This window comes from Delphinapterus leucas, chromosome X, assembly GCF_059928025.1.
Source record: "Delphinapterus leucas isolate spDelLeu-1000000601 "Yukka" chromosome X, BTC_Dleu_Yukka2, whole genome shotgun sequence".
Lineage (NCBI taxonomy): Eukaryota > Metazoa > Chordata > Mammalia > Artiodactyla > Monodontidae > Delphinapterus > Delphinapterus leucas.
In genome coordinates this window covers 69376900-69448988 of record NC_143150.1, presented here as the reverse complement: position 1 = coordinate 69448988, position 72089 = coordinate 69376900, and the positions used below count along the sequence as shown (strand labels likewise).

Sequence of the window (72089 nt, the reverse complement as noted above, 5' to 3'; positions counted from 1 at the left end):
GAAAAAAGCAATGATGAACAAAATAATAAATGAAATTAAAAATAATCTAGAAGGGATCAATAGCAGAATAACTGAGGCAGAAGAACGAATAAGCGACCTGGAAAATAAAATACTGGAAATAATTACTGCAGAGTAGAATGAAGAAAAAAATGAAAAGAACTGAGGACAGTCCCAGAGACATCTGGGACAATGTTAAATGCACCAACATTCGAATTATAGGGGTCCCAGAAGAAGAGATTATAGTAGAAAACTTCCCTAATGTGGGGAAGGAAATAGTTAATCAAGTCCAGGAAGTAAAAAGAGTCCCATACAGGATAAATCCAAGGAGAAACATGCAAAGACACATATTAATCAAACTACCAAAAATTAAATACAAAGAAAGCATATTAAAAGCAGCAAGGGAAAAACAACAAATAACACACAAGGGAATCCCTATAAGGTTAACAGCTTATCTTTCAGCAGGAACTCTGCAAGCCAGAAGGGACTGGCAGGACGTATTTAAAGTCATGAAGGAGAAAATTATACAACCAACATTACTCTACTGAGCAAGGATCTCATTCAGATTTGATGGAGAAATTAAAATCTTTACAGACAAGCAAAAGCTGAGAGAGTTCAGCACAACCAAACCAGCTTTACAACAAATGCTAAAGGAACTTCTCTAGGCAAGAAACACAAGAGAAGGAAAAGACCTACAATAACAAACCCGAAACAATTAAGAAAATGGGAATAGGAACATACATATTGATAATTACCTTAAATGTAAATGGATGAAATGCTCCCACCAAAAGACACAGACTGGCTGAATGGATACAAAAACAAGACCCATATATATGTTGTATATAAGAGACCCACTTAAGACCTAGGGACACATACAGACTCAAACTGAGGGGATGGAAAAAGATATTCCATGCAAATGGACATCAAATGAAATCTGGAGTAGCAATTCTCATATCAGACAAAATAGACTTTAAAATAAAGACTATTACAAGAGACAAAGAAGGACACTACACAATGATCAAGGGATCAATCCCTGAAGAAGATATAAGAATTGTAAATATATATGCACCCAACATAGGAGCACCCCGATACATAAGGTAAATACTAACAGCCATAAAAGGGGAAATCGAGGGCTTCCCTGGTGGCTCAGTGGTTGAGAGTCCACCTACCAAAGCACGGGACACAGGCTCATACACCAATCCGGGAAGAACCCACATGCCACGGAGCAGCTGTGCCCATGAGCCATGGCCACTCAGCCTGCGCATCCGGAGCCTGTGCACCACTAGGGGAGAGGCCGCAACAGTGAGACGGCCATGTACCACAGAAAAGAAAAAAAAATGGGGGAAATCGACAGTAACACATCCACAGCAGGGGACTTTAACACCCCACTTTCAACAATGGACAGATCATCCAAGATGAAAATAAATAAGGAAACACAAGCTTTAAATAATATATTAAACAAGATGGACTTAATTGATATCTGTAGGACATTCCATCCAAAAACAACAGAATACACATTTTTCTCAAGTGCTTATGGAAAATTCTCCAGGATAGCTCATATCTTGGGTCACAAATCAAGCCTTGGTAAATTTAAGAAAATTGAAATTGTATCAAGTATCTTTTCCGACCACAGTGCTATGAGACTAGATATCAATTACAGGAAAAGGTCTGCTAAAAAATAAAAACATATGGAGGCTAAGCAATACACTAATTAATAACGAAGCGATCACTGAAGAAATCAAAGAGGAAATAAAAAAATACCTAGAAACAAATGACAATGGAGACACGACAACCCAAAACCTATGGGATGCAGCAAAAGCAGTTCTAAGAGGGAAGGTTATAGCAATACAATCCTACCTTAAGAAACAGGAAACATCTCAAGTAAATTACCTGACCTTGCACCTAAGGCAATTAGAGAAAGAAGAACAAAAACACCCCAACGTTAGCTGAAGGAAAGAAATTATAAGAATCAGATCAGAAATAAATGAAAAAGAAATGAAGGAAACGATAGCAAAGATCAATAAAACTAAAAGTTGGTTCTTTGAGAAGGTAAAAAAAAAAAAAAAGATAAACCATTAGCCAGACTCATCAAGAAAAAAAGGCAGAAGACTCAAATCATTAGAATTAGAAATGAAAAAGGAGAAGTAACAACTGACACTGCAGAAATACAAAAGATCATGAGAGATTACTACAAGCAACTCTATGCCAATAAAATGGACAAACTGGAAGAAAGGGACAAATACTTAGAATGCACAACCTGCCAAGACTGAACTAGGAAGAAATAGAAAATATGAACAGACCAATCACAAGCACTGAAATTGGAACTGTGATTAAAAATCTTCCAACAAACAATAGCCCAGGACCACATGGCTTCAAAGGCGAATTCTATCCAACATTTAGAGAAGAGCTAACACCTATCCTTCTCAAACTCTTCCAAAATATAGCAGAGGGTGGGACACTCCCCAACTCATTCTACGAGGCCTCCATCACCCTGATACGAAAACCAGACAAAGATGCCACAAAGAAAGAAAAGTACAGGCCAATATCACTGATGAAAATAGATGCAAATATCCTCAACAAAATACTAGCAAACAGAATCCAACAGCACATTAAAAGGATCATACACCATGATCAAGTGGGGTTTATTCCAGGAATGCAAGGATTCTTCAATATATGCAAATCAAACAACGTCATACACCATATTAACAAATTGAAGGAGAAAAACCATATGATCATCTCAATGGATGCAGAGAAAACTTTTGACAAAATACAACAGCAATTTATGATAAAAACCCTGAATAAAGTAGACATAGAGGGAACTTTCCTCAACATAATAAACGTCATATATGACAAACCCACAGCCAACATCATCCTCAATGGTGAAAAACTGAAACCATTTCTACTAAGATCAGGAACAACACAAGGTTGCCCACTCTCACCACTATTACTCAACATATTTTTCGAACTTTTCACCACAGCAATCAGAGAAGAAAAGGAAATAGACGGAATCCAAATTTGAAAAGAAGAGGTAAAGCTGTCACTCTTTGCAGATGACATGATACTGTACACAGAGAATCCCAAAGATGTTACCAAAAAACTATTAGAGCTAATCAATGAATTTGGTAATGTAGCAGGATACAAAATTAATTCACAGAAATCTCTGCCATTCCTATACACTAATGATTAAAAATCTGAAAGTGAAATTAAGAAAATACTCCCATTTACCATGACAACAAAAATAAAAAATCTAGGAAGAAACCTACCTAAGTAGACAAATGACCTGTATGTAGAAAATTATAAGACACTGATGAAAGAAATTAAAGATGATACAAATAGATGGAGAGATATACCATGTTGTTGGATTGGAAGAATCAACACTGTGAAAATGACTACAACCCAAAGCAATCTACAGATTCAATGCAATCCCTATCAAACTACCATTGGCATTTTTCTCAGAATTGGAACAAAATATTTCACAATTTGTACTGAAACACAAAAGAACCCGAATAGCCAAAGCAATCTTGAGAATGAAAAATGGAGCTGGAGGAATCAGGCTTCCTGACTTCAGACTATACTACAAAGCTACAGTCATCAAAACAGTATGGTACTGGCACAAAAACAGAAATATAAATCAATGGAACAGGATAGAAAACCTAAAGATAAACCCACACACACTTGGTCACCATATCTTTGATAAAGGAGGCAAGAATATACAGTGGAGAAAAGACAACCTCTTCAATAATTGGTGCTGGGAAAACTGGACAGGTAAATGTAATAGTATGAGATTAGAACACTCCCTAACACCATACACAAAAATAAGATCAAAACAGATTAAAGACCTAATGTAAGGCCAGAAACTGTCAAACTCTTAGAGGAAAACATAGGCATATCACTCTATGATATAAATCACGGCAAGACCCTTTTTGACCTACTCCTAGGGAAATGCAAATAAAAACAAAAATAAACAAATGTGACCTAATGAAATTTCAAAGCTTTTGCACAGCAAAGGAAACCATAAACAGGACCAAAAGACAGCCCTCAGAATGGGAGAAAATATTTGCAAATGAAGCAACTGACAAAGGATTAATCTCCAAAATTTACAAGCAGCTCATGCTGCTCGATAACAAAATAACAAACAACCCAATCCAAAAAGGGGCAGAAGATCTAAATAGACATTTCTGCAAAGAAGACATACAGATTGCCAACAAACACATGAAAGAATGCTCAACATCATTAATCATTAGAGAAATGCAAATCAAATCTACAATGAGATATCATCTCACACCAGTCAGAATGGCCATCATCAAAAAATCTAGAAACAATAAATGCTGGAGAGGGTGTTGAGAAAAGGGAACACTCTTGCACTGCTGATGGGAATGTAAAGTGATACAGCCACTATTAAGACCAGTATGGAGTTTCCTTAAAAACTACAAATTGAACTACCATACGACCCAGCAATCCCACTACTGGGCATATACCCTGAGAAAACCATAATTCAAAAAGAGTCATGTACCAAAATATTCATTGCAGCTCCATTTACAATAGCCAGGAGATGGAAGCAACTTAAGTGTCCATCATCGGATGAATGGATAAAGAAGTTGTGGCACATATATACCATGGAATATTACTCAGCACAAAAAAACCGAAATTGAGTTATTTGTAGTGAGGTGGATGGACCTAGAGTCTGTCATGCAGACTGAAGTAAGTCAGAAAGAGAAAAACAAATACCATATGCTAACACATATATGTGGAATCAAAAAAAAATGGTCTTGAAGAACCTAGGGATAAGACAGGAATAAAGAAACAGACCTACTAGAGAATGGACTTGAGGATATGGGGAGGGGAAGGGTAAGCTGTGACTAAGTGAGAGAGTTGCATGGACATATATACACTACCAAACATAAAATAGGTATCTCGTGGGAAGCAGCCACATAGCACAAGGAGATCATCTCACTGCTTTGTGACTACCTAGAGGGGTGGTATAGGGTGTGTGGCAGGGAGGGAGACACAAGAGGGAAGAGATTTGGGAACATATTTATATGTATAACTGATTCACTTTTTTATAAACAAGAAACTAACACACCATTGTAAAGCAGTTATACTTCAATAAAGATATTAAAAATAAATAAATAAAACAAAAAGAAAAAAAGGAAGAATGTATATTTTTCGTCACAATGGTATTAAACTATTAATAAATAACAGGAAGGAAAATGGGTAAAACACAAACATATGTAGACTAAACAACATGCTAAAAAAAAAAGCAATGTAGAGTCATTTTCACAATGTTGATTCTTCCAATCCAAGAACATGGTATATCTCTCCATCTATTTGTATCATCTTTAATTTCTTTCATCAGTGTCTTATAATTTTCTGATTACAGGTCTTTTGTCTCCTTAGGTAGGTTTATTCCTAGATATTTTATTCATTTTGTTGCAGTGGTAAATGGGAGTGTTTTCTTAATTTCACTTTCAGGTTTTTCATCATTAGTGTATACGAATGCCAGAGATTTCTGTGCATTAATTTTGTATCCTGCTACTTTACCAAATTCATTGATTAGCTCTAGTAGTTTTCTGCTAGCATCTTTAGGATTCTCTATGTATAGTATCATGTCATCTGCAAACAATGACATTTTTACTTCTTCTTTTCCGATTTGGATTCTTTTTCTTTCCTTTTCTTCTCTGATTGCTGTGGCTAAAACTTCCAAAACTATGTTGAATAAGAGTGTTGAGAGTGGGCAACCTTGTCTTATTCCTGATTTTAGTGGAATTGCTTTCAGTTTTACACCATTGAGAATGACGTTGGCTGTGGGTTTGTCATATATGGCCTTTATTATGTTGAGGAATGTTCCCTCTATGCCTACTTTCTGCAGGGTTTTTATCATAAATTGGTGTTGAATTTTGTCAAAAGCTTTCACTGCATCTATTGAGATGATCACACGGTTTTTCTCCTTCAGTTTGTTAATGTGGTGTATCACATTGTTTGATTTGCATATATTGAAGAATCCTTGCATTCCTGTGATAAACCCCAGTTCATCGTGGTGTATAATCCATTTAATGTGCTGTTGCATTCTGTTTTCTAGTATTTTGTTGAGGATTTTTGCATCTACGTTCATTAGCGATATTGGCCTGTAGTTTTCTTTCATTGTGACATCCTTGTCTGGTTTTGGTATCAGGGTGATGGTGGCCTCGTAGAATGAGTTGGGGAGTGTTCCACCCTCTGCTATATTTTGGAAGTGTTTGAGAAAGATAGGTGTTAGCTCTTCTCTAAATGTTTGATAGAATTCGCCTGTGAAGCCATCTGATCCTGGGCTTTTGTTTGTTGGAAGATTTGTAATCATAGTTTCAATTTCTGTGCTTGTGATTGGTCTGTTCATATTTTCTATTTCTTCCTGTTTCAGTCATGGCAGGTTGTGCATTCCTAAGAATTTGTCCCTTTCTTGCAGGTTGTCCATTATATTAGCATAGAGTTGCTTGTAGTAATCTCTCATGATCTTTTGTATTTCTGCAGTGTCAGTTGTTACTTCTTTTTCATTTTTAATTCTATTGATTTGAGTCTTCTCCCTTTTTTTCTTGATGAGTCTGGCTAATGGTTTATCAATTTTGTTTATCTTCTCAATGAACCAACTTTTAGTGTTATCGATCTTTGCTATCGTTTCCTTCATTTCTTTTTCTTTTATTTCTGATCTGATTTTTATGATTTCTTTCCTTCTGCTAACTTTGGGTTTTTTTTGTTTTTCTTTCTCTAATTGTTTTATGTGCAAGGTTAGGTTGTTTATTCGAGATGTTTCCTGTTTTTTAAGGTAGGATTGTATTGCTATAAACTTCCCTCTTACAACTGCTTGTGCTGCATCCCATAGATTTTGGGTCATTGTGTCTCCATTGTCATTTGTTTCTAGGTGTTTTTTTAATTTCTCTTTGATTTCTTCAGTGACCACTTCGTTATTAAGTAGTGTATTGCTTAGCCTCCATGTGATTGTATTTTTTACAGGTCTTTTCCTGTAATTGATATCTAGTCTCATAGCGTTGTGGTCGGAAAAGATACTTGATACAATTTCAATTTTCTTAAATTTACCAAAACTTGATTTGTGACCCAAGATATGATCTATCCTGGAGAATGTTCCATGAGCACTTGAGAAAAATGTGTATTCTGTTGTTTTTGGATGGAATGTCCTAGAAATATCAATTAAGTCCATCTTGTTTAATGTATCATTTAAAGCTTGTGTTTCCTTACTTATTTTCATTTTGGACGATCTGCCCATTGGTGAAAGTGGGGTGTTAAAGTCCCCTACTATGAATGTGTTACTGTCAATTTCCCCTTTTATGGCTGTTAGTATTTGCCTTATGTATTGAGGTGCTCCTATGGTGGGTGCATAAATATTTACAATTTTTATATCTTCTTTGATGGATCCCTTGTTCATTATGTAGTGTTCTTCTCTGTCTCTTCTAATAGTCTTTATTTTAAAGTCTATTTTGTCTGATATGAGAATTGCTACTCCAGCTTTCTTTTGGTTTCCATTTGCATGAAATATCTTTTTCCATCCCCTTACTTTCAGTCTGTATGTTTCTCTAGGTTTGAAGTGGGTCTCTTGTAGACAGCAAATATATGCATCTTGTTTTTGTATCCATTCAGCCAATCTGTGTCTTTTGGTGGGAGCATTTAGTCCATTTACATTTAAGGTAATTATCGATATGTATGTTCCTATTCCCATTTTCTTAATTGTTTTGGGTTTGTTATCGTAGGTCTTTTCATTCTCTTGTGTTTCTTTCCTAGAGAAGTTCCTTTACCAGTTGTTGTAGAGCTGGTTTGGTGGTGCTGAACTCTCTCAGCTTTTGCTTGTCTGTAAAGGTTTTAATTTCTCCATCAAATCTGAATGAGATCCTTGCTGGGTAGAGTAATCTTGTTTGCAGGTTTTTCTCCATCACTCAAAATATGTCCTGCCAGTCCCTTGTGGCTTGCAGAGTTTCTGCTGAAAGATCAGCTGTTAACCTTATGGGGATTCCCTTGTGTGTTATTTGTTGTTTTTCCCTTGCTGCTTTTAATATGTTTCCTTTGTATTTAATTTTTGACAGTTTCATTAATATGTGTCTTGTCATGTTTCTCCTTGGATTTATCCTGTATGGGACTCTTTCTGCTTCCTGGACTTGATTAACTATTTCCTTGCCCATATTAGGGAAGTTTTCAACTATAATCTCTTCAAATATTTTATCAGTCCCTCTCCTTTTCTCTTCTTCTTCTGGAACCCCTATAATTCGAATGTTGGTGCGTTTAATGTTGTCCCAGAGGTCTCTGAGACTGTCCTCAGTTCTTTTCATTCTTTTTTCTTTATTCTTCTCTGCAGTAGTTATTTCCACTATTTTATCTTCCAGGTCACTTATCCGTTCTTCTGCCTCAGTTACTTTGCTATTGATCTCATCTAGAGTATTTTCCATTTCATTTATTGTGTTGTTCATCATTATTTGTTTCATCTTTAGTTCTTCTAGGTCCTTGTTAAATGTTTCTTGCATTTTGTTTATTCTATCTCCAAGATTTTGGATCATTTTTACTATCATTATTCTGAATTCTTTTTCAGGTAGACTGCCTATTTCCTTTCATTTGTTAGGTCTGGTGTGTTTTTATCTTGCTCCTTCATCTGTTGTGTGTTTTTGTGTCTTCTCATTTTGCTTATCTTACTGTGTTTGTGGTCTCCTTTTTGCAGGCTGTGGGTTCGTAGTTCCCGTTGTTTTTGGTATCTGTCTCCAGTGGCTAAAGTTGTTTCAGTGGGTTGTGTAAGCTTCCTGGTGGAGGGGACTAGTGCCTGTGTTCTGGTGGATGATGCTGCATCTTGTCTTTCTGGTTGCCAGGTCCACGTCTGGAGGTGTGTTTTGGGGTGTCTGTGGACTTATTATGATTTTAGGCAGCCTCTATGCTATTGAATGGGGTTGTGTTCCTGTCCTGGTAGTTGTTGTTTATAGGATGTCCAGCACTGTAGCTTGCTGGTCGTTGAGTGTAGCTGGGTGCTGGTGTTGAGATGGAGATCTCTGGGAGATTTTTGCCATTTGATATTATGTGGAGCTGAGAGGTCTCTTGTGGACCAGTGTCCTGAAGTTGTCTCTCCCACCTCAGAGGCACAGCACTGACTACTGGCTGCAGAACCAAGAGCCTTTCTTCCACACAGCAGCGTTTTAAGAACTTCAGCTTCAACTATGTTGAAGGGGAAGACAGTGAAGTCACTTCATTCTTCTGACTTAGATTCTCGAAGGGTTCTCCAGCCACTCTCTCTGAGCTTCTATTTCAACAGCAACAATGGGACTCTGGACAGTGTGGGCCACATTTTTTGCCAACTGGCTGAGGAGAAGTGTGAGGGTGCCCAGCGTCTCTTGATAATGCAAAAGTAGTGCTGTGGCCACGCCCTCTTCCAGGATGTGCGGAAGCCATCTCAAGCTGAGTGTGGTAAAACCCAGGATGCTGTGGAAGCCGCCATTCTTAGGGAGAAGAACTTAAACCACGCAATATTGGATCTGCGTGTCCTGGGTTCCACCCATGCAGCGCAAGAGCAATCTTGAGAAAGGAAAACAGAGCTGGAAGAATCAGGCTCCCTGACTTCGGACTATACTACTAAGCTACAATAATCAAGTCAGTATGGTACTCGAAGAAAAATAGAATCATAAACCAGGGGAACAGGTTAGAAAACCCCGAGATAAACCCACGCCCATATGGTGACCTGATCTTTGACAAAGGAGGCAAGAACTTACAATGGAGAAAAGACAGCCTCTTAAATAATTTGTGCTGGGAAAACTGGACAGCTACATGTAAAAGAATGAAATTAGAACACTTCCTAACACCATACACAAAAATAAACTCAAAATGGATTAAAGACCTAAATGTAAGACCAGACACTATAAAACTCTTAGAGGAAAACATAGGCAGAACACTTTATGACATAAATCACAGCAAGATCCTTTTTGACCAGCTCCTAGAGTAATGCAAATAAAAAGAAAAAAAAAACAAATGGGGCCTAGGGAAACGTAAAAGCTTTTGCACAGCAAAGGAAACCATAAACAAGATGAGGAGACCATGTTTGGATTAGGAGTAAATATTTGCAAATGAAGCAACTGACAAAGGATTAATCTCCTAAATATACAAGCAGCTCATGCAGCTCAATATGAAAGAAACAAACAACCCAATCCAAAAATGGACAGAAGACCTAAATAGACATTTCTCCAAAGAATATATACAGATTGCCAACAAACACATGAAAGAATGCTCAATATCACTAATCATTAGAGAAATGTAAATCAAAAGCACAGTGAGGTATCACCTAACAGCATTCAGAATGGCCATCATCAAAAAATCTACTAACGATAAATGCTGGAGAGGGTGTGGAGAAAATGGAACCCTCTTTTCCTTTTGGTGGGAATGTAAACAGATACAGCCACTATGGAGAAGAGTATGGAGGCTCCTTAAAAACTAAAAATAGAACTGCCATATGACCCAGCAATCCCACTACCCGGCATATACCCTGAGAAAACCATAATTCAAAAAGAGACATGTACCACAATGTTCATTGCAGCACTATTTACAATAGTCAGGACATGGGAACAACCTAAGTGTTCATCGAAAGATGAATGCATAAAGAAGCTGTAGCACATATACACAATAGAATACTACTCAGCCATATAAAGAAACGAAATTGAGTTATTTGTAGTGAGGTGGATGGACCTAGAGTCTGTCATACAGAGTGAAGTAAGTCAGAAAGAGAAAAACAAATACTGTATGGTAACACATATATTTGGGTGTACTAGTGGCAAGACAGGAATAATGACGCAGAGGTGGAGAATTTACTTCAGGTCATGGGTGGTGCTGAAGGGGAAGATGGGTCGAAGTGAGAGAGTAACATTGACATATATACACTACCAAATGTAAAATAGATAGCTAGTGGGAAGCAGCTGCATAGCACAGGGTGATCAGCTCGGTGCTTTGTGACCACCTAGAGGGGTGGAATAGGGAGGGTGCGAGGGAGCCTCAAGAAAGAGGGTATATGGGGATATATGTATACATATATATGATTCACTTTGTTATACAGCAGAAACTAACATAACATTATAAAACAATTATACTCCAATAAATATGTAAAAAAATTAGAAGTAGAAAAAGCATATGAAGCAGCAATTTCACTCCTAGGTATATATTTAAAAAACATCACTAATTAGAAAATTTATATGCACCCCTATGTTCATAGCAGCATTATTCACAATAGCTAAGTTATGGAAGCAAGCTAAGGGTCTATCAACAAATGAATGGGTAGAGAGAGTGTGGATAAAACTGAACCCTCATAAACTGTTGGTGGGAATGTAAATTGGTACAGGCAATATGGAGAACAATGTGGAGGTTCCTTAAAAATCTAAAAACAGAGTTGCCATAGATCCAGCAAACCCACTCCTGGGCATATATATGGGAAAGATGAAAACTCTAATTCAAAAAGATAATGCACCCTAATGTTCATAGCAGCACTATTTACAATAACCAAGGCATGGAAGCACCTAAATGTCCTTTGACAGATGAATGGATAAAGAAGATGTGGTATTTATGTGTGTGAATATATATATGTACACATACATTTATATAATAGAATATTACTCAACCATAAAAAAGAATGAAATACTGCCATTTGCAGTGACATGAATGGACGTAGAGATTCACACCAAGTGAAGTAAGTCAGACAGGGAAAGACAAATGTATGGTATAACTTATATGTGGAATCTAAAAAATGATACAAATGAACTTATTTACCAAACAAATAGACTCACAGACATAGAAAACAAACTTATGGTTTTCAAAGGGGAAAGAGGGGGACGGATAAATTGGGAAGTTGGGATTAACAGATACATACTATTATATATAAAATATATAAACAACAAGTACCTACTGTATATCACAGGGAGCTACATTCACTATCTTGTAAAAACTTATAATGGAAAATAATCTGAAAAAGAAAATATATGTGTATACATATGTGTGTATATATATATATATATATATATATATATATATATATATATATAACTGAATCACTTTGCTGTACACCCGGGACATTGTAAATTGACTATACTTCAATTTAAAAACAACAGGTGAATGGATAAAAAAGATGCAGTATATATATATATCTGTGTGTGTGTATGTGTATATATATATATATATATATATATATACACATACACACACAATGGAATATTACTCAGCCTTAAAAAAGAATGAAATTTTGCCATTTGCAACAACATGGATGGACTTGGAGGGTATTATGCTTAGTGAAGTAAGTCAGACAAAGAAAAACAAATACTGTCTATTTTCATTTATATGTGGGATTTTAAAAATAAAACGAATGATTATAGCAAAAGAAAGACAGACTCATAGGTATAGAGAACAAACATGTGGCTACCAGTTGGAAGAAGGAGAAGGGGCAAGATAAGGGGAGGGGCTTAAGAGGTATAAACTACTAGGTGTAAGATAAATAAGATACAAGAATGTAATGTATAGCAGAGAGAATATAGCCAATATTTTATAATAAATTTGAATGGACTATAATCCATATAATTATCTAATCCCTATGTTGTACATCTGAAGCTAATATTACATTGTAAATCACAAGAAAAGATGCACAACATCACTAATCTTTGAGGGCATTAAAATAAAAAATGCAATGAGCTATCACCTCACGCCCACTTGGATGGCTACTATCAAAAAACTACAAATGTTGACATGGATGTGGAGAAATTTGAAACCTTATGCACTGTTGATGTGAATGTAAATGGTACAGTCATTGTGGAAAACAGTATGGCAGTTCCTCAAAAATTAAAAATCAAATTACCATATGATCAAGGAATTCCACTTCTGGGTATATACCCAAAGGAATTAAAAGCAAGGTCTTGAAGAGATATTTTATACCTATAGCAGCATTATCCAAAATAGGTGAAATATGAAAGAAATCCAAGTTCCCTGCAGAATGTATGGATAAGCAAAATGTGATTGTACATACAATGGAGTATTATTCAACCTTAAAATGAGGGCAATTCTGCAATATCCTACGATATGGATGAACATTGAGGGCATTACTTAAGTGAAATAAACCAGTCACAAAAAGACAAATACTGTATGATTCTACTTATATGAGGTAATTATAGTAGTCAAATTCATAAAGACAGAATGTGTAATGGTGGTTACCATGGGATGGGGGAATGGCAAATGGGAAGTTATTGTTTAATGGGTATAGAGTTTCAGTTTTACAAGATAACAAGGGTTATGAGGATGGATGGTGGTGACGGATGATCAACAATGTGAATGATGTATTTAATACCACTGAATTGTGCACTTAAAAATGTTTAAGATGGTAACTTTTATGTTAAGTTTATTTTATCAAAATTAAAAAAATTAAATCCGTTGCATGTCTATACAATAACAACCAACTGTCTGAAAAGGAAATTCGGAAAACAATCCTATTTACAATAGCATGAGGATAAATAGAATACTTAGGAATAAACTTAAAGAGGAAAAAACTTGTATGCATAAAACTACCAAAAAAATGAGAATTTTGAAGACATGAGTAAATGGAATTACATCCCATGTTCCCGGATTGGAAGAATTAATATTGTTTAAACTTACACACTACCCAAAGTGATGTACAGGTTCAATCTTATCCCCAAAAAAATCTCAATGGCATTTTTTACAGAAATAGAAAAAAGAATGCTAAAATGCATGTGAATCTACAAAAGACCCTGAATAGCTAAAGCAATTTTGAGAAAAAAGAACAAAGCCAGAAGCATCAATCAAGACATCTTGAGTTAAACTTTATTACAAAACTATAGTAATCATGATACTGACATTAAGAAAGACATATAGACTAATGAAACAAAATAGAGAGCTCAGAAGTAAATTTACACATATATATGGTCAAAATTTTTTTAAAGAATGGTGAGACAGATTTTGTTAAAGAGGGGCTACTAAAAAGGGGTCTTTGTAGTAGGGGTGATAAATTGAGCTCAACTCTGGACCAAAAAAAGGAAAAGTGGAAATTTCTTTGGAGAGTATTTCTTCTTTATTTAATTTTTAAATTGTGGGGAAAAAACATAAAATTTACCTTCTTAACCATTTTTAAGTGCATAGTTCAGTAGTATTAAATATATTCACATTATTGTTCAACAGATCAGAACATTTTCATCTTGCAAAACTGAATCTCAACATCCATTGAACAAAAACTCCCCATTCCTTCCTCCTCCAAACCCTTGGTAAGTACTATCGTTCTTTCTATTTTCATGAATTTGCCTACTTTAGACACTTTAAGTAGAATCATATAGTATTTGCTTTTTCTGACTGGCTTATCTCACTTAGCATAATGTCCTCAATTTCATTCATGTTAAAGCATATGACAGGATTTTCTTCTTTTTAACGGTGGAATAATGTTGCATTGCATGTATATACCACATTTTCTTTATCCATTATCCATTGATGAACATTTGGATTGCTTCCACATTTTGGCTATTGTGAATAATGCTGCAATAAACATGGGTGTGTAAATATTTCTTTGAGATTTTGCTTTCAGTTCTTCTGAGTCTATACCCAGCAGTGTGATTGCTGAATAATATGTTAATTCCATTTTTTGAGGAACTGCCATACTGTTTTCCACAGTGGCTGTACCATTTCACACAACAACAGTGCACAAGGGTTCCAATTTCTCCACATCCTCGTCAACATTTATTTTCCTTTAATTAAAAAAAAATAATAATAGTCGGGGCTTCCCTGGTGGCGCAGTGGTTGAGAGTCCGCCTGCCGATGCAGGGGACACGGGTTCGTGCCCCGGTCCGGGAAGATCCCACATGCCGCGGAGCGGCTAGGCCTGTGAGCCATGGCCGCTGAGCCTGCGTGTCCAGAGCCTGTGCTCCACAACGGGAGAGGCCACAACAGTGAGAGGCCCGCGTACCGCAATATAATAATAATAATAGTCAACCTAATGAGTTTGAGGTGATATCTCATTTTGCTTTTGAGTTTCATTTCTCTAATTTTCAGTGATGTTGAGCATCTTTTCATAGGCTTCTTGGCTATTTGTACCTCTTCTCTGGAGAAATGTCAATTCAAGTCCTGTGACCGTTTTTGATTCGGTTTGTTTGGGTTTTGTTTGTTGAGTTTTAGGAATTCTCTATATATTCCAGATACTAATCCTTTATTGTATATATGATTTGCAAATATTTCTCCCATTCTTTTTATTCTGTTGATAGTGTCTTTTGATACACAACTTTTTAAAAAGTTCATGACATCCTATTTGTCTATTTTTCTTTTGTTACTTCTGCCATTGGTGTCATATCCAAGAAATAATTGCCATATCCAATGTCATGACACTTTTGTCTTACTTTTTTTCTAAAATTTTAATGTTTTAGGGACCTTGAAGATGGCGGAAGAGTAAGACGCGGAGATCGCCTTCCTCCCCACGGATACACCAGAAATACATCTACACGTGGATACAACTCCTACAGAACACCTACTGAAGGCTGGCAGAAAACCGCAGACCTCCCAAAAGGCAAGAAACTCCCCACATACCTGGGTAGGGCAAAAGAAAAAACAGAGACAAAAGAATAAGGACGGCACCTGCACCAGTGGGAGGGAGCTGTGAAGGAGGAAAAGTTTCCACACACTAGGAAGCCCCTTCGCGGGCGGAGACTGCGGGAGGGGGAGGGGGGAGCTACGGGACTGCGGAGGAGTGCACAGCGACAGGTGCGGAGGGCAAAGCGGGGAGATTCCCGCACAGAGGATCAGTGCCGACCAGCACTCACCAGCCCGAGAGGCTTGTTGGCTCACCCGCCGGGGCGGGCGGGGCTGCGAGCTGAGGCTCGGGTTTCGGTTTCGGATGGAGCGCAGGGAGAGGACTGGGGTTGGCGGCTTGAACAGAGCCTGAAGGGGTTAGTGCACCACGGCTAGCCGGGAGGGAGTCCGGGAAAAGTCTGCACCTGCCAAAGAGGCAAGAGACTTTTTCTTCCCTCTTTGTTTCTTGGTGCACAAGGAGAGGGGTTTAAGAGCGCTGCTTAAAAGAACTCCAGAGACGGGTGCGAGCCACGGCTAAAAGCGCGAACCCCAGAGACGGGCGCGAGCCGCAGCTAAAAGCGCGGACCACAGAGACGGGCGGGAGATGCTAAGGCTACTGCTGCTGCCACCAAGGGGCCTGTGTGCGAGCACAGGTCACTCTCCACACCCCTCTTCTGTGGAGCCTGTGCAGCCCGCCACTGCCAGGTTCCCGGGATCCAGGGACAACTTCCCCGGCAGAACGCAGGGCGGGCCTCAGGCTGCAGCAACGTCACGCCGGCCTCTGCCGCCGCAGGCCCGCCCCGCACGCAGTGCCCCTCCCTCCCCCCCTCCACCCCCGGCCTGAGTGAGCTGGAGCCCCCGAATCAGCGGCTCCTTTAACCCCGTCCTGTCTGAGCAAAAAACAGACGCCCTCCAGCGACATACACGCAGAGGCAGGGCCAAATCCAAAGCTGAGCCCCTGGGAGCTGTGAGAACAAAGAAGAGAAAGGGAAATCTCTCCCAGCAGCCTCAGAAGCAGCGGATTAAAGCTCCACAATCAACTTGATATACCCTGCATCTGTGGAATACCTGAATAGACAAGGAATGATCCCAAATTGAAGAGGTGGACTTTAGGAGCGAGATCTATGATTTTTTTCCCTTTTCCTCTTTTTGTGAATGTGTACGTGTATGCTTCTGTGTGAGATCTTTTCTGTATAGTCTTGCTTCCACCATTTGTCCTAGGGCTCTACCCATCCATGGTTTTTTTTTAAAAAATTTTTTTTCTTAATAATTAATTTTAATTGTAATAACTTTATTATACTTTACCTTCGTTCTTTCTTTCTTTCTTTCCTTCCTTCCTTCCCTCCTTTAGACAACGAATCACCCCAAATTGAGGAGGTGGTCTCTGAGAGCAAGATTTATGATTTTTCCCCCTTTACCTCTTTTTGTGAGGGTGTATGTGTATGCTTCTGTGTAAGATTTTCTCTGTATAGCTTTGCTTCCAACATTTGTCCTAAGGTTCTATCCGTCACTTTTTTTTTCTAAATATTTTTTAATTCAATAACTATATTATACTTAATTTATTTTTACTATACCTTCTTTCTGTCTTTTTTTCTTCTTTCACTCCCTCCTTCTTTCCTCCCTCCCTCCTTTCTTTCCTTCTTTGCTTCCTTCTTCCTTCCTTCCTTTCCTCCTTTCCTTCTTTCTTTCCTCACACTTCTACTAATTCTCTCTATATTTTCTCCCTTTTATTCTGAGCCATGTGGATGAAAGGCTCTTGGTGCTCCAGCCAAGAGTCAGGGCTCTGCCTCTGAGGTAGGAGAGCCAACTTCAGGACACTGGTCCGCAAGAGACCTCCCAGCTCCACATAATATTAAACGGCGGAAATCTCCCAGAGACCTCCATCTTAACACCAGCACCCAGCTTCACTCAGCGACCAGCAAGCCACAGTGCTGGACAACCTATGCCAAACAACTAGCAAAACACGAACACAACCCCACCCATTAGCAGAGAGGCTGCCTAAAATCATAATAAGGCCACAGACACCCCAAAACACACCACCAGACGTGAACCTGCCCACTAGAGAGACAAGATCCAGCCTCATCCACCACAACACAGGCACTAGTCCCCTCCACCAGGAAGCCTACACAACCCACTGAAACAACCTTAGCAACTGGAGACAGACATCAAAAACAATGGGAACTACGAACCTGCAGTCGGCAAAAAGGAAACCCCAAACACAGTAAGATAAGCAAAATGAGAAGACAGAAAAATACACAGCAGATGAAGGAGCAAGATAAAAATGCACCAGACCTAACAAATGAAGAGGAAATAGGCAGTCTACCTTAAAAAGAATTCAGAATAATGATAGTAAGGATGATCCGAAATCTTGGAAATAGAATGGACAAAATGCAAGAATCAGTTAACAAGGACCTAGAAGAAATAAAGATGAAACAAGCAACAATGAACAATGCAATAAATGAAATTAAAAGTACTCTAGATGGGATTAATAGCAGAATAACTGAGGCAGAAGAACGGATAAGTGACGGGGAAGATAAAATAGTGGAAATAACTACTGCAGAGCAGAAAAAAGAAAAAAGAATGAAAAGAACTGAGGACAGTCTCAGAGACTTCTGGGACAACATTAAACGCACCAACATTCGAATTATAGGGGTTCCAGAAGAAGAAGAGAAAAAGAAAGGGACTGAGAAAATATTTGAAGAGATTATAGTTGAAAACTTCCCTAATATGGGAAAGGAAATAGTTAATCAAGTCCAGGAAGCACAGAGAGTCCCATACAGGATAAATACAAGGAGAAATATGCCAAGACACATATTAATCAAACTGTCAAAAATTAAATACAAAGAAAGCATATTAAAAGCAGCAAGGGAAAAACAACAAATAACACACAAGGGAATCCCCATAAGGTTAACAGCTGATCTCTCAGCAGAAACCCTACAAGCCAGAAGGGAGTGGCAGGACATACTGAAAGTGATGAAGGAGAAAAACATGCAACCAAGACTACTCTACCCAGCAAGGATCTCATTCAGATTTGATGGAGAAATTAAAACCTTTACAGACAAGCAAAAGCTGAGAGAGTTCAGCACCAACAAACCAGCTTTACAACAAATGCTAAAGGAACTTCTCTAGACAAGAAACACAAGAGAAGGAAAAGACCTATAATAACGAACCCAAAACAATTTAGAAAATGGGAATAGGAACATACATATCGATAATTACCTTAAATGTAAATGGACTAAATGCTCCCACCAAAAGACACAGATTGGCTGAATGGATACAAAAACAAGACCCTTATATATGCTGTCTACAAGAGACACACTTCAGACCTAGAGACAAATACAGACTGAAAGTAAGGGGATGGAAAAAGATATTCCAGGCAAATGGAAACCAAAAGAAAGCTGGAGTAGCAATTCCCATATCAGACAAAATAGACTTTAAAATAAGGACTATTAAAAGAGACAAAGAAGGACACTACATAATGATCAAGGGATCGATCCAAGAAGAAGATATAACAATTGTAAATATTTATGCACCCAACATAGGAGCACCTCAATACATAAAGCAAATACTAACAACCATAAAAGGGGAGATCGACAGTAACACATTCATAGTAGGGGACTTTCACACCCCACTTTCACTCATGGACAGATCATCCAAAATGAAAATAAATAAGGAAACACAAGCTTAAATGATACATTAAACAAGATGGACTTAATTGATATTTATAGGACACTCCATCCAAAAACAACAGAATACACATTTTTCTCAATGGCTCATGGAACATTCTCCAGGATAGATCATATCTTGGGTCACAAATCAAGCCTTGGTAAATTTAAGAAAATTGAAATTGCATCAAGTATCTTTTCTGACCACAACGCCATGAGACTAGATATCAATTACAGGAAAAGATCTGTAAAAAATAAAAACACATGGAGGCTAAACAATACACTACTTAATAATGAAGTGATCACTGAAGAAATCAAAGAGGAAATAAAAAAATACCTAGAAACAAATGACAATGGAGACACAATGACCCAAAACCTATGGGATGCAGCTAAAGCAGTTCTAAGGGGGAAGTTCATAGCAATACAAGTCCACCTTAAGAAGCAGGAAACATCTCGAACAAACAACCTAACCTTGCACCTCAAGCAATTAGAGAAAGAAGAACAACAAAACCTCAAAGCCAGCAGAAGGAAAGAAATCATAAAAATCAGATCAGAAATAAATGAAAAAGAAATGAAGGAAACGATACCAAAGATCAATAAAACTAAAAGCTGGTTCTTTGAGAAGATAAACAAAATAGATAAACCACTAGCCAGACTCATCAAGAAAAAAAGGGAGAAGACTCAAATCAATAGAATTAGAAATGAAAAAGAAGTAACAACTGACACTGCAGAATTAAAAAAAATCATGAGAAATTACTACAAGCAACTCTATGCCAATAAAATGGACAATCTGGAAGAAATGGACAAATTCTTAGAAATGCACAACTTGCCAAGACTGAATCAGGAAGAAATAGAAAATATGAACAGACCAATCACAAGCACTGAAATTGAAACTCTGATTAAAAATCTTCCAACAAACAAAAGCCCAGGACCAGATGGCTTCACAGGTGAATTCTATCAAACGTTTAGAGAAGAGCTAACACCTATCCTTCTCGAACTCTTCCAAAATATAGCAGAGGGAGGAACACTCCCAAATTCCTTCTACAAGGCCACCATCACCTTGATACCAAAACCAGACAAGGATGTCACAAAGAAAGAAAACTACAGGCCAATATCACTGATGAACATAGATGCAAAAATCCTCAACAAAATACTAGCAAACAGAATCCAACAGCACATTAAAAGGATCATACACCAAGGTCAAGTGGGGTTTATTCCAGGAATGCAAGGATTCTTCAATATACGCAAATCTATCAATGTGATAAACCATATTAACAAATTGAAGGAGAAAAACCATATGATCATCTCAATAGATGCAGGGAAAGCTTTCGACAAAATTCAACACCCATTTATGATAAAAACCCTGCAGAAAGTAGGCATAGAGGGAACTTTCCTCAACATAATAAAGGCCATATATGACAAGCCCACAGCAAACATCATCCTCAATGGTGAAAAACTGAAAGCCTTTCCACTAAGATCAGGAACAAGACAAGGTTGCCCACCCTCACCACTCTTATTCAACATAGTTTTGGAAGTTTTAGCCACAGCAATCAGAGAAGAAAAGGAAATAAAAGGAATCCAAATCGGAAAAGAAGAAGTAAAGCTGTCACTGTTTGCAGATGACATGATACTATACATAGAGAATCCTAAAGATGCTACCAGAAAACTAGTAGAGCTAATCAATGAATTCGGTAAAGTAGCAGGATACAAAATTAATGCACAGAAATCTCTGGAATTCCTATATACTAATGATGAAAAATCAGAAAGTGAAATCAAGAAAACACTCCCATTTACCATTGCAACAAAAAGAATAAAATATCTAGGAATAAACCTACCTAAGGAGACAAAAGACCTGTAATCAGAAAATTATAAGACACTGATGAAAGAAATTAAAGATGATACAAATAGATGGAGAGATATACCATGTTCTTGGATGGGAAGAATCAACATTGTGAAAATGACTCTACTACCCAAAGCAATCTACAGATTCAATGCAATCCCTATCAAACTACCACTGGCATTTTTCACAGAACTAGAACAAAAAAGTTCGCAATTTCTATGGAAACACAAAAGACCCCGAGTAGCCAAAGCAATCTTGAGAACGAAAAAAGGAGCTGGAGGAATTAGGCTCCCTGACTTCAGACTATACTACAAAGCTACAGTAATCAAGACAGTATGGTACTGGCACAAAAACAGAAAGATAGATCAATGGAACAGGATAGAAAGCCCAGAGATAAACCCACGCACATATGGACACCTTATCTTTGATAAAGGTGGCAGGAAAGTACAGTGGAGAAAGGACAGCCTCTTCAATAAATGGTGCTGGGAAAACTGGACAGGTACATGTAAAAGTATGAGATTAGATCACTCCCTAACACCATACACAAAAATAAGCTCAAAATGGATTAAAGACCTAAAGGTAAGGCCAGAAACTATCAAACTCTTAGAGGAAAACATAGGCAGAACACTGTATGACATAAATCACAGCAAGATCCTTTCTGACCCACCTCCTAGAGTAATGGAAATAAAAACAAAAATAAAGAAATGGGACCTAATGAAACTTAAAAGCTTTTGCACAGCAAAGGAAACCATAAACAAGACCAAAAGGCAACCCTCAGAATGGGAGAAAATATTTGCAAATGAAGCAACTGACAAAGGATTAATCTCCAAAATTTACAAGCAGCTCATGCAGCTCAATAACAAAAAAACAAACAACCCAATCCAAAAATGGGCAGAAGACCTAAATAGACATTTCTCCAAAGAAGATATACAGAATGCCAACAAACACATGAAAGAATGCTCAACATCATTAATCATTAGAGAAATGCAAATCAAAACTACAATGAGATATCATCTCACACCAGTCAGTATGGCCATCATCAAAACATCTAGAAACAATAAATGCTGGAGAGGGTGTGGAGAAAAGGGAACACTCTTGCACTGCTGGTGAGAATGTGAATTGGTTCAGCCACTATGGAGAACAGTATGGAGGTTCCTTAAAATACTACAAATAGAATTACCATATGACCCAGCAATCCCACTACTGGGCATATACCCTGAGAAAACCAAAATTCAAAAAGAGTCATGTACCAAAATGTTCATTGCAGCTCTATTTACAATAGCCTGGAGATGGAAACAACCTAAGTGGCCATCGTCGGATGAATGGATAAAGAAGATGTGGCACATATATACAATGGAATATTACTCAGCCTTAAAAAGAAACGAAACTGAGCTATTTGTAATGAGATGGATAGACCTAGAGTCTGTCATACAGAGTGAAGTAAGTCAGAAAGAAAAAGACAAATACCGTATGCTAACACATATATATGGAATTTAAGAAAAAAAAATGTCATGAAGAACCTAGGGGTAAGACAGGAATAAAGATGCTGACCTACTGGAGAACGGAATTGAGGATATGGGGAGGGGGAAGGGTGAGTTTTGACAGGGCGAAAGAGAGTCATGGACATATACACACTAACAAACGTAGTAAGGTAGATAGCTAGTGGGAAGCAGCCGCATGGCACAGGGATATTAGCTCGGTGCTTTGTGACAGCCTGGAGGGGTGGGATAGGGAGAGTGGGAGGGAGGGAGACACAAGAGGGAAGACTTATGGGAACATATGTATATGTATAACTGATTCACTTTGTTATAAAGCAGAAACTAACACACCATTGTAAAGCAATTATACCCCAATAAAGATGTTTAAAAAAATTTACTGTTTTAGGTCTTACATTTATATCCTTGATTCATCTTGAGTTATTTTTTGCATAAGGTGTTAGGTAAGAGTCCAACTGAATTCTTTTGCTTATGGATATCCAATTTTCTTAGAACCATTTGTTGAAAAGACTGTTCTTTTCCCATTGAAACCCTTGACAAAAATCCTTTGACCATATATGGAAGGGTTTACTTCTGGGTTCTATGTTCTATTCCTTTGGTCTGTATGTTTGTCTTTATACCAATACTACACTGCTATGATTACTGTGGCTTTATAGTAAGTTTTGAAGTAGTCCAGTTTTGTTCTTCTTTTTCAAGATTGTTTTGACTATTCTGGGTCCCTTGAGATTTCATATGAATTTTTGAATGGATTTTTCTATTTCTGAAAAAATGTCATTAAGATTTTGATAGGTATTGCATTGAATCTGTAGACCACTTTATGTAGTATTGGTATTTTAATAGTATTAAGTCTTCTAATCCGTAAACATGGAATGTCTCCATTTATTTAGATCTTTATTTTATCTCAGCAATGTTTTGTAGTTTTAATTGTACAAGACTTTCTCTACCTTGGTTAAGTTAATTCCTAAATATTTTATTCTTTTTGATGCTATTGTAAATGGAATTGTTTTGCAATTTCCTTTGGTGAAGATGGTTCATTGCTTGTGTGTAGAAATGCAACTGATATTTTGTGCATTGACTTTGTATCCTGATATTTTGCTGAATTCATTTATAGTTCTAATAGATTCTTGTATAATCTTTAGGGTTTTCTACATATAAAACCATGTAATCTTCAAAAAAGAAGAGTTTCACCTCCTCCTTTCCAATTTGGATGACTTTTATGTTTTTCCTTGCCTAATTGCTCAGGCTAGAACTTTTAGTACTATGTCAAATACATGTGTTGAAAGTGAGCAACTATGTCTTGTTCCTGATCTTGGAGGACATGCTTCAGTCTTTCACCATTGAGTATGATGTTCACTGGTGGCTTTTCATATATGGCTTTTATTATGTTGAGATAGAAAATGCTATTTCTATACCTATTGAAATTATGAATAGATAATTCCAGTCAACAGCAGCAGAATACACATCCTTCTCAAGTGCACACAGAACACTCTCCAGGTTAGATCATATGTTACGTGACAAAGCAAGTCTAAAGAAATTCAAAATAATAGAAATTATGCCAATATCTTTTCTCACCACAATGGTATAAAAGTAGAAATCAATAACAGGAGGAAAATTGGAAATTCAAAAATACATAGAAACTAAAAACACAGTATTGAACAACCAATGTTTTAAGGAAGAAATCAAAAGGCAACTCAAAAATTATCTTGATTATTGTTTTCAAAATGATATTTAAAGGCCCATTTTGTGTCCTGGAGGTCCATGCATATAGATGTGGGATCCTGTGTTGCCTTCCTCCAGGCTTAGAAAGTTGAACTTGGAACTGTCTTAGAAATCATTCACCTCTTGTGAGCCATTTCTTTCTTAGCTTCAATTTCTTCATTAATAAGATAAGGGGCAGACTAAATTAAGGGTTCCTACTTTTTTGGAGTAGGAGGACTGTTTATGAATGCAAAATATCTTACAGATGCAGGTGATTTTGATGTTCATATTTTTAGAGAATATATAATGACAAAAAGTTTCTAGGAGGTTCAGTGATTCTTTTAAGTAAACTTACATTTTGTCAATGAAAAAATAGCCTTAAAACAAACAAAAATGGAATAACAATATACTGAAAATATGGGACAAACCAAAAGCAGTTCTAATAGGGAAGTTTATAGTGAAAATTGCCTACATTAAGAAAAAAGAAAGACCACAAATAAACAACTTAAATTTACATCTCAAAAAACTAGAAAAAGAAGAAAAAATTAAGTCCAAAATTAGCAGAAAGAAGGAAATAATAAATATCGGAGCAGACATAATTAAAATTAATAATAGGAAAACAATATTAACAAAACTAAGAGTTGGTTCTTTAAAAAAGAAAACAAAATTGACAATCTGTTAGCTAAACTAATCAAGAAAAATGGGAGTGGACTCAAATAAAATTATAATTAAAGAGGAGACATTGTGGGCTTCCCTGGTGGTGCAGGGAAGAATCTGCCTGCCAATGCAGGGGACATGGGTTCAAGCCCTGGTCTGGGAAGATGCCACATGCCACAGGGCAACTAGGCCCATGAGCCACAACTACTGAGCCTGCGCATCTGGAGCCTGTGCCCCACAACAAAAGAGGCCGCTACGGTGAAAGGCCTGCACACTGTGATGAAGAGTGGCCCCCACTTGCCACAACTAGAGAAAGCCCTCACACAGAAATGAAGACCAAACACAGCCAAAAATAAATAAATAAAAAAGAGGTGACATTGCAACTGAAACCACAGAAATACAAAGGATAAAAGAGAATATTATAAACAATTATACACCAGAAGATTGAACAACCTAGAAGAAATTGATAAATTCCTAGAAAGTTATAGCTACCAAGACTAAACCATGAAGAAACACAAAATCTAAACAAACTAGTAATGAGTAACAAGATTGAATCAGTAAACAAAAGCATCCCAACAAAGAAAAGCCTATAACCAGATGGTTTCACTGCTGAATTCTTCCCAACATTTAAAGAAGAATCATATTAACCCTTTTCAAGCTGTTGAGAAGAAAATGAAGAGGAGGGAACACTTCCTAACTCATTTTATAAGGCCAGCATCACCTGATATCAAAGCCAGATAAGGACACTAAAAGAAAATTATAGGCTATAATCTCTGATGAATATAGATACAAAAATTCTCAACAAAATAATAACAAATAGAATTCAACATTACACTAAAAGATCATGCACATGATCAAGTGGGATTTATCCCTGGGATGCAAGGGTGGTTCAACATACACAAATCAATAAGTGCAATACACCACATAAACAAAATGAAGGATAAAAACCATATAATCATCTCAATAGGTGCAGAAAAAGCATTTGACAAAATACATCTTCCATTATTAAAAACTCTCAACATATTGAGTGTGGAATGAATCTACCTCAACATAATAAAGGCCATATATAACGAGCTCACAGTTGACATCATACTCAAAGGTGAAAGATCGAAAGCTTTTTCTTTAAGATCAGATGGTACCCACTCTCACCACACATATGCAGGAAAGTACTGGAATTCAGAGCCAGAACAATAAAGCAAGAAAGAATTAAAAGGCATCCAAATAGAAAAAGAGGAAGTAAAATTGTTTCTGTTTACAGAAGACATAATCTTGTATATGTAAAATGTACCTTACTTATAGGCAATAATAAAGAAGCCACCAAAAAAACTGTTAGAACTAATGACTGAATTCAGTAAAGTTGCAGGATACAAAATCAACACACAAAACATAGGCATACTTCTATACACTAAAAACAAACTATCTGAAAGAGAAGTAAAGAAAAAAATCCCATTTTCAATAGCATTAAAAACAATAAAATGTTCAGGAATAAATTTATTCAAGGCAGTGAAAAATCTGTACAATAAAAACTATGACATTGATGAAAGAAATTGAAGAAGACACAAATAAATGGAAAGATAATTTGTGTTCATAGAATGAAAATTAATATTCTTATAATGTCCACACTATCCACAGTCATCTACATTTCCAACACAATCCCTATGAAAATTCCAATGGTATTTTTCCCAGAAATAGAAAAAACAAAGATAAAATATGTATTTAATCACAGAAGACCTCAAACAGCCAAAGCAATCCTGAGAAAGAAGAACAAAACTGGAGGCATCACACTTCCTGATTTCAAACTATGTTATAAAGCTACATTAATCAAAACTGTATAATACTGGCACAAAAATAGCTATAGAGACCAATGGGAAAGAACTGAGATCCCAGACATAAAGCCATGAATATAGAGTCAACATATTTGGGGGAAAGGGATAAGTTAGGAGGTTGGGATTAACATATACACACTACTATATATAAAATAGATAATCAACAACGACCCACTGTATAGTACAGGGAAGTCTATTCAATGTTCTGTAATATTCTGTATATGGGAAAAGAATCTGAAAAACAATGGATATATGTATATGTACAAGTGAATCACTTCACTGTACACCTGAAACTAACACAACATTTTAAATCAAGTATACTCTAATATAAAATAAAAATTTAATTTAATTTAAAAAACCATACTTGACAAAGGAGCCAATAATACTCATGAAGAATGAATAGTTTCTTCAATAAATAGTGATGGGAAAACTGGATATTTACATGCAAAAGAATGCAATTGGCCCCTATTTTACACCACTCACAAAAATTAATTCAAAATGGATTAAATACTTAAATGTAAGAACTGAAACCATAAAACTCCTAGAAAAAGTAAAGGAAAAATCTCCTTGACATTAAGTTTGGCAATTACTTATTAGATATGACAACAAAAGCACAACCAAAGCAAAAATCATGTGGAACTAACACATCAAACTAAAAATCTTCTGTACAGGGAAAGAAACAATCAACAAAATGAAAAGGCAACCTACAGAATGCAAAAAAATGTTTGCAAACCATATATTGGTTAAGGGATTATGTTCAAAATATATAAAGAACTCATACAACTCAATAGGAAAATAATACAAACTATCTGATTTAAAAATGGGCAGAGGAATTAAAGAGATATTTTTCCAAAGAAGACATACAAATGGCCATACATATGGCCAACAGATACATGAAAAGGTATTCAACATCACTAATCATCAAGGAAATGCAAATAAAAACCACAATGAGATAACACCTCATACCTGTTAGGGTGGCTATTATCAAAATGGCAAGAGATAAGTGTTGGTGTGGACAGGGAGAAGAAGGGATTCTTGTGTACTGTTGGTGGTACAGCCATTATGGGAAACAGTATGGCAGGTCCTCAAAAAATTAAAAATAGAACTACTATATGATTCAGCAATTCCACTTCTGGGTTTATACCCAAAGAAAATAGAATCACGATCTCAAAGAGATATCTGTACGCCATGTTCATCGCAGCATTATTCACAATAACCAAGACATCGATACATCCTAATTGTCCACTGATGGAAAATGGATAAAGAAATATGTGGTATTCATACACAGTGGAATAATATTCAGCCATAAAAATGAAGGAAATCCTGCTATTTGCCACAACATAGATGAATCTTGTGGTTTTTATGCTAACTGAAATAAGCCAAACAGAGAAAGACTAATAGTATATGGTACCACCTAGGTGTGGAATCTAAAAGAAAAAAAAGCCAATTTCACAGAAACACATAAAAGAATGGTGGTTGCCAGGGCCTGGGGTGAGTGGAAAATGGAATATTGTAGGTCAAAGGGTAAAAATTATCAGTTGGAATAAGAATAAGTTCTGGGGAGCTAATGTACAGCATGTGACTAAAGTTAATAATACAGTAATATATACTTGAAAGCTGATGATATTAATCATTCTCACCATACAGACACACACTAAAGTTAACTATGTTAACTGTGTGCAGTGATAGATCTGTAATTATCTTGATCTTAGTAATCATTCTACAATGTATATGTATATCCAATCATCACGTTGTACATTTTTTAAAATTTTATATTGGACTATGGTTGACTAACAATATTGTGTTAGTTTCAGGTGTACAGAAAAGTGATTCAGTTATACGTATACATTGTACACTTTAAATATATGCAATTATATTTGTCAATTATTCCTCAATAAAGTTAATACAGACAAAGTAAGCAGAAGAAAAGAAATGATAAATGTTAGAGCAGAAATCAAGGAAATTGAAAAGAGGAAAACAATAAAGAAAATCAATGAAACAAAAAGCTGGTTCTTTGAAAAGATCAATAAAATCAATAAGCCTCCAACTAGGCTAACAAAGATAAAAAGTGAGAGAACACAGATTACTAATATCAAAAATGAATTGAGGGGACATAACTATAGATCACATGAATGTTAAAGGATAGTAAAGCAATATTATGAATAAACTCTATGCCCACAAATTTGATAACCTAGAATAAATGGACCAATTTCTTGAAAGACACAATCTGCCAAAACTTACACAAGAAGAAATAGATAATCTGAATAGGCATATATCTATTAAAGAAATTGAATGAATAATTAATAACCTTCCAGAAAAGAAGGCACCAGGCCCAGATTAGTTCACTGATGAAATCTACCAAACATTTAAGGAAGAAATCACACCAATTCTCTATAATCTCTTCCAAAGACAAATGCAAAGACAACACTGCCTAACTCATTCTATGTGACTAACATTACCTCAAAACCAACACCAAACAAATAGATAACAAGAAAAGAAAACTACACACCAATATCTCTAATGAACATAGATGCAAAAACCTTCAACAGGGGCTTCCCTGGTGGCGCGGTGGTTACGAATCCGCCTGCTGATGTGGGGTACTCGGGTTCGTGCCCCGGTCTGGGAAGATCCCACATGCCGGTCCGGGAAGATCCCATGTGTCGCGGAATGGCTGGGCCCATGAGCCATGGCTGCTGAGCCTGCACGTCCAGAGCCTGTGCTCCACAACGGGAGAGGCCACAGCAGTGAGAGGCCCGTGTACCACAAAAAAAAAAAAAAAAAAAAGCCTTCAACAAAATATTAGCAAATTGAATCCAACAATGAATATAAAAATTCTAATAAACCATTACCAAGTGAGTTTCACTGCAGGTATGCAAGGCTGGTTCAGTTTTGGAAAATCTATTACTGTAATTCATTACATCAACAGACTACAGGAGGAAAATCACATGATCATATAAATAGGTACAGAAAAAGCATTTGAAAAAATTCAACACACCTTCATGAAAACAAAAACTCCCAGCAAACTAGAAATACAGGGGAACATCCTCAAATTGATAAAAATATATACAAAACACTACAGTTAACATCATACTTAGAAAAAAGACAACCCTCATAATGGGAGAAAATATTTGCAAATGAAGCAACTGACAAAGGGTTAATCTCCAAGATTTGCAAGCAACTCATGCAGCTAAATATCAAAAAAACATAAATCCCAACCCAAAACTGGGCAGAAGACCTAAATAGACATTTCTCCAAAGAAGATATACAAATTGCCAACAAACACATGAAAGGATGCTCAACATCATTAATCATTACAGAAATGCAAATCAAAACTACAATGAGGTATCACCTCACACCAGTCAGAATGGGCATCAACAAAAAAATCTACAAACAATAAATGCTTGAGAGGGTGTGAAGAAAAGGGAAGCCTCTTGTACTGTTGGTGGGAATGTAAATTGATACAGCCACTATGGAGAACAGTATGGACGTTCCTTAAAAAACTAAAACTAGAACTACCTTATGACCCAGCAATCCCACTACTGGGCATATACACTGAGAAAACCATAATTCAAAAAGAGTCATGTACCACAATGTTCATTGCAGGTCTATTTACAATAACCAGGACATGGAAGCTACCTAAGTGTCCATCAACAGATGAATGGATAAAGAAGATGTGGCACATGTATACAATGGAATTTTACTCAGCCATAAAAGGAAAGGAAATTGAGGCATTTGTAGTGAGGTGGATGGACCTAGAGGCTGTCATACAGAGTGAAGTAAGTCAGAAAGAGAAAAACAAATACCATATACTAACACATACATATGGAATCTAAAAAAAAGAAAAATGGTTCTGAAGAACCTAGGGGCAGGACAGGAATAAAGACGCAAAGGTAGAGAATGGTCTTGAGGACATGGGGAGGGGGAAGGGTAAGCTGAGACGAAGTGAGAGAGTGGCATGGACTTATATATACTACCAAATGTAAAATAGATAGCTAGTGGGAAGTAGCCGCATAGCACAGGGTGATCAGCTTTGTGCTTTGTGACCACCTAGAGAGGTGGGATAGGGAGGGTGGGAGGGAGATGCAAGAGGGAGGAGATATGGGGATATATGTATATGTATAACTGATTTGTTTTATTATAAAGCAGAGCTAACACACCATTGTAAAGCAATTATACTCCAATGAAGATGTTAAAAATAATCATGCTTAATTGTGAGATACTAGAAGCATTCTCACTAAGATCAAGAATAGGCACCAATGTACCCTTCCACCACTGGTTTTCAACATCATACTGTAAGTTCTAGCTAATGCAGGAATACATATAAAGTGGAAAACTTATACAAACTGGAGGCAAACAAATAAAAAGTTTTTGCAGACGAAATGATCGTCTATGTAAAAAAACTGAAATAATAATAATAACTCCTGCAACTAATGAGTGATTGTAGCAAGATTGCAGTATACAAGATTAATATACAAAACTCAATCACTGTTGTATACACCAGCAGTAAACAAGTGGAATTTGAAATTTACAAATGTATTACCTGTATTTGGTAAAGTAGCAGGATAAAAAATTAATGCACAGAAATCTCTTACATTCCTATACACTAATGATGAAAAGTCTGAAAGAGAAATTCAGGAACAATCCCATTCACCATTGCAACAAAAAGAATAAAATACCTAGGAATAGACCTACATAAGGAGGCAAAAGACCTGTATGCAGAAAACAAAAAGCCAATGATTAAAGAAATCAAAGACGATGTAAACAGATGGAGAGATGTACCATGTTCTTGGATTGGAAGAATCAACATTGTGAAAATGACTATACTACACAAAGCAATCTACAGATTCAATGAAACTCCTACCAAACTACCACTGGCATTTTTCACAGAACTAGAACAAAAAATTTAACAATTTATATGGAAACACAAAAGACCCCGAATAGCAAAAGCAATCTTGAAAAAGGAAAACGGATCTGGAGGAATCAGGCTCCCTGACTTCAGACTATACTACAAAGCTACAGTAATAAGGACAGTATGGTACTGGCACAAAAGCAGAAACATAGATCACAGGAACATGATAGAAAGCCCAGAGATAAACCCACACACCTATGATCACCTTACCTTTGACAAAGGAGGCAAGAATATACAATAGAGAAAAGACAGCCTCTTCAATAAGCAGTGCTGGGAAAACTGGACAGCTACATGTAAAAGAATGAAATTAGGACACTTCCGAACACCATACACAAAAATAAATTCAAAATGGATTAAAGACCTAAATGTAAGGCCAGACACTATAAAACTCTTAGAGGAAAACATAAGCAGAACACTTTATGACATAAATCACAGCAAGATCGTTTTTGACTCATCTCCTAGAATAATGGAAATAAAAATAAACAAATGGGACCTAGGGAAACGTAAAAGCTTTTGCACAGCAAAGGAAACCATAAACAAGACAAAAAGACAACCCTGGGAATAGGAGAAAATATTTGCAAATGAAGCAACTGACAAAGGATTAATCTCCAAAATATACAAGTAGCTCACGCAGCTCAATATCAAAGAAACAAGCCTCCCAATCCAAAAACGGGCAGAAGACCTAAATAGACATTTCTCCAAAGAAGATATACAGATTGCCAGTAAACACATGAAAGAATGCTCAATGTCACTAATCATTAGAGAAATGCAAATCAAAACCACAATGAGGTATCACCTCATACCACTCAGTATGGCCATCATCAAAATATCTAGAAACAGTAAATGATGAAGGGGTGTGGAGAAAAGGGAACCCTCTTGCACTGTTGGTGGGAATGTAAATTGATAAAGCCAATATGGAGAACAGTATGGAGGTTCCTTAAAAAACTAAAAATGGAACTACCATAAGACCCAGCAATCCAATTACCTGGCATATACCCTGAGAAAACCATAATTCAAAAAGAGACACGTACCACAATATTCATTACAGCACTACTTACAGTAGCCAGGACATGGAAGCAACCTAAGTGTCCATAAACAGGTGAAAGGATAAAGAAGGTGTGTCACATATATACAATGGAATATTACTCAGCCATAAAAGGAAACGAAATTGAGTTATTTGAAGTGAGGTGGTGGTCTGTCATACCATGTGAAGTCAGTCAGAAAGAGAAAAACAAATACTGTATGCTAATGCATATATATGGAATCTAAAAAACTGGTACTGATGAACCTAGTGCCATGGCATGGATAAAGATGCAAATGTAGGAGTTCAGGGAAAAGTCTGGACCTGTCAAAAAGGCAATAGATTTTTTCTTCCCTCTTTGTTTCCTGGTGGAGAGGGGATTAAGAGTGCTGCTTAAAGAAGCTCCAGAGATGGGCACGAGCCACAGCTAAAAGCATGGACACCAGAGACGTGCATGAGATGCTAAGCCTGCTGCTGCCACCACCAAGAAGCCTGTGTGCGAGCACAGGTCACTATCCACACCCCGCTTCGGGGAGCCTTTGCAGCCCGCCACTGCCAGGTTCCCAGGATCCAGGGACAACTTCCCCAGGAGAACACACGATGCACCTCAGGCTGGTGCAACGTCACACTGGCCTCTGCGCCACAGGCACGCCCCACATTCCGTGCCCCACCCTCCCCCAGGACTGACTGAGCCAGAGCCCCCAAAGCAGCTGTTCCTTTAACCCCGTCCTGTCTGAGCGAAGAACACATGCCTTCCGGCGACCTCCAAGCAGAGGCGGCGCCGAATCAAAAGCTGAGCCCCTGTGAGCTGTGAAAACAAAGAAGAAAAAGGGAAATCTCTCCCAGCAACCTCAGAAGCAGTGGATTAAAGCTCCACAATCAACTTGATGTACCCTGCATCTGTGAAATACATGAATAGACAACGAATCATCCCAAATTGAGCAGGTGGACTTTGAGAGCAAGATTTATGCTTTCTCCCCTTTTCCTCTTTTTGTGAGTGTGTATGTGTATGCTTCTGTGTGAGATTTTGTCAGTATAGCTTTGCTTCCACCATTTGTTCTAGGGGGTCTATCAGTACATTTAAAAAAAATTTTTTTTTCTTAATAAATATTTTTTATTTTAATAACTTTAATTTACTTTATCTTCTTTCTTCCTTTATTTCTTTCCTTCCTTCCCTCCTTTAGACAACAAATCATCCCAAATTGATGAGGTGGACTTTGAGAGCAAGATTTATGATTTTTCCCCTTTTCCTCTTTTTGTGAGTGTGTATGTGTATGCTTCCGTGTGACATTCTGTCTGTATAACTTTGCTTCCACCATTTGTCCTAGGGTTCTATCCATCTGTCTTTTTTAAAAAAATTTTTTCCTTAATAATTATTTTTCATTTTAATAACTTTACTATATTTTATCTTACTTTATCGTCTTTCTTTCTTTCTTTTTCTCCTTCCTTCCCTCCTACCTTCCTTCCTTCCTCCCTCCCTCCCACCCTCCCTCCCTCCTTTCTTTCTGCTGTACCTTCTTTCTTTCTTTCCTTTCTTTCTTTCTTTCTGTCTGTCTTTCTTCCTTTCTTTCTTTCTTCTTCTACTAATTCTTCCTTTCTACTTTTTCTCCCATTTATTCTGAGCCATGTGGATGAAAAGCTCTTGGTGCTGCATCCAGGAGTCAGTGCTGTGCAACTGAGGTAGAAGAGCAAACTTCAGGACACTGGTACACAAGAGACCTCCCAGCTCCACATAATATCAAATGGTAAAAATCTCCCAGAAATCTCCATCTAAACACAAGCACTGAGCTTCACTCAACGACCAGCAAGCTACAGTGCTGGACACCCTATGCTAAACAACTAGCAAGACAGGAACACAACACACCCATTAGCAGAGAGGCTGGATAAAATCATAATAAGTCCATAGACACCCCAAAACACACCACCAGACGTGGAACCGCCCACCAGAAAGACAAGATCCAGCCTCATCCACCACAACACAGGCACTAGTCCTCTCCACCAGGAAGCCTACACAACCCACTGAAACAACCTTAGCCACTGGGGACAGACACCAAAAACAACGGGAACTACGAACCTGCAGCCTTCAAAAAGGAGAACCCAAACACAGTAAGAAAAGAAAATAAGAAGACAAAAAAACACACAGCAGATGAAGGAGCAAGATAAAAACCCACCAGACCTAACAAATGAAGAGGAAATAAGCAGTCTACCTGAAAGATAATTCAGAATAATCAGAGTAAAGATATTCCAAAATCCTGGAAATAGAATAGACAAAATGAAAGAAACATTTAACAAGGAACTAGAAGAACTAAAGATGAAACAAACAACGATGAACAACACAATAAATGAAATTAAAAATACTCTAGATGGGATCAATATCAGAATAACTGAGGCAGAAAAATGGATAAGTGACCTGGAAGGTAAAATAGTTGAAATAACTACTGCAGAGAAGAATAAAGAAAAAAGAATGAAAAGAACTGAGGACAGTCTCAGAGACATCTGGGACAACATTAAATGCACCAACATTCGAATTATAGGGGTTCCAGAAGAAGAGAAAAAGAAAGGGATTGAGAAAATATTTGAAGAGATTATAGTTGAAAACTTCCCTAATATGGGCAAGGAAATAGTTAATCAAGTCCAGGAAGCACACAGAGTCCCATATAGGATAAATCCAAGGAGAAACACGCTAAGACACAAATTAAACAAACTGTCAAAAATTAAATACAAAGAAAACATATTAAAAGCAGCAAGGGAAAAACAACAAATAACACACAAGGGATTCCCCATAAGGTTAACAGATGATCTTTCAGCAGAAACTCTGCAAGCCACAAGGGACTGGCAGGACATATTTAAAGTGATGAAGGAGAAAAACCTGCAACCAAGATTACTCTACCCAGCAAGGATCTCATTCAGATTTGATGGAGAAATTAAAAGCTTTACAGACAAGCAAAAGCTGAGAGAGTTCAGCACCACCAAACCAGCTTTACAACAAATGCTAAAGGAACTTCTCTAGGCAAGAAACACAAGAGAAGGTAAAGACCTACAATAACGAACCCAAAAAACTTAAGAAAATGGGAATAGGAACATACATATCGATAATTACCTTAAATGTAAATGGACTAAATGCTCCCACCAAAAGACACAGATTGGCTGAATGGATACAAAAACAAGACCCTTATATATGCTGTCTACAAGAGACACACTTCAGACCTAGAGACAAATACAGACTGAAAGTAAGGGGATGGAAAAAGATATTCCAGGCAAATGGAAACCAAAAGAAAGCTGGAGTAGCAATTCCCATATCAGACAAAATAGACTTTAAAATAAGGACTATTAAAAGAGACAAAGAAGGACACTACATAATGATCAAGGGATCGATCCAAGAAGAAGATATAACAATTGTAAATATTTATGCACCCAACATAGGAGCACCTCAATATGTAAGGCAAATACTAACAGCCATAAAAGGGGAAATAGACAGTAACACATTCATAGTGGGGGACTTTAACACCCCACTTTAACCAATGGGCAGATCATCCAAAATGAAAATAAATAAGGAAACACAAGCTTTAAATGATACATTAAACAAGAAGGACTTAACATATTTATAGGACATTCCATCCAGAAACTACAAAATAAACATTTTTCAAAATTGCTCATGGAATATTCTCCAGAATAGATCATATCTTGGGTGACATATCAAGCCTTGGTAAATTTCAGAAAATTGTAATTGTATCAAGTATCTTTTCTGACCACAACGCTATTAGGCTAGATATCAATTACAGGAAAAGATCTGTAAAAAATACAAGCACATGAAGGCTAAACAATACACTACTTAATAACTAAGTGATCACTGAAGAAATCAAAGAGGCAATCGAAAAATACCCAGAAACAAATGATAATGGAGACACGACGACCCAAAATCTATGGGATGCAGCAAAAGCAGTTCTAAGAGGAGAGTTTATAGCAATACAATCCTACCTTAAGAAACAGTAAACATCTCGAATAAACTATCTAACCTTGCTCGTAAAGCAATTAGAGAAGAACAAAAAAAACCCAAATTTAGCAGAAGGAAAGTAAACATAAAAATCAGATCAGAAATAAATGAAAAAGAAATGAAATGATAGCAATGATCAAAAAAATTGAAAGCTGCTTCTTTGAGAAGATAAACAAAATTGATAAAACATTAGCCAGACTCATCAAGAAAAAAAGGCAGAAGACTCAAATCAATAGAATTAGAAATGAAAAAGAAGTAACAACTGACACTGCAGAAATACAAAAGATCAGGAGAGATTACTACAAGCAACTCTATGCCAATAAAATGGACAACCTGGAAGAAACGGACAAATTCTTAGAAATGCACAACGTGCCAAGACTGAATCAGGAAGAAATCGAAAATATGAACAGACCAATCACAAGCACTGAAATTGAAACTCTGATTAAAAATCTTCCAACAAACAAAAGCCCAGGATCAGATGGCTTCACAGGAGAATTCTATCAAACATTTAGAGAAGAGCTAACACCTATCCTTCTCAAACTCTTCCAAAATATAGCAGAGGGAGGAACACTCCCAAACTCATTCTATGAGGCCACCATCACCCTGACACCAAAACCAGACAAGGATGTCACAAAGAAAGAAAACTACAGGCCAATATCACTGATGAACATAGATGCAAAAATCCTCAACAAAACACTAGCAAACAAAATCCAACAGCACATTAAAAGGATCAGACACCATGATCAAATGGGGTTTACTCCAGGAATGCAAGGATTCTTCAATATATTCAAAACAATTAATGTGATAAATCATATAAACAAATTGAAGGAGAAAATCCATGTGATCATCTCAATAGATGCAGAGAAAGCTTTCAACAAAATTCAACACCCATTTATGATAAAAACCCTGCAGAAAGTAGGCATAGAGGCAATTTTCCTCAACATAATAAAGGCCATATATGACAAACCCACAGCCAACATCGCCCTCAATGGTAAAAAATTGAAAGCATTTCCACTAAGATCAAGAACAAGACAAGGTTGCCCACCCTCATCACTCTTATTCAACATAGTTTTGGAAGTTTTAGCCACAGCAATCAGAGAAGTAAAGGAAATAAAAGGAATCCAAATCAGAAAAGAAGAAGTAAAGCTGTCACTGTTTGCAGATGACATGATACTATACATAGAGAATACTAAAGATGCTACCAGAAAACTAGTAGAGCTAATCAATGAATTTGGTAAAGTAGCAGGATACAAAATTAATGCACAGAAAGCTCTGGCATTCCTATACACTAATGATGAAAAATCTGAAAGTGAAATCAAGAAAATACTCCCATTTACCATTGCAACAAAAAGAATAAAATATCCAGGAATAAACCTACCTAAGGAGACAAAAGACCTGTATGCAGAAAATTATAAGACACTGATGCAAGAAATTAAAGATGATACAAATAGATGGAGAGATATACCATGTTCTTGGATTGGAAGAATCAACATTGTGAAAATGACTCTACTACCCAAAGCAATCTACAGATTCAATGTAATCCCTATCAAACTACCACTGGCATTTTTCTCAGAACTGGAACAAAAAATTTCACAATTTGTATGGAAACACAAAAGAGCCCGAATAGCCAAAGCAATCTTGAGAACGAAAAACGGAGCTAGAGGAATCAGGCTCCCTGACTTCAGACTGTACTACAAAGCTACAGTAATCAAGACAGTATCGTACTGGTACACACACACAAAAAAGATAGATCAATGGAACAGGATAGAAAGCCCAGAGGTAAACCCATGCTCATATGGTCACCTTATGTGTGATAAAGGAGGCAGGAATGTACAGTGGAGACAGGACAGCCTCTTCAATAAGTGCTGCTGGGAAAACTGGACAGGTACATGTAAAAGTATGAGATTAGATCACTCCCTAACACCATACACAAATATAAGTTCAAAATGGATTAAAGACCTAAATTTAAGACCAGAAACTACCAAATTCTTAGAGGAAAACATAGGCAGAACACTCTGTGACATAAGTCACAGCAAGATCCTTTCTGACCCACCTCCCAGAGAAATGGAAATAAAAACAAAAATAAAGAAATGGGAACTAATGAAACTTCAAAGCTTTTGCACAGCAAAGGAAACCATAAACAAGACCAAAAGACAACCCTCAGAATGGGAGAAAATATTTGCAAATGAAGCAACTGACAAAGGATTAGTCTCCAAAATTTATAAGCAGCTCATGCAGCTCAATAACAAAAAAACAAACAACCCAATCCAAAAATGGGCAGAAGACCTAAATAGACGTTTCTCCAAAGAAGATATACAGACTGCCAACAAACACAAGGAAGAATGCTCAACTTCATTAATCATTAGAGAAATGCAAATCAAAAGTAAATTGAGATATCATCTCACACCAGTCAGATTGGCCATCATCAAAAAATCTAGAAAAAATAAATGCTGGAGAGGGTGTGGAGAAAAGGGAACCCTCTTGCACTGCTGATGGGAATGTGCATTGGTACAGCCACTCTGGAGAACAGTATGGAGGTTCCTTTAAAAATTACAAATAGGACTACCATATGACCCAGCAATCCCACTACTGGGCATATATCCTGAGAAAACCATAATTCAAAAAGAGTCATGTACCAAAATATTCATTGCAGCTCTATTTACAATAGTCCGGAGATGGAAACAAACTAAGTGTCCATCATTGGATGAATGCATAAAGAAGATGTGGCACATATATACAATGGAATATTACTCAGCCTTAAAAAGAAATGAAATTGAGCTATTTATAATGAGGTGGATAGACCTAGAGTCTGTCATACAGAGTGAAGTAAGTCAGAAAGAGAAAGAAAAATACCATATGCTAACACATATATATGGAATTTAAGAAAAAACTATCATGAAGAACCTAGGGGTAAGACAGGAATAAAGACACAGACCTACTAGAGAATGGACTTGAGGATATGGGGAGGGGGAAGGGTAAGCTGTGACAAAGCGAGAGAGAAGCATGGACATATATACACTACCGAATGTAAAGTAGATAGCTAGTGGGAAGCAGCCGCATAGCACAGGGAGATCAGCTCGGTGCTTTGTGACTTCCTGGAAGGGTGGGATAGGGAGGGTGGGAAGGAGGGATACGCAAGAGGGAAGAGGTATGGCAACATATGTATATATATAACTGATTCATTTTGTTATAAAGCAGAAACTAACACACCATTGTAAAGCAATTATACTCCAAAAAAGACGTAAAAAATAATGCAAATGTAAAGAACGTACTTATGGACACTGCGGGAAGGGGAAGCTGAGACGAAGTGAGAGAGTAGCATTGACATATATACACTACCAAATGTAAAATTTATAGTTAGTGGAAAGCTGCTGCATAGCACAGGGAGATCAGCTCGGTGTTTTGTGATGACCTAGAGGGGTGGGACAGGGAGGGTGGGCAGGAGACTCCAGAGGGAGGGGTTATGGGAATATATGTATACATAGAGCTGATTCACTTTTTTGTACAGCAGAAACTAACAAAATGTTGTAAAGCAATTATACTCCAGTAAAGATGTTAAAAAAAAAGATTTAAATAAGGAAAGTAACTGAAATTGAGAAAAAAAAATTTAATAAAACAAAAATGCATTACCATTTACATTATCATCCCCAAAATTAAATTATCAGGTATAAATCTAACATAGTATGTACAAGATCTCTATGAGGACAACTACAGAACTCTCATTAAATATATCAAAGAAAAACTAAATAAATAGAGATGTATTCCATATTTACGTATAGAAGCACTCAATATTGACAACATGTCACTTCTCACCTTGGTCTATAGATTCAAAACAAAGCCAATCAAAATCCCAGTAAGTTATTTTGTAGATAACAACAAACTGATTCTAAAGTTTACATGGTGAGAAAAAAAGACCCTGAATACCCAAGAAAATACTGAAGAAGAGCAAAGTTGGAGGACTGAACTACTCCACTTAAAAACTTATTATAAAGCTACAGAAATCAGGATAGTATGGCTTTGGTGAAAGAATAGACAAGTAGATCAATGGAACAGAATACAGAGCCCAGAAATAGAAGCACATAAATATAGTCAACTCATTGTTGAAAAAGAAGCAAAAGCAATACAGTGGTGCAAAGATAAGCTTTTGCTCAAATGGTACTGGAACAACTGGACATTCACACGCAAAAAAATTGAAACAGACCTTACACCCTTCACAGAAATTGACTCAAAGTGAATAAGAGATGTAAATATAAAATTGAATACTTTATAAAACATTTAGAAGATAACATAGGAGAATACTTATATGACCTTTGTTATGGCAATGAATTTTTAGATGCAACACCAAAGGTATGATCTATGAAAGAAAAACTTGCAGAAGTCTAGGTCAAGAGAATGCGGAGACAATCCACAGACTTGGAGAAAATATTTGCAAAAGACACATCTTATAAAGGACTTTTATCCAAAATATAAGAAAAACTCAACAATAAGCAAATGAACACTCCGATTTTTTAAATGGGCAAAAGATCTGAACAGATTCCTCAACAAAGAAGATATTCAGATGCCAAGTAAGTGTATGAAAGATGTTCAACATCATTTGTCATTAGGGAATTGCAAATTAAAACAAAAATGAGTTACCACAACATACCTATTAGAATGGCCAAAATCCAAAACACTGACACCAAATGCTGGCAAGGATGTGTAGCAGCTGAAACTCTCATTCACTGCTGGTAGGAATGCAAAATCACACAGCCACTTTGGAAGACAGATTGGTAGTTTCTTTTGAAACTAATCATGTTCTTATCGTGTGATCCAACAGTCATGTTTCTTGGTATTTACCCAAATTAATTGAAAACTTTTATCTACACAAAACCTGCACACAGGTATTTATAGCAGCTTTATTCATAATCGCCAAAACTTAGAAGCAAATAAGATGTCTTTCAGTAGGTGAATGGATAAATAAACCTTGGTACACCCAGAGAATGGAATATTATTCAGTGATTTTAAAAAAAGAGCTACCCTGCCATGAAAGACATGGAGGAAACTTAAATGTATATTAAAGTGAAAGAAGAAAATCTAAAAAGGCTACATACTGTATGATTCCAACTCTGTGACATTCTGAAAAATGCAAAACTATGGAGACAGTAAAAATACCAGTGGTTGCCAGGGGTTAGGGGCAAGGAGGGATGAATGGGCAGAGCACAGAGGATATTTAGGGCAGTGAAAGTATTCTGTAGGATACTACAATAGTGGATGCATATCAAAACCCATAAAATGTACAATACCAAGAGTGAACCCTAATAAAAACTATGGACTTAAGAGATAATGATGCATCAAAGTAGGTTCATTGATTGTAACAATTGTACCACTGCATAGTGGGGAATGTTGCGGATAGGAGGGGACCAGGGGTATACTCTCTGTACTTTCAATTTTACTGTGAACCTAAAACTGATTTAAAAATAAATTTTATTAATTATTTTATAAATCTTATATAATTCATAAAGTTATATAATTATTTAATTCATATGTATATGTGTATATATATACAAAATATGTATACACCATTATTAGCTCACAGGCCTCAGTTTGGTTAGATGAAGGATAATGAAGTTTAGGTGTTTAGGAGAGAATGAAAATGCAGTGGAGAAATTATCCAGTGAGAGAACGAGCAAAAAATACTAAGGCGAGATAATGTGAGAGGTATTTTCAAATGGGAGAGAATAATGAAACGGGACTGAAGGCAGGTCACAGTAAAAGCAAACCTTTTAGAGTGAAAATGCTCACTACAAAATCAAACGTCAGTCACTAATGTGACTCTATATTGGCTTCAAAGCCAACCTGTTCTGAAACAATCCCTCACAGAATGCCACCTAGAGTTATGAAAAAGGCCACACTCCATGTTTCTTTCATCAACTAGTTTACCCACCACAGTGCTTCCTGGCCCTCATAGTGCACATGTTCCTCTTTGGAACTAATCTAAATCTCTCCCATTATAGTTTGTGCCAATTTTCCTTTTTATCCTGTGTTCAGTGAATATGGGCATAACGACTGGGCTTGTTGTTATAGAATTGTCAGGAATTCTCCAAGTCCTGATCCCTAGACCCTGCATGAACATTATGGCCACACTAGTGATTTATTGGCTGCTTCTTACTGGATGTTTGACCTTGGGCCTGTTGCTAAACCTCATTGAGTCTCCATTCTCACCTCCTTCCCCCCACCCACTGTAAAACAGGGCTGATACCATCTACTCCTTTTGATTGTAATGACCTTAGTGGGAGTTCACACTGGAAAGGAACAAGCACTGGTTCTGGCCTAGAGTACATGTTTTGTGAACTGGGTTTCTGATTTTCTTTCCCTAAGAAGATAGCCGGGACTTGCATTTCTCTTTTTCTTTCAGAGAATCAGCCTACCCTAATCCTTTCAGTCTCAGTCTGAGGCTCCTTTAATACAAGTGTTGGGTTTGTAGTCTCCTCATTTTTGATTGGCCTCTCTGTCTTCCTCCTCTCTCTTCTGTAAAACCCCTCCCTGACATATCCTTCTTAAGTTTGGGATCTTGGCATTAAGCACTAGCTCTTGCTTGCTTCCGTACACATACCTTCTCTCTCCCAGAGTTGAGGATGCCTTTGAATGCACAAGAAGCCTGTTTCTCCAGTGTATTGTATTTTTGCCTCCATCTCAAAGCCCTAGACTTTCTTCATTTCTATTGTTCTCCTAACCCAGAAATGGGCAGCTTACCTTGGGGGCAGGGTGGGTACAGAGCCCTGGCCCTCCACCACTCCAAGTATTTGCCCTATTAACATTCCCATGAAAGAACCTTAACCTTTCTCCAAAACACTCCTTGGTCCTGACGCCACTACGATACTTTGGGGTAGGCCCAGAGCCTAGTAGTGCTAATTCTCCAGGGTGTCTGGCCTTGCAATTACAAAAGCCCATCACAATGATGAAGATGGATGGAAAAGACACAGGGCTCCTTTCTTGTCCAAGGCACAAGTGCTGGCATCACTAAGGCTCCAAGGAGTTCAGGGAGGTAGGTAAGGATGGGTTGGTGGAAGGATGCTCTTTTCAGAGCCCAGAATGCGAAGCTTGAATTGAGAGCCAATAGGCAGGAAAGTCCAAACTGCTCTGAGCCTTCTCCCCAATCTCTCAATGCTGTCCTTGCTTAGATGTGAACTAAGGGAAGCATGGTAGGTCCATGCCCTGTGGAAGTCTCAACCACTCTGTGGATGACAATAATAATGGCCATTTGTTGAGTATACCAATGGTGCACTGAATCCTCCCAACATCCATCTAGAGTGATTTCTACTGTCAGTCCCATTTTTCCTGTTGGAAACTGAGGCCGAGATAGGTAGAGTGCCTTGTAGAGTTCCTCAGTCGATTACGCTTGGGTTTAAATCCAAGTTCCACAGATAAATTACTAGTGTGAGACTCAGGTAAGTCTCTTCCCTATGCTCAGCCTCAGTTACCATGTCAGTAAGAAAGACTTAATCTGCATTCTTCATATCCTTCCTAGTAGTAGCGAGGGTCCAATGACTGACGACTGAAGCCAAGCTCCATAACACAAATACACTCCTTCCCCTCTCCCTGTCCCTCTGCAGAGGCTGAACCAAGCTGAAATCTGGGCCAGGGAAGTGGGAGAAGTTTGACGGTAGTGGAGAGTAGCCCTGGGCTATTCTGGCAACCCCGAGAGGACAGACCAGGCTTAGAAAATATTTACCAGGCAGTGAGAACCTCCCAAGCATTAAGCCTGCTAAAGAAAAGGCTTACCCAGATCCCCATAGCCCATCACGGGTGGACTGTACTGTTTATAAAGCAATCTCACATTCATTATCTCCTGCAAGCCTTACAATAACATGGTTTGTGTGGGTCACCTCAGACCTGGCAGTGGAGGGGTGTCAACTGAAGCCCCATTTGACCCATGCCCCTCTAAGTCTCAGAAAAACTAAGCAATCACTCCCTAGTGATGTTAAATAACCCTTGCATAGCCTGGGCCATGATCTTCAGCCTGTGGGGTTTGACTTTTCTGCAGGCCACTCTGCTTTCTGCAGTGAGACTGCCTCTCTGATTAATCTCCAGGTTAAAAAAAAGAAAGATTTCCAGTCAAATAAACTAGACTGAACCTCCGTGCCAGTCCACCTCTCTCTCCCACCTTCCTACCCCACATTCCACTCCCAACCCCAGAAACAAACAAACAAAAACACAAAACTGAATTAATCCTGAAGCAAAGTTCTGCCAAGCACTGGACAATGTACTTACTGGCTTCTCTTCCAGACATCCCTAAAGTTGAGTCAAAATGGTGATTTCCAATCTGTTATTCCAAGGTCATTTATTGATTCAGCACACAAATATTTCTTGAGACCCTATCATGTGCATGACACTCCACTCTGCAGGGCTCAAACACACCTCCTCACACCATTTCAATGTGCTCAAATTCCAAAAAAATTCAGATAAGACCCTAAGTAACTCCAAGGTGGACAAGAATAGTATTAGTCAGTGGGGGAGGGGAGTTGACAATGGGATTCAGACAAGAGGAAGAGTGCTTTCTGAGAGTATCATAACATAGGGCTTTAGGGAGGAGGTGACATTTGAACTGAGCCTTGAAGAAGAGGGAGAATTTGAACATTTTGTATGCATAAAAACAGTCTAGACAAAGGGACTTGCATAAGCAAGCATACAGTTTTTAGTGGAAAGAGTGTTGATCTGGGAGTCAACAGACCTGAGTTTGAATCTCAGTTCTGTCGTTCACTGCCTTAAGGAATACCTTCCCTACTCATGCCCTCAGTTTCCTCATAGGTAAGATGATAATATTGCATTAGCTTACTTTTAAAGTTCCTGCATATGCTTTCATCCTGATACAGCTTTTCAAATGTCAGATAGACCAGTTTGCCTCAGGATAGATAGCTGAAAGACAATAATGCAAGGGTATTGGGTCTATGTTATGAAAAGGATTGAATGCTGGGCCTGGGAGCCTGAGCAGGCAAAGAAAATAGAAGCCAGGCCCCAGGCCCCAGCCCTGAGGTTGTACCTTTTTCCTGGTTCCAATTTAAGAACATGAACTTTGCAATCAGAGCTGCCTAGGATGGGAACCTAGCTCTACTATACACCAGTAGTTCATTTAAATACTCATGCCACCTCTCTGAGCCTCAGTTTCTTCATCTCTAAAATGGGAGTGAAAATAAGTAACTCATGGGGCTGTTGTGAAGGTTAAATGAGATCATGAGCAAAAAGTGCCTATAGGTATGTGACTTTCCTGTCCCTTAGTCCCTTCTCCCCAGTGCTTGGTTTTAATTAGTCTTTGCTGACCAATTAATTCTATTCCTTCTTTTCCTTCTCCTTCTCCAAAGCAGGCTTCAAAATATATCCAGAATTCAACCACTTCTCTCCATCCCCAGTGCCATTCAACTGGATTATTGCAATAGCCTTTTAATTAATCAGCCTGATTCTATTTTGCCTATTTACAGTCTATTCTTAATCCAATAGCCAGAGCAATCCTTTCAAAACTTAAGTCAAATCATGTGACTCATCTGCTCAAAACCCTACATTGTCCCCCTACCTCACTTAGAGTAAAAACTTAGAAATTAAAAATGACCTACCCCATTAGCTTTTGGACCTCATCTACCTGTTAGCCACACTTTCCTTCTTGCTACTTCTTCAATAGAAGACAGACTTTTTACCTGTTGTTCTCTCTGTCTGGATCCTCTCCTCATAGCTCACTCTATATTTTATTTAAATATCATTTCTAAGTAAGGTCCTCCAGACCACCACTTGTTAAGTTGCAACATCCTCCAGCATTCCCTATTCTCCTAATTGCTTTCTTTTTCTTCACAACATTGATTATTATCATCTGACATAACACAAAATTTAATTACTTACTAGTATTTCTCCCCTTGAGAATATAAGTTTAATAAGGTCAAAGGCTTTGTTCACTATTGATGTCTCCATGCATAGAATAGCACCTAGCACTCAATAAATATTTGTTGAGTAAATTAATGAATACAGTGGTCCTGTGCTGTGTGCCAAGTGTTAAGTTAAGCAGTTTGCATACATCATCTCAGGAAATCCTGCCTTGTAAATGCAGACAATGTTAGGATCCCTATTACACAGGGGAAAACCCTGAAACTCCCAGAAGTGAAGTGATATTCCCAAAGCCAAAGAGGGATTAGTTAATGGAGGTGCCATGTTGTGTTGGACTTCATAGAAGAGCACATTCTCTGAATAGGAGCACAGCCTGAACTAAAGGTTGTGGTAGGCTTTGGGAGGGGGAAGGGGTGAGGGAGCATGTGGGTGAGAAGGAATCCTGCAATACAAATTGGTTTTGTCATCAGGAGGTGATCTGGCTTTTTGAAGCAAAATCTTGAGTTCACTGGCATCTACTGGCAAGTTCATGTCGTTTTCAACAATTGGAGCTTTACAAAGGAAGTCTCCTCAAGTGTGAAAGAAAGTTGGGAGCTTCAGCTGCCCTGGACTTGAGACTGCAGGAATTTGACTCCTTGGAGTACTGGCAGAAAGAGACACCCAAGCAAGACTAGTGAACTGAAAGGGAAATTAAAAAGCCCACTACCCACATGGGTCTTCTCCTTCTTTCCTTCCTTTTTTCATAACCTCCTCTCTTCATCTTTCTTTAATTTGTGCATATTTGTAAAACATCCAATTTATTGTGTGCCTAATGTGTGCCGGACTGTTGTAGACACGGGGGATAGAGCAGTGAACAAGAGACAAACATCCCTGCTCTGCCTTCCTAAGGTTACTTTCCAGTAGATGGCAGGCCAGATTAATTGGATGTTTTACAATGAATCTCTGTCCTTAGAAACAAAGCTCTCCTCCTGGTGGAGGGGGCAATGAGGAGAAGGGTATCATGGGCCAGTGCCATGTGGAGTACCCGTGCCAGGGAATGTGGGCAGAGGGGATACCAAGGATGCAGACTGGGTGCAGGAAGATCAGCATAAAGAAACCGCGGGGTAAGGACCAAAGAGCAGGATTTGGCCCTGATTCTACACATCTCCATCTCACTTTGGAGGGAGCTGCTCAGAAACCTCTGGAGGAGCTCCCTTCTGCCTCCAAAGGCGCAAAATTAGTGCTATGGGACCAGATGGAGAAAAGCAAAAAAGATGAGATAGAAAGGCCCAGGAGCTCTGGGAGAGGGAGTGTAGAGTGAACAAGTCGCTGTGAAAGTGAAATGGCCGTTCATTTGAATGCAAATGCTATGTAAAAGCCTAAAGCCCCTTGACGTCAGCCCAGCCATTGGGGGCCCATCTATACCGGGCTACCAGTCACCTGGAAACCGTCAGGGTAGGAAACGCCGATGGAGTTGTCTGAGGGGCGCGGAGGAGCTTGCAGCACAGCTACGGCCTAACCTACTTGTTCCCTACTGCTTCTCAAAGTCGGGTTGGGGCCTTACAGGGACTTCAGGATGGCTTAGGGAGCTCCTTTCTCATACCCAAGCCACTATGTACAGAAGCTGCCTTTTGGAAAAAGAAACGGGCATGTACTCGGGCACTCTCAGGAGCCCTGCAGGAGGTGGCACAGCCGGGGCTGGCGCCACTGGGGATGGTGGGAGTCCGATGCCAGCCTCCAACTTCGCAGCGGCTCCGTCTTATGCGCACTATATGGGGTATCCCCATATGCCCGGTATGGATCCTCACGGGCCATCGTTGGGGGCCTGGGGGTCACCCTATAGTCCCCCTCGGGAAGACTGGAGCGTGTACCCCGGGCCGTCCAGTACAATGGGCACGGTGCCCATGAACGACATGACCTCGAGCCCTGCTGCTTTCGGCTCACCGGAATACAGCAACCTGGAACCCGCAGCGGGTGGAAACAGCGGTAGCAGCCTGCCTACACCAGCCGGCGGATCACTGTTCCCCATCGACGCCTGCACCGCCGACGCCAGTTCTAACAGAAGCCGCCACAGCCCCTATGCGTGGATGCGCAAGACCGTGCAGGTGACTGGTGAGTAATCGATTCCAATGCTCTCAAACTTTTCCTTCCTTTGCTTCTCATCTACTTCTCTTGGCCTTCTGGCCCTCCTACTCCTCAGGCTTCTCCCCGGACAACTTAGCTAAGGAGACCATTGAGTGTCTTACTGCCCAGGGCCCCAGCCCATTAGTGACCTCCTTCGCTTGTGCCTCTGATCAAAAGCAGAGCATGGTGCTTGGAACTAAGCCGACCGTAGGGGACTTTTTCACCATTTTCTGATCAGTCAAGGGAGCAACCGGGCGGACAATGGGCATGTTGATCCGCAAGGGTCAAGATCCAATCCTGCAGTTGCCCAGATGGGAAAACAGATGCACGGGGAAGATCAGTGGGTGAATGAGGAGAGGACAGCCACGTGTCCCTGTGCTCAATCACTGCTGCTTGCCTGTTCCATTTCAAACCCTTCCCCATCTGGGCAGGTCGGCTTCCCCCTCAAAGCTGGTGGTTCTCAACTTAGGTTCATGTTGCTTGGTTGGCAACAGACCTTCCAGTTTAGCCACGAAGGCCCCAGTGGCAAAGCAACCTGGTCACCCTGGACTCTCAAGGAAGCTCCAGCTTCTTTCGCCCAAGCTGGTAGAGGCAAGCTGGATTCAAACCCAATGCCTTCTTACAACTCCCCTTCTGCCAATGGAAGCATAGAGGCTGTGGGAAAGCTACAGTACACCACTGGGACATAGTAAGCTACTCAACCCTAACATCCCCTGTGCGTGCACGAATATCAGCCCCACATCAATAAGATTAAAGTGATTAAAGCCCTCCTAACAGTCAGGTAGGCGTATCGAGGTGCAGGGGCTGGATGCAGGCTTGTCACCACACATAGGAAAGCCCAGAGATCCCAGCCTAAGGCCTACCCACGCTCCTGCCAGAAAGCCGGTGGGCGGCTACTGGGAGCCAGGGGCGGGGGAAGTGGGTACTCTGCTTTAATCTTGGACAGGGGGTGGAGGAGGGAGGCGGGGAGATGTTTGTTTTCAGCTATAGTTGTTCTTTTATCACATTCTTATTATTCCAACCTATCACTCCCTGTCATTAGAGAAAATTAGTAAAATTCAGCTCTATCACTTTCATCCCTCTGGGGAAGAAATGACATTTCAATAGCATTTGTCCACAATGATTATGCTTCTGCTCACGGTTCTGCCCTTTTTCTCTCCCTAAAAAAAGCAAAAGCAGGAGGGTGGGATGGGACCAACTTTCACCGTTAAGAGGATTCAGCCCAGAGGAGATAGTTCCAATTGATTAGGACATTACTGGGGTAGCAATCCCAAATTAAGAGTTGAGCTTAAATACTTAGCTTTAAAGTGTTTGGAAGTAAGTCTGCATATTGCTTTTTGAAATAAGAGTGAGTTGGCTGGCTAAAGAGCATAGAAAATGAGGTTAGGGTGTTGTATTCCCAGGGTTGTTATTATATCTAATCTTAGGGTTGTAATTAACATCCATTCACTAAGCCCTAACCATCAGCAAAAGACACAAAAGCCAGAAAAGTAGCTGCTCCCAGTTCAGGATTATGTTTTGAAATACTTTAGAAGAGGAAAGTCACTAATATGTTGTTTGGAAGAGAGAACAATGGGAAGAAAAGGACAAGATAAAATACATTATCTTGAGTCATGAATTTTCTGTTTATGAGAGAAAATATGATGGGTTTCTCTGCTTAAAAGTCTTTCATTTGCATTTGTCAGATTCTCTCCTTTGGATAAGTTTAGAAAGGGACTCTAAATTGCTCTGTGGTGTCTTCATCAGTGGGTGAATGAGGAGACTAAATTGCTCTGTGGCGGCTAACTCTTGAAAACTGGGTGTACAATGCCACCTTCACAAGATTTTCTCTCCAACTTCTATGAGAAATTCTAAATTGAATGATTTTGGTACCCCATTGACTTCTGGCAGCCTATCCTATAGATGGGGCTTTATTAAATTCAATCTCCATTTCATTTTAATGTCTTATAAAAGTACCCCTTTATTATATTCTTGTAGCCTAAGGTGTATATTTAGCAACAGTTTAAGAATGTGATGAAAAGTATGGACCCTCTCCCCAGAAAAATGCACAAAGGTGCAAATGCGCATGCACACACACACATGTCATTTTTTGAATAATTTTGGGAGATTCATGGATCCACTGAAGCCCTTCCACGGATCTCAGGTTATGAACCCCACAAAAAATTAAGTTAATCACCTCTTTGTATCACTCCAAACAAAAAGACACCCATTTGTATGCTTAGTACATAGTGAGTGTTAAACAAATATTTGTTAAATGAATGAATAAGTCAGATCCTCCTAAATTTTCTACCTCACTCTGTAGTATCGTAGGACAACATTTGACTTACAGCTGAGAAGAAAATAGATGAACTACAAAATTGAAGTAACCCCTCCCTGATTATGATAATCAAATGAAAGCTCTTTCCATCACTGATGAATGTTTTTAAAATAGCCTTAAGTTAAAGAAACAAAAATACACATATTAGGGGACAATTGGAAAACATTTCATAGTAATTATTGTCATATTTGATTTTCAAATGAGAGAAAGGGGACTGACATACAGAATAAATGAATGTCCACTAAGTGATTTGATTTAAAAATGATATATTTTTATTTCTACTTTTTTCCCTAAGTATTCTGTTCCAATACACTTCTGGTTTTAAAAATTAAATGGAAAGGAAGCTGATAGAAAGATTCTGGGAAAAGTTCAGTATTTTCGTATTTTAAATACTGTCAGTGCATTACAGCTAGGAATTTTTCATTTTTTGCTTTTTTTTTACCCAGAGTTGTAACCCTGGATGAGTATTTGCAAGGTGGTAACCTAAGTAGGGCTGGAGAGGGGCTTTCTTTTTAGGTGTGGGAAAGAAGAGGAGAGAAGGAAGTGACTTTGAATAATTATGATTAACCCACTGGACAAAACACTGAGGAAGTTATACTTAAAAGATTTTATTCAGTTAGGACCCTTCAGAAAATGAGTTACTTAATAATTCCTGAAGCTTATCATTATCTTTTTTTGTTTTGATCATTTAATTGAACAATTTTTATGAATGAATTTGGATGCAATTTTTAACTAAAAGCAGCAAAAGATTACCATCAGATGGATAGTCATCATGATGGTGTCAATTACACTCTACTCCCTAAAGAAAGAGATTGGTTTTCATCCTCTTTACCCTCACTGTCATCATCATCATAACCCCTAGGTTTGGAGAGTGCTTTTCTGCCTAACAGTGCTTTCACAGCCAGTCTCTCAAATGAGCACATTTAAGGTGATGATGAGTCATCATATATAGTGACATGTGTTTGCAAACTCTGTAGGGATACTGTCTTCTAGGTAGTGGGAACTACAGAGGTTTGTCCAAGGCTTTAGGCAGGCGGAGGCAGTGAAATCCCCACCACAGGGCTATGAAGCAGCCCTGTAATACAACTTACGGTTTGTTACTTTCCTAAATTAACCCACAATAGCACCAGAGAAGGGGTTCCCTCACCCTCAGAAATGTTGTAGTTTCTGGGAGAAGAGAATAGCTTGAACAATAAAAGCTAGTGCTCTTAGTGCTTTGTTGATGTTTTAGTATGGAAATATGGCATTATACTCTACTAGAAAAATGTCCAAAACCCATTCAATCAGATTTCATCATTTAAGGGAAGAGGCAATGAAAGGGGTGGAAAGAAGACAGTTTGGGAGCAGGGACACAAGAGGAGCACCAGGAAACAGGAATTCATTTCTTTTTGTTAAATGTGCAGTCAATATTTCCCCCTGATCTATGTCTTCTTGAGGTTTGAGGTCTTATCTGTTAGATTGGGGCAACAGACTCTTTTTAACACTTTGCATGGCTTTGATATGCAGCTTGGCTCTTCCTCATTCCTCCTTTCTTCAGGGGTTATATTGCCGGAAAGGGTGAGGATTTTCATGGCAAATAAAGAGGCCTGGTCTTGACTTTATTGTCTTCAGAAGAAACTGCAAGAGGGGAATTTATGACCAATGGGGGTGGGGAAGGACTGCAACCTTCCAGAGTTCTTGAAGTCTGGTTATATTTACTGATTATCAAAGAGCGGAAAACAGACACACACAAGTTGAATTTTAACTTCTGCCTCAAGTTAGAATTTAAACACTTAGTCACTTTGGGATTAGGAAGGGTTTTAGGAAACATCTCTTCAAAGATATATTTTGATTCTAAGATTTGAAGTTCTGGAAATAAATTAAACCTCAATGTTTTCACTGTGACCTCAAATATACATTCTGCCTTTGTAACATACCAAATGCCAGACCTTTGGTTTCCTAAATTCAGAAAACCAACTCAAGTTTGTTTTCTGTATCTGTGAGTCTGTTTCTGTTTTACATATACATTCATTTGTATTATATTTTAGAGTCCACATGTAAGTGATATCATACAGTATTTGTCTGACTTATTTCACTAAGCATAATATTCCCTTGGTCTTTCCACGTTGCTGCAAATGAAACTAACACAATATTGTAAATCAACTATACTTCAATTTTAAAAATTGACAACAAAATAACCCACAAAAAACAAACAAACAAAAAAGAAAACCAGCTTAAAATTTGAGCCTTTGAGACAGATTGACTGGGATTCATCGTTTTCCATTTTTAAGAGGGAAAGTTTTGTTTAGTTCTTTAGTCCATGAGTTAATCCTAAAACATATCTCTCATCTAGAATTTGTTTCTACATTCATGTCCCTTTTTTTTTCTTTCCTGGAGATGAAAGAGTGTCTGACATTTGTTTAGGGCTTGTAAATTCCAAACCAATTTGCTGGTGTTCCTGAATGTAAAGAGGGTTCAGGATGGGATCTGATGCTATGTAGTTCCTTTGTTAAGCTTGTGCTGCATCTTAACACCTCAATGGAGTTTAGGGAAACACTTTAAAGAAACCTTTGTCTTACAGATCGCTCCCCAAAACTTCACATCAAAAACAACCAGGGAAGATCAGAAGGAGTTTGCCAAAAGCCATAGAGAAAAGGATGAAGATCCTGGAGGGGGTTAGAAAAATGGAAAAGAAAGAGAAACTTCCTAATCACCTTTGGAAAATTTGAAAGGAGGAATAAAACTCTATTTGAAGGAGGGCATGAGAAATTAGTTAAACGTTGTAACACAAAGCAAATGTTTGTATATCCTTTCAAAGAATACTAGAATACCCATTTTATTCTGCTAAAGTCAACACCCCCTATTTCCTCCATTCATTATCCACTTGGGAATAAAAATTTGTTTAAGACTCTCCCCAGAAAACTAAACTATTTTTTCTAGTAAGTAATAGGGGCTATCCTAGAACAGAATCTAAGTGACAATAGATGTTTTCTTTTTAAATTACTATCCAAATGAAATTCTAGAATGTATATATAATTAGAATGTCAGGATCACAAAGCAGCTTGCCTCACTTGGGCCATTCTTATGCTGCCCAGAATGTTTAAATCAGGAATAACATTTGGCACACCAGACTGGGAGCCAAGGGTATGTGTTTGGGTCCCCACTCCTCAGCTCACTAGCACAAAGCCACTTACTTACCTACACTGAGCCTCAGGTTCCTTATCTGCAAAATGGGGATAAGACACATTTTGCGTAATTTGAAAGGGTAAGTGAGAGGTTCAATAGGAAACCATATAAATGAACTGCATAAAATATCAATATAAAAGGAAGTGCATGTATAATGAATGTTGCTACTACTGACAATGACAATGCTGTTCCCATATATTAGTGTGAAGGGAATGAAAATCATGGCTTAACTGTTTGCTTTAAAATGCTTTGGTGTAACAGTATATCAATGGTGGTGTGATAGGTGTGTTGAATATATATATATATATATATATATATATATATATGTAAAATAGCCACAGATGACAAAGTAATTAATGGAGAAATGGACTTATGACATATGTGGTTAAAAAATGTACTTGTTTTATATTTGAAAGTAATAGCTAAGGGTAGGAACAATGACTATGATTCCTCCAACCAAAACAATCTCCAAAGATGCAAAATATGATTAAATGCACTGCTTTCTCCCCTAACAGGGAAAACCAGGACAAAAGAAAAGTATCGTGTGGTTTACACAGATCATCAAAGGTTGGAGCTGGAGAAGGAATTCCACTGCAATAGATACATCACCATTCGGAGAAAATCAGAGCTGGCAGTCAACTTGGGCCTTTCTGAGAGACAGGTACACCAGAAGTACATCTAACACGTTTCATATAAGCATTTCAATAAGCTAAGGTTTTAGGGAAGTCTGCAACTAAGAGTGGAAGCAAAACAGAAGACCAAGCCATCCCCAAAGCTCTCCTAAAGCCCACATTCATCCTACTGGACCACCTAGTTTAGTACCGTTGGTTGATGGGTTTATTAATAATTGAATGTGGTGGGCACTGTGTAGGTGTGAAAGCAAGGGTGGGGATGTAGGGGGAGAAGGATTAAAACTCCCATACAATTGATCAGTCAGGGCAAAACCTTGATATGGTTCCCCAAGTAGTCATAATCAATATGTGAAGTGGAAATCTGTCAATCATGGCAATTATCTGGTTCATATCAGTCAAACTGTAACAGTAAATGAACACCAATGCTGCTACCTGAAGCAAGTTTTTCTATTACTCAGGGTAGGAATTTAATTTTCTGTGGTCTATGTAATCCTATGATTCCTGCCTCAAATTTAGCTTACTGTGGGTACTCAGTAAAGTTTAAATCATGGCAAGGATCAGTGGTTTCCACTCACCCAGATTTTGACATTACATAACAACCTGATTTGTTTTTTACTTAGGTCTAGGGGTAAACCTGGAAATCATAAGATTCTAGAACTGTAAAGTCCATTAATGTATTGTTGTATCCCAAGAAGCCTGCCTTTCAACCATTTATGAAGGCACATTGGTATCACAGCAAGAGATATAGTATTTCATCACCCTTGTTCACCCAGTTCTGTTTTAACAACCTATCTTCTTTTAATGATAGATCATAATCACCTTTGCTATTTAAATCCCTCCCTTTTTATCACCATGGCTCAGCATCTGCCATTCTATCATTATTTATTTCTACCTGCACAACAGAGATGGTGGGTGAGGTATAATATAAAGAGCACTGCATTCAGAGTCTGAGGCCCTGGACTTGATTTCAGTTTCATCTCATGCAAGATACTTTACCTCTCTGAGTCTCAGCCTTTTTTAAACCTGTTGTTAAATGGGCATACTTCACAAGGTCATTGTGAGGCTCAATTAAGCAATGCATGTGAAAGGACTTTGTAAATACTAGAGTCCCTGAACAATATCAGCAATGACTGAAAAGTGCATTCAGCATGTTGCCCCATTAAATCCAAAGCATTTTGTGTTTCAGGTGAAAATCTGGTTTCAGAATCGCAGAGCCAAGGAGAGAAAGATGATCAAAAAGAAAATATCCCAGTTTGAGAACAGTAGAGGCTCAGTGCAAAGTGACTCTGGCTCCATCAGCCCTGGGGAACTACCTAACACTTTTTTCACCACCCCATCTGCTGTCCGTGGATTTCAGCCTATTGAGATACCTCAGGTCATAGTCTCTGAATGAAAGAAAGGCAAAGAGAAATGGAAAGTGCCTTTCCTTTAGCACTGTCTTTTTGGTCTCTAAGATATCAGCAGGGGAGTTGCAACATTATGTAATTCCTTGTAAGGCAGTATTCAGAACAAGTGGATGCGCCATGGGTTGAAGATAATTCAAGGGTCACTTACTGTTAGGAACTATCCCCAGAAAACTGTTGTGTGCTATGCTATGTCAGTCACTCAGGGAGCTTGGTGATAAGCTGTATAATTAAAAGCTACAATTGCGAGCCCTTGAACTCTATTCACAACTTCAGAAATTTGCTTGTGAACAGGCTGTAAAAAACAGTTCTGCCAGGATGCATGTTTGTATATGTATACTTATATTTGCCATTTGATGCTTGGGTGTGTCTTTTGATGCTATCTTTTGGGAGTGGGGAAAATGTTAAGCAGAAATTTATCTAACTCTAGCTAAACTTTCACATGTTTAATTCAAAAGCTAACAGCGTTTTCATAATAAGACAAATGTTTTTAAAAACATCAGGAGATGATTCTGAATCCATAGTCACTTGTTAATAAAAATAATAAATTTTTTTAAAGTTTTCATCCCTTGGTGACACTCGTCTGGCATCAATTATCTCAGAACTTCCAAACTGCAGTGTCAGTTTCAAATCTTGCCAAAACAATGAAATCAGACTAGAATAATACAGGCCACCTTGGTTGAATCATTAGAAAGGGCAGATTTCTAACACACAGAATAAACCCTTCCCCTCTTCTGTCTCTCCACTCCATTTACTGTTAGAGTGTGAAACAGAAGTCAGATTGGACATGAGCACAAGGACAGTGTATGTTCTATAGCTTCTCTCATTGACATCATCTTCAATCTGTTCAATTTTTCCTACATTATATCATGTCAGTGCAGTGCGGCCCAAGAAACTGCAGTTTACAGGTTACAAACACACAACTTAGGCTGCAGTGAATGGAGTTGCCTGGAGTTTGTGGTGCTGGTCCAGTTCACTGTTTGCATATCAAAGTGGCCAGAGGATGAACTCTGAATCATTTAAAATTAACATGGTTTAAAAGAAATTTTGATTAAAGTAGGCAAAGGATCAGAGCACAACTTTCCTTTCCTTTTCAAAACACACCTTTGAAGTTCTTAAGAAAATAGAATCTTGAGCATAACTACCTGTTCTTGGGTTGGGGGTAAGAAATTTATCCTCCCTCTCCTTATGAAAATCTCAGAAAGGGGGTGGCTATTCCATTTCACTGCTTCCAATAAATATGGGGTGGACTACATGTTAACTGGTCAACAGGCCATCTGGATTGCTGAACATAGAAAATCAGCAATAAATGAGTCCTTCCAAACTAGTAAAGGGAAAGTGGGAATTATAAGTATGAGGAAGCTAACTTCTGAGTGTACTTGTCTATGTACACTCAAAGTACACTCAGAAGTTAGCTTCTCATCCATAATACCCCCCCCAAAAATGTATACCTTTGGCTATAGCAGTTGGATTTCCCTGGGGGTTGTTCTTTCCTGCTGTAAACTTTTTGTTCCACAGAGAAGAAACATTTCTCTATTTTTATAGATTCTAATTCTCTAGAACCTGCTAACAGAACCACAATATAGAGCTTTTGTTCTTAGCCTCATATTGCAGCTACGTCCTCTAAGAAGACATGTTGATTCTTTCTCTGAGACCTGAGAAAACTATATACCCATGTTTTATGGTTTTATTATGATGGTGTGTGCTGGAGGTATATAGAGAAAAAGTTAAACACAAAAACTCAAAAATTGCATTCAAAATAGGTTTCAATAAAGAATTCTTTTTCTGGTTGGGGGAAGAGTCAGGAATGAAAACATGCCAAATGACTGACAGTGTTCAGCTAGAGTAGTGGGATGATGCAGATTTTCTTCTTTTCATTACTTTTCAAATGTATGCTATTTTATAATAGAAGTTTCCTTAAGAAACATGCTTTCACCTCAAATCTTTCTTTAGTTTATCTTCAAGTAATTTGCAACTTTAGATCCTACTTGCAACTTATAGAAGTGTTTCAATCTCCTACTTCCTTACTTAAGGCCTTTGATCTAGTCCTAGAGTTGTTTGTGTACAGCTGCAAACATAAGTCTTTGGGAGGGTCTGACTTCTTTTCAAAGGAGGAAGGAAGCAAGGCCCAAGGGATGTCTTCTACTCTTGGCTCAGATGCAGAGACTCTAACTGTTTTCCTGGGTTGGAACACTTTAATATTACCAAACCAAGTCAAAAAGGGCAAGAGGAGATTGCAAGGGAGTTGGGTGGTGGGAGGGAGGGATATATTATAACAGGGTATGAGGAATATTGGTGTGGGGGGTGGTAGACATGTTAATTATCTTAATTCTGGTGATGGTTTCATGAGTGTATACATATGTCAAAAAATCAACTTTTATACTTCAAATATATGCAGTTTCTCATATGTCAGCTATGCCTTAAGAAAGCTGCAAACAAGTACAACAGAGTGGTTGCAAATGTAATAACAATACAGAAGGGAGGAACTCACTAGAGGAGTTAGTCTATGGAGATAGTCACCTTAGATAACTTAGATTCAGCCCGCAGGTGGGGATCACTTTCTTGTATACTCATGTCTGAGTGTGCTATTGAGGAGGGACACCAATAATTGATAGTCAGTGAGTCTCTCATAAAACGAGGATGGGTTTGGAGGGTAGGGAGAGGCCAAGATATGTGGACATTGAATCTTGAAGTATGAGTGTCAACTCAAGGCAAATAAGTCCCATATTGTGTTCCTTCAGGACCAATATTGTGAGTTGGTAGTAAAAGTAGCTATTCACATCATATAGAAAAAGAAGCACTGGTCAGAGGTGGGATCAAGATGGCAGAGTAGAAAGACCCTGAGCTCACCTCCCCCCACAAACACATTAAAACTACATCTACATAAACAGCAACTCTCACGGAGAATGACCTGAAGACTAGAAGAGTGGCTCTTCTACAACCAAGGCTGTAATGAAAGATCCACACAGAGTCTAGTAGGAAGGGAGGAGAAGTGAGTTAGTCAGGACCTACATTGCTAGTGGGTGACCCAGAAGGCTCAGGATCCTCCCTGGGGAGCAAGGGGTTTAAGCCATATATTAGGCATCCCAGCCCTAGGGTCCAACACTGGGAAATCAAGCTCCATTATCTGGTTTGAAAACCAGTGGGGCATAACGGAAAGATGTAAGAAACCAGGACTCCACTCTTAAAGAACACACACAGATTTGCTGGCTCCCAGTCCCAGCATGGATATCATAGACTGAAAAGCTGCCTGGTGCTCTTGCCAGCCTGCCAGCACTGCCTCAGCATGCCTCACAGCCTGCACCAGGCTACCACTCCAGCCCCTCCTGCTTTAGCACTCCTCCCTGTTAAGATGGAGGCCACTATTGCCAATGCACATGCACTCACTGGGGAAGGAGCAGAGCCAGCTTGGGCCATAGCCTTGCCCCTAGCTAGGGTGGAGACTGCCAATGCCAGTGTGCACATACACCAGGGAAGGAGCAGAGCCTGCTCAGTAGTAGTGTGGCCCCAACCCCTCTGGCCCCAACACTGCCTCTAACAAAGACATACACACCAGGGAAAAAGTGAAACCTAAGCCTTCAGGCCCCAGTCACAACTCCAATATGGCAGTGACCACCATTGAGCCTAGGAGAAACCCCAATTCACACTTGGCTCTGTCTCTGGCCCCTCTGATTCCAGCCCTATCTCCCACTAAGGTCAGTGTACCCAGGGAGAAGATGTAGCCCATGCTCACCTCAAGTCCAGCTCTCCCAATAAGCCACTAAGCACTTGTAGACTGCACAGGGATGCCTCCACACAAAGATATGCCTTTAAGCCCAGAATAAGTAACTATTTCACCTAATTTCATAGCAACATTTCATAGCAACAAACAGAGAAACTTAAACAAAATGAGAAAACAGAGAAATAGGTTTCAAATGAAAGAACAAGATAAAAGCTCAGGAAAAAACCCTAATGTAACAGAGTAAAATAATTTACCTGAAAAATACTTTAAAGCAATAGTCATAAAAATGCTAAGTGAACTCAGGCAAATAATAGATGAACACAAAGAGAACTTTAACAAAGAACTAGAAAATACAAAAAAGAAGCAGTGAAAGCAGAAGAATATAATAACTGAAAAGAAAGATACACTAGAAGGAACTTCCCAGACTTCTTTGCAGCTGGGCTTGACCATACAACAGAGTTCAATTTCTGATGAATGAGAGGCCTCCTCCAACATCACGCTGGCAGGGGAAGATGCTGCTATGTTCCCAGTTCAATCTCCTTTGATACCCCTAGGAGGAGGAAAAGGCACTTCATTATAGCTGGGTATTTTTTTAAATCCTCTTTGATTTCTTCAGTGATCCATTGGTTGCCGTGTGGATGAAAGGCTTTTGGTGCTGCAGCCGGGAGTCAGTGCTGTGCCTCTGAGGTGGGAGGGCCAACTTCAGGATACTGGTCAACAAGAGACCTCCCAGCTCCACGTAGTATCAAATGGTGAAAATCTCCCAGAGATCTCCATCTCAACACCAGCACCCAGCTTCACTCAACGACCAGCAAGCTACAGTGCTGGACATCCTATGCGAAACAACTAGCAATACAGGAACACAACCCCACCCATTAGCAGAGAGGCTGCCTAAAATCATAATAAGGCCACAGACATGCAAAAACACACCACCAGACGTGGACCTGCCCACCAGAAGGACAAGATGCAGCCTCATCCACCAGAACACAGGCACTAGTCCCCTCCACCAGGAAGCCTACACAACCCACTGAACCAACCTTAGCCACTGGGGACAGACACCAAAAACAACGGGAATTACGAACCTGCAGCCTGCAAAAAGGAGACCTCAAACACAGTAAGATAAGCACAATGAGAAGACAGAAAAACACACAGCAGATGAAGGAGCAAGATAAAAACCCACCTGACCTAACAAATGAAGAGGAAATAGGCAGCCTACCTGAAAAAGAATTCGGAATAAGGATAGTAAAGATGATCCAAAATCTTGGAAATAGAATAGACAAAATGCAAGAAACATTTAACAAGGACCTAGAAGAACTAAAGATGAAACAAATAATGATGAACAACACAATAAATGAAATGAAAAAGACTCTAGATGGGATCAATAGCAGAATAACTGAGGCAGAAGAACGGATAAGTGACCTGGAAGATAAAATAGTGGAAATAACTACTGCAGAGCAGAATAAAGAAAAAAGAATGAAAAGAACTGAGGACAGTATCAGAGACCTCTGGGAAAACACTAAATGCACCAACATTCAAATTATAAGGGTTCCAGAAGAAGAAGAGAAAAAGAAAGAGACTGAGAAAATATTTGAAGAGATTAATAGTTGAAAGCTTCCCTAATATGGGCAAGGAAATATTTAATCAAGTCCAGGAAGCACAGAGAGTCCCATATAGGATAAATCCAAGGAGAAACACGCCAAGACACATATTAATCACACTGTCAAAAATTAAATACAAGAAAACATATTAAAAGCAGCAAGGGAAAAACAACAAATAACACACAAGGGAATCCCCATAAGGTTAAGAGCTGATCTTTCAGCAGAAACTCTGCAAGCCTGAAGGGACTGGCAGGACATATTTCAAGTGATGAAAGAGAAAAACATACAACAAAGATTATTCTACCCAGCAAGGATCTCATTCAGATTTGATGGAGAAATTAAAAGCTTTACAGATAAGCAAAACCCGAGAGACTTCAGCACCACCAAACCAGCTCAACAACAATGCTAAAGGAACTCCTCTAGGCAAGAAACACAAGAGAAGAAAAAGACCTACAATAACGAACCCAAAACAATTAAGAAAATGGAAATAGGAACATAAATTTTGATAATTACCTTAAATGTAAATGGAATAAATGCTCCCACCAAAAGACACAGATTGGCTGAATGGATACAAAAACAAGATGCATATATTTGCTGTCTACAAGAGACCCACTTCAGACCTAGAGACACATACAGACTGAAACTAATGGGATGGTAAAAGATATTCCATGCAAATGGAAAGCAAAAGAAAGCTGGAGTAGCAATTTTCATATCAGACAAAATAGACTTTAAAATACAGACTATTAGAAGAGACAAAGAAGGACACTACATAATGATCAAGGGACGGATCCAAGAAGAAGATATAACAATTGTAAATATTTATGCACCCAACATAGGAGCACCACAATACATAAGGCAAATACTAACAGCCATAAAAGGGGAAATCGACAATAACACATTCATAGTAGGGGCCTTTAACACCCCACTTTCACCAATGGACAGATCATCCAAAATGAAAATAAATAAGGAAACATAAGCTTTAAATAATACATTAAACAACATGGACTTAATTGATATTTCTAGGATATTCCAACCAAAAACAACAGAATACACATTTTTCTCAAGTGCTCATGGAAAATTCTCCAGGATAGATCATATCTTGGGTCACAAATCAAGCCTTGGTAAATTTAACAAAATTGAAATTGTATCAAATATCTTTTCCAACGACAATGCTATGAGACTAGATATCAATTACAGGAAAAGATCTGTACAAAATACAAACACATGGAGGCTAAACAATACACTACTTAATAACGAACTGATCACTGAAAAAATCAAAGAGGAAATCAAAAAATACCTAGAATCAAATGACAATGGAGACACAACGACCCAAAATCTATGGGATGCAGCAAAAGCAGTTCTAAGAGGGAAGTTTATAGCAATACAATACTACCTTAAGAAACAAGAAACATCTCGAATAAACAAGCTAAACTTGCACCTAAAGCAATTAGACAAAGAAGAACAAAGAGAACCCAAAGTTAGCAGAAGGAAAGAAATCATAAAAATCAGATCAGAAATAAATGAAAAAGAAATGAAGGAAACGATAGCAAAGATCGATAAAACTGAAAGCTGGTTCTTTGTGAAGATAAACAAAATTGATAAACCATTAGGCAGACTGATTCAAAAAAAGGGAAAAGACTCAAATCAATAGAATTACAAATGAAAAAGGAGAAGTAACAACTGACACTGCAGAAATACAAAAGATCATGAGAGATTACTACAAGCAACTCTATGCCAATAAAATGGACAACCTGGAAGAAATGGACAAATTCTTAGAAATGTACAACATGCCAAGACTGAATCAGGAAGAAATAGAAAATATGAACAGACCAATCACAAGCACTGAAATTGAAACTGTGATTAAAAATCTTCCAACAAACAAAAGCCCAGGACCAGATGGCATCACAGGCGAATTCTATCAAACATTTAGAGAAGAGCTAACACCTATCCTTCTCAAACTCTTCCAAAATATAGCAGAGGGAGGAACACTCCCAAACTCATTCTACGAGGCCACCATCAAACTGATACCAAACCAGACAAGGATGTCACAAAGAAAGAAAACTACAGGCCAATATCACTGATGAACATACGCGCAAAAATCCTCAACAAAATACTATCAAACAGAATCCAACAGCACATTAAACGGATCATACACCATGATCAAGTGGGGTTTATTCCAGGAATGCAAGGATTCTTCAATATACGCAAATCAATCAACGTGATGCACTATATTAACAAATTGAAGGAGAAAAACCATATGATCATCTCAATAGATGCAGAGAAAGCTTTCAACAAAATTCAACACCCATTTATGAAAAAAAACCTGCAGAAAGTAGGCATAGAGGGAACTTTCCTCAACATAATAAAGGCCACATATGACAAACCCACAACCAACGTCGTCCTCAATGGTGAAAAACTGAAAGCGTTTCCACTAAGATCAGGAACAAGACAAGGTAGCCCACCCTCACCACTCTTATTCAACATAGTTTTGGAAGTTTTACCCACAGCAGTTAGAGAATAAAAGGAAATAAAAGGAATCCAAATTGGTAAAGAAGAAGTAAAGCTGTCATTGTTTGCAGATGACATGATACTATACATAGAGAATCCTAGAGATGCTACCCAAAATCTACTAGAGCTAATCAATGAATTTGGTAAAGTAGCAGGATACAAAATTAATGCACAGAAATCTCTGGCATTCCTATACACTAATCATGAAAAATCTGAAAGTGAAATCAAGAAAACACTCCCATTTACCTTTGCAACAAAAAGAATAAAATATCTAGGAATAAACCTACTTAAGGAGACAAAAGACCTGTACGCAGAAAATTATAAGCCACTGATGCAAGAAATTAAAGGTGACACAAATAGATGGGGAGATTTATGAAGTTCTTGGATTGGAAGAATCAACATTGTGAAAATGACTCTACTACCCAAAACAATCCACAGATTCAATGCAATCCCTATCAAACTACCACTGGCATTTTTCACAGAACTAGAACAAAAAATTTCACAATTTGTATGGAAACACAAAGGATCCCGAATAGCCAAAGCAATCTTGAGAACAAAAAACGGAGCTGGAGGAATCAGGCTCCCTGACTTCAGACTATACTACAAAAGTACAATAATCAAGACAGTATGGTACTGGCACAAAAACAGAAAGATAGATCAGTGGAACAGGATAGAAAGCCCAGAGATAAACCCACGCACATATGGTCACCTTATCTTTGATAAAGGTGGCAGGAATGTACAGTGGAGAAAGGACAGCCTCTTCAATAAGTGGTTTTGGGAAAACTGGACAGGTACATGTAAAAGTATGAGATTAAATCACTCCCCAACACCATACACAAAAATAAGCTCAAAATGGATTAAAGACCTAAAGGTAAGCCCAGAAACTATCAAACTCTTAGAGGAAGACATAGGCAGGACACTCTATGACATAAATCACAGCAAGATCCTTTCTGACCCACCTCCCAGAGAAATGGAAATAAAAACAAAAATAAACAAATGGGACCTAATGAAACTTCAAAGCTTCTGCACAGCAAAGGAAACCATAAACAAGACCAAAAGACAACCCTCAGAATGGGAGAAAATATTTGCAAATGAAGCAACTGACAAAGGATTAATCTCCAAAATTTATAAGCAGCTCATGCAGGTCAATAAGAAAAAAACAAACAACCCAATCCAAAAATGAGCAGAAGACCTAAACAGACATTTCTCAAAGAAGATATACAGACTGCCAAGGAACACATGAAAGAATGCTCAACATCATTAATCATTAGAGAAATGCAAATCCAAACTACAATGAGATATCTTCTCACACTGGTCAGAATGAGCATCATCAAAGAATCTAGAAACAATAAATGCTGGAGAGGGTGTGGAGAAAAGGGAACACTCTTGCACTGCTGGTAGGAATGTGAATTGGTTCAGCCACTATGGAGAACAGTATGGAGGTTCCTTAAAAAACTACAAATACAACTACCATATGACCCAGCAATACCCCTACTGGGCATATACCCTGAGAAAACCATAATTCAAAAAGATTCATGTACCAAAATGTTCATTGCAGCTCTGTTTACAATAGCCCAGAGATGGAGAAAACCTAAGTGCCCATCATCGGATGAATGGATAAAGAAGATGTGGCACATATATACAGTGGAATATTACCCAGCCATAAAAAGAAACGAAATTGAGCTATTTGTAATGAGGTGGATAGACCTAGAGTCTGTCATACAGAGTGAAGTAAGTCAGAAAGGGAAAGACAAATACCATAGGCTAACACATATATATGGAATTTAAGAAAAAATGTCATGAAGAATCTAGGGGTAAGACAGGAATAAAGACACAGACTTACTATAGAACGGACTTGAGGATATGGGGAGGGGGAAGGATGAGCTGTGACAAAGCGAGAGAGAGGCATGGACATATATACACTACCAAACGTAAGGTAGATAGCTAGTGGGAAGCAGCCGCCTAGCACAGGGAGATCAGCTCGGTGCTTTGGGATAGGGTGGGTAGGAGGGAGGGAAATGCAAGAGCGAAGAGATATGGGAACATATGTATGTGTATAACTGATTCACTTTGTTATAAAGCAGAAAGTAACACACCATTGTAAAGCAATTATACTCCAATAAAGATGTAAAAAAATAAAAAATAAGAAAAATTTATAAAAAGATATAAACTCGTAAATCCAATATGATAAAAAACCTGAGACACAAGAAACAACAAAGAAGTCACATCATAATCAAATTCTTCAAAATCAATAATAAAAGAGAGTATATTAGGGCTTCCCTGTTGGCGCAGTGGTTGAGAGTGCACCTGCCGATGCAGGGGACGCGGGTTCGTGTCCCGGTCTGGGAAGATCCCACATGCCGCGGAGCGGCTGCACCCGTGAGCCATGGCCGCTGAGCCTGCGCGTCCGGAGCCTGTGCTGCGCAACGGGAGAGGCAGCAACAGTGAGAGGCCCGCGTACCGCAAAAAAAAAAAAAAAAAAAGAGAGTGTATTAAAGTCAAAGTCAACCAGAAATAATACACAATTTATGTACAGAGGAAAAACAACAGAAAGAAAGGGATGACAGAGATTTTTCATTCAAATTATTGCAAGCTATTTACAATAGCCAGGACACGGAACCAACCTAAGTGTCCATTGGCAGATGAATGGATAAAGAAGATGTGGCACATATATACAATGGAATATTACTCAGCCATAAAATGAAATGAAATTGAGTTATCTGTAGTGAGGTGGATGGAACTAGAGTCTGTCATACAGAATGAAGTAAGTCAGAAAGAGAAAAACAAATACTGTATGCTAACACATATATATGGAATCTAAAAATAAAAGAAAAAATAAGGGTTCTGCTGAACCTAGGGTCAGGACAGGATTAAAGACACAGATGTAGAGAATGGACTTGAGGGCACAGGGAGTGGGAAGGGTAAGCTGAGACAATGTGAGAGAGTAGCATTGAGATATATACACTACTAAAGGTAAAATAGATAGCTAGTGGGAAGCAGCCATATAGCACAGGGAGATCAGCTTGGTGTTTTGTGACCACCTAGAGGGTGGGATAGGGAGGGTGGGAGGGAGACGCAAGAGGGAGGGGATATGGGGTATATTTATACGTACAGCTGATTCAATTTGTTATACAAACAGAAACCAACACAACATTGTAAAGCAATTATATTCCAATAAATATGTTAAAGAAAAAATATTGCAAGGAAGACAGTAGAAAACTTTGTAAAAGTAGAAAAAGGAAGAAAAAAAGTTTGACCTAAAATTATCAATATCTTTTAAAAAGAAAGCCAGAGGACTTTCACTTATGGGAAGTAAAAATAAACATACTTTTCCCTAATCCTCCTGTTAACTACAAAATACTCTGGATATTATACAGAAATATATGAAGATTCTTACATGTGATGAGAAAAGGCACATTAGTAGCAACAGGATGATAATTTCACTAATTTCACTCTCTTCCTCAGGTATTTCAGAGTTAGAGCTGAAAAGTCCAGCAACCTGGAAATTCCACAGGGGCAGATTTTAAAAGCCCTTAAAGAAAGCTTAATCTCCCTAGTCAAAACCCAGGATAGGGCAGAGGCTGGGATCAACATGGCAGAGTAGGAGGATGTGGAACTCACTTTCCCCTACAAACTCATCAAAAATACATCTACATAGGGCTTCCCTGGTGGCACAGTGGTTGAGAGTCTGCCTGCTGATGCAGGGGACACGGGTTCGTGCCCCGGTCCGGGAAGATCCCACATGTCGTGGAACAGCTAGGCCCGTGAGCCATGGCCACTGAGTCTGCACATCCGGAGACTGTGCTCTGCAATGGGAGAGGCCACAACAGTGAGAGGCCTGTGTACCAAAAAAAAAAAAACAAAACCAAACAAACAAAAAAAACCATCCACATGTTAACAATTCTCATGGAAAACTAACTGGAAACTGGCAGAAGAACTCCTATACAACCAAAGCTGCAAGAAAGATCTCTACGTAACCAGGTAGGACAGGAAAAAAGGCATTGAGTTAGGATCTGCACCCTTGGGAAGGATATGTGAGGAAGAGAAGGTCCACGTGGGCAGACACTTGCCCTGGCAAGTAGCAGGCCAAGCCACAATCTGGGCATCCCAGTCCAGGGATCCTGCACAGAGGAGACAAGCCTCCAGGTCCTGCCGGGTAATCTACTGGGACAGACAGAAGGGCTAGAGAATCCTAGACTCTACTCACAAGGAAGAGTGAGCACTGGCTTGCCAACAATCAGGACAGAGAGAGCTTTGTGCTGGCAGCTACAGCCTATCCACACTCCCCACTCCAAAGGGGTGAATAGCCTGGGCCTACTCACTCCACACCATAGCCTGGTACAAGATCTGCACAAAGCCTCAGCCTAGCCATGGAGAAACAGACCAGTGTCCCTGGGCTGTGATCTGGGTGGAGCCATGGAGGCCATTGTCAGTGCACGCACAAGGTGGCAGATGGCAGTGTGGTGACCATTGTCAGCAAATGCATGGGGCAGTGCCACAAGACCATGCAGGGTCTGAGCTGAATCTTGGGCAGACAGGCCCTGGGAGAGGACTCATCTAACAATGCAGAGACAGCCTGAAAGGCCTGGGTGTGGTATGGGTGGGGCAGCAGCAGACACTGTCAGCGCATGCAGATGCACACAGTGGTTCCTCTCCGACTGAGAGCACCCCAGCTCTGCCCACTCCACTCCACAGCCTAACACTACATCTGGGGCAGACAGGTACTGGGAGAAGACTGCCACAGAGACAGCCCAGATCTCAGTCAGCAATGCAACCAACTCAATTCCTGCAGCCACAACACCCCAACCCCCAGTCCCAGCCTACTCCATGCCACAGCATCACACTAGATTGGAGATTAACACAACAGTGAAAATGATGCAAACTTGGGCTACTTTTGAGCAGAACCATGAACATATACATAGTGACACATAGGTCCTCTGTGACCACACAGGCCTCACTTGCTTCAGCAGTCGCCTCCTTTGGGGCAGGGCAAACACTCAAGGGCAATGGAGCCTGATCGAACCCAACTCTCAGGGCTTATACTCTAACAACTGGGGAGCAGACCACACCCCTGACAGGGCAGTGACAGCCATGGAGTACAGAGAAAGCTCTGCCTCACAACCTTCACAGGCTCTAGGTACCGCAACAATAACACCCCCTATTAAGGGGATAACGGCCAGCACACTATGAGGAAAGACATGGTTAGGATCCATGCCAAAACCAGCCCTTGCACCAAACACAATTCAATACACACAGTCTACACAGGGATGCTCCCACATAAATACATCCCTTCAAGACCATAGTAGATAATTGTTTCCCCTACATTCATAGAGACAGAGAAAGTTAAGTAAAATGAAAAGGCAGAGGAACTACTCCCAATTAAAAGAACAAGACAGATCCCCTGAAAGAATAAATAATAAAACAGAGCTCACCAGTCTACTAGACTCTGAGTTCTAAAAGATGATCATAAAAATGCTAATCAAATTAAGAAACATTATTGATAGAAATGCAGATCACTGTAACAAGGAACTAAAAAATTATTAAGATGAACTAATCAAAAATAGACAATTCAATTGCCAAGATAAAAACCAATCTAGAAGCAATGATAGCAGACTAAATGACACAGAAGGACGAAAAAGTGATCTGGATGGTAGAATAATGGAAATCACCCAATCAGAATAGCAGACAAAAAGAAAATGAAAAAAAAAATGAAAGCAACATACAAGACCTATGGTATGAAATAAAACATGCCAACCTATGCATAATAGGGGTTTCAGAAGGAGAAGAGAGAGGAAAGAGGATTGAAAATGTATTTGAAGACATTATGGCTGAAAATTTCCTAAAACCAAAGAAGGAAAAATATATGCAAGTACAGGACAAAAGTTAAAAACAGGATTCTAAAACAGCAAGAGAAAAACAGTCAATTACAAGGGGATGCCCATAAGGCTATCAGCTGATATCTCTGCAGAAACTTTGCAGGGAACTCCCAGAAGGGAGTGACATGATATATTCAAAGTCCTGAAAGGGAAAAACCTACAACCTATGATACTCTACGCAGCAAGATGATAACTTAGAATAGAAGGAGAGATAAAGAATTTCTCAGACAAACAAAAACTAAAAGAATCCAGCAGTGCTAAAGGTATCTTAAAAGAAATATTTAAAGGTCTTCTCTAAATAGAAAAAAGCAAGAATCTATAGGAAAGGGAAAATCACAATAGGAAAGGCAAATATATAAAAGGATTGATGACCATTAAATAAGCCAGTACATAGATTTAAAAACAATAAAAAAATTTTGTAAAAGCAATTATAAACTACAACTAACAGCAGAAGAAAAAGCATGAGCACATAAAACAAAACATCAAAATCACAAAATGTGGGGGAGGGGAGTATAAAAATGCAGATCTTTTAGAAAGCGTTTGAACTTGAATGACTACCAGATAAAAGCAAGTATATATAGTTATGGGTCAACATACATAAACTCTATGGTAACCACAAATCAAAAATATACAATAGATTCACAAAAATCAAATAGGAAAGGACTGAAGCAAGCTACAGAAGAAAATCATCAAACTACCAAAGGGTAAAAATGAAGAAATGAACAAAGAAGAACTACAAAAACTACTGGAAAACAAGGATTAAAATGGCAATAAATACAAAGCTAACAATAATTACTTTAAAAGCCAATGGATCAATCAAAAGACATAGAGTAGCAGATTGGATTAAAAAACAAGAACCTGCAATATGCTACCTACAAGAGACCCACTTCAGGGTAAAAGACACAAACAGATTGAAGGTGAGGGAATGGCAAAAAATATTTCATGCAGATGGAAAAAACTAGAAAGCAGGAGTAACAAAAACTCATATCAGACAAAACTGAGTATAAAACAAAGGCCTACCACCTAAAAGAATTAGAAAAAGAACAAACAAAACCCAAAGGCAACAGAAGGAAATGAATAATAAAGATCAGAGAGGAAATAAAGAAAATAGAGATTTTTAAAACACAGAAAAGATCAATAAAACCAAGAGCTGTTTTTTTTAAAAGATAAACAAGTCAACAAACCTCTAGCCAGGCTCACCAAGTAAAACAGAGTGAGGACCCAAAAAAAATAAGAAGTGAAAGAGGAGAATTAACTGATACCACCCATGTACAAAGTAAAATCATAAGACAATAATATGAAATTATGTGCCAACAAATTGAGCAACCTAGAAGTTTCTAGAAACATAGACTGTCAAAACTGAGCCAAGAAGAAACAGACAATTTGAACAGATCAATCACTAGAAGTGAAATAGTATCTGTAAAAAACAAACAAACAAAAAACTCCCTGCAAACAAAAGTCCAGGATCTGATGGCTTCACTGGGGAATTCAAGCAAATATACAAACAATAATTTATACCTATCCTTCTGAAACCATCACAAAAGATTGAAGAGAAAGAAACATTCCCAAAGCCATGCTATGAAGCCACCACCATCCTGATACATAAACCAGACAAAGACACTATAAAAAAAATTACAGACCAGTATATTTGATGAATATAGATGCAAAAATCCTCAATAAAATATTAGCAAACCAAATCCAACAATACATAAAAAGAATCATGGGACTTCCCTGGTGGTCCAGTAGCTGGGACTCCACTCTCCCAATGCAGGAGGCCCAGGTTTGATCCCTGGTCAGGGAACTAGATCCCACATGCTGCAACTAAGAGTTCATGTGGTGCAGCTAAAGATCCCACATGCTGCAACTAAAGATCTCACATGCCACAATGAAGATCCCTTGTGCCGCAACTAAGACCTGGCACAGCCAAATAAATAAATTGTTTTTAAAAAAAGAATCATGCACCATGATCAAGTGGGATTCACTCCAGGGTCACAAGGATGGTTCACCATAAGCATTTCAATCAATGTGATACACCACATTAACAACAACAACAAGAAAAACACATGATCATCTCAATAGACACAGAAAAAGCATTCGAACAAAATTCAACATCCATTCATGATCAAAATTCTCATCAAAGTGGGTCTAGAGGGAGCATATCTCAACATAATGCCATTTACTTCAAAACCACAGCCAACATCATACTCAATGGAAAGCCTTCTTCCTAAATTCAGGAACAAGACAAGGATGCCCACTCTTCACCACCTT

General features: G+C 38.5%; 1 protein-coding gene and 1 pseudogene across 1 annotated transcript; one reads left to right on the top strand and one right to left on the bottom strand.

Moving 5' to 3' along the window:
* Positions 1-19695: 19695 nt before the first annotated feature.
* Positions 19696-44429, bottom strand: LOC149744264 (KANTR integral membrane protein pseudogene; annotated as a pseudogene).
* Positions 44430-47815: 3386 nt separating this feature from the next.
* Positions 47816-56115, top strand: CDX4 (caudal type homeobox 4). The gene is made up of 3 exons (XM_022580724.2): positions 47816-48589; positions 54599-54744; positions 55902-56115. Exons 1-3 carry the CDS (start codon positions 47836-47838, stop codon positions 56106-56108), a joined length of 1107 nt encoding a protein of 368 aa, XP_022436432.2. The 5' UTR covers positions 47816-47835; the 3' UTR covers positions 56109-56115.
* Positions 56116-72089: the final 15974 nt, after the last annotated feature.

Bases quoted from the DNA above. Each gene is read 5' to 3' on its own strand.
- CDX4 (XM_022580724.2), top strand. From the start codon at position 47,836: ATGCAAATGCTATGTAAAAGCCTAAAGCCCCTTGACGTCAGCCCAGCC. The intron at 48,590-54,598 runs GTGAGTAATCGA...CTCCCCTAACAG, and splicing joins CAAGACCGTGCAGGTGACTG to GGAAAACCAGGACAAAAGAA. The intron at 54,745-55,901 runs GTACACCAGAAG...TTTGTGTTTCAG, and splicing joins TGGGCCTTTCTGAGAGACAG to GTGAAAATCTGGTTTCAGAA.